General features: G+C 41.6%; 3 protein-coding genes across 7 annotated transcripts in view; 2 read left to right on the top strand and 1 right to left on the bottom strand.

The window, feature by feature from the left end:
• The first annotated feature begins 7,607 nt into the window (after positions 1-7,607).
• Positions 7,608-16,891, top strand: ANKRD1 (ankyrin repeat domain 1). The gene is made up of 9 exons (XM_035024817.1): positions 7,608-7,994; positions 8,647-8,826; positions 9,704-9,841; positions 9,970-10,077; positions 11,300-11,398; positions 12,788-12,886; positions 13,131-13,229; positions 13,372-13,470; positions 16,017-16,891. The coding sequence occupies exons 1-9, from the start codon at positions 7,968-7,970 to the stop codon at positions 16,125-16,127; spliced, it is 960 nt and encodes a 319-aa protein (XP_034880708.1). The 5' UTR covers positions 7,608-7,967; the 3' UTR covers positions 16,128-16,891.
• A 6,520-nt stretch (positions 16,892-23,411) lies between these two features.
• Positions 23,412-50,979, bottom strand: RPP30 (ribonuclease P/MRP subunit p30). 2 transcript variants are annotated; one of them, XM_035024797.1, is made up of 12 exons: positions 50,957-50,978; positions 50,679-50,761; positions 49,197-49,252; positions 48,321-48,377; positions 47,849-47,923; positions 44,478-44,549; positions 38,061-38,150; positions 29,521-29,637; positions 28,910-28,939; positions 28,469-28,506; positions 28,005-28,084; positions 23,412-24,281 (listed from the first exon to the last, which is right to left on the bottom strand). In XM_035024797.1, exons 2-12 carry the CDS (start codon positions 50,758-50,760, stop codon positions 24,172-24,174), a joined length of 807 nt encoding a protein of 268 aa, XP_034880688.1. In that variant the 5' UTR covers position 50,761; positions 50,957-50,978; the 3' UTR covers positions 23,412-24,171. The 2 variants fall into 2 exon arrangements, with proteins under 2 accessions (XP_034880688.1, XP_034880696.1); XM_035024805.1 differs by lacking the exon at positions 38,061-38,150 and having other exon boundaries at positions 50,957-50,979.
• Positions 50,980-61,583: 10,604 nt separating this feature from the next.
• The window catches only part of HTR7 (5-hydroxytryptamine receptor 7), a 76,873-nt gene continuing 66,911 nt past the window's right edge, over positions 61,584-71,545 (top strand). For 2 of the 4 annotated variants that reach the window (XM_035024778.1, XM_035024786.1), the window contains exon 1: positions 61,585-62,266. In XM_035024778.1, the coding sequence (XP_034880669.1) occupies positions 61,722-62,266 (545 nt within the window). In that variant the 5' untranslated portion in view covers positions 61,585-61,721. Of the gene's footprint in view, positions 62,267-71,545 lie in introns of all 4 variants that reach the window. The other 2 variants (XM_035024770.1, XM_035024760.1) reach the window with 2 other exon arrangements.

Below are 71,545 nucleotides of genomic sequence, written 5' to 3'. Positions count from 1 at the left end.
TTTTACTGGGATGAACTTTCTAATTTTAGCCTTCTCTCTACATTACTTAGCTGGCATTCTTCTATAAAGAAGAGTTTCCCTTTCCCTTCCTTTCTCTATTTACTTGTTTATATATTTATACTATTTATTTTCTTATAAACTTTATAAGGTTTTTTTTAAGATTTATTTATTTTAGAGAGAGAGTGAGAGAGAAAGAGAGGGCACGTAAGTATGGGGGGGGGCAGAGAGAGAGAATCTTCCAGCAGACTCCCCACTGAGCATGGAACCAGATCTCACCAACCACGGCATCAGGCATGACCTGAGCAGAAACCAAGAGCCGGAGGCTCAACCAACTAAGCCACGCAGGTGCCCCGTATTTGTATTATTTATTTATTGAGTATCACTAAGGACCCAATAGATTGTTTCATTCCTAAGTTACCATCATTATTCTTTTTGACACTCAACATATCCCAAATTTGGATAGCAGGAGCCCCTTACAGCTGCTCCTTTGGCAAATCCTACATTAGTCATGAGTACCTGCTTGCTTTCTGCCACAGAATATCTAAGCTCATCTTGTACCTTCCTTGTCCCAAACCTGGAATCAGCAATTTCTCCAAGGAATGAGAGCCTATATATATATATATTTAAAGTGATAGATCTATAACCCTCTGTATAAGCAGAGATAGAAAACAAGAAATATTACATATGTGGGCATTTACTTTGAAGGGAATGGAGCACCACGTATCAGCTAGCATATCTTTGTGAAGACAAATACTTTTCATCTGGGGATGGAGGATGGGCCTAGAAGTAGGGAGACCTGGATTTGTACCCCGACCCTGCATGTGATTTGGGACGAGCCACCTGACCTCTTCAGGTGTCACTTGCTCCAAGGTGTTTAATTAGGGGCCTGGACTAGACAATCTTGAAGGCTTTTCTACATGCCAAAATTCAATATTCAAAAGAACTCGAAAATACCTAGTTATAAAAAGGGTTTTGAACCAGTGGAAAAGGGGTAGTTCCAGGAGGATTTTAGTGGCAGGAACTTCATCTTTCAGCTCTGTTTCCCTTGATCTAGTAAGACTCATTGTAAAATGTGCTTAATGGATGTTTTTGTTGGTGATGGTCTTTTCTGAAGCTTTAGAATGTGATAAACAGACTAAACTGCCAAGATTTAGGTGAACCATAAGAAATGATGTTGCACTGAGATTTTAAGTATCGGGATGTGTACAAAGGGAGGTTTTAGGCTTTCAAGTCGAAGGGTCCTGCCTGCCTCAGCCTGGCCCTTCCTAATGGCCAATGACTCAGTGACCGCTCAGTGATTTTACTGATTTTTACTAAATTTCTCTGCTTCCCAAAGAACCCATACTTAAGATGTCTTGCAGCACTTTCTTTTTTATTAGGAAACTCCAAACTACACCAAGACACTTTTTCCAATACTCTTTACCAGAGGTCAGAAATTGCATTTAAAAAATAATTTTTCCCTGCTTTAATAAATTGGCTAAAAAGGTTAAATGGGTTTCCCTTCTATGTTTGCAGTCACAGAAGCACTTATCTCTTACCCCAAGTGGATGTCCTATATAATTGGATGTGAAGTAATTCCAAAGTTGCATCAAAATCTTTTCAGAGCGTTACTATGACAATTGGACCTTTTTTTTTTTTTTTCAAAACCGCTTCAGTGCAAACTCTCCACCATCCTGCTGTGCATTCAGTGAAATTTCATCTTATGAAGTAAGTTTAGCTTTTCAGAAAATTTAGGGGCAGGAAGGGGAATTGTTATGCATTCACATTAGCTGATTCTCCTGCACACCCATTCTTCCCGTAGTAAGAGACAGTCCCCTCAACCTTATCATCAGCTCAGAATGTTGGTTGTTAAAGGCTCTGCCTTACTAAGACTATGGAAATTAATGCAGGGGCCTAAAAAAGAACCCACTGTTTGGAGAAATAAGACTTTTTTTTCTTTCTTTTTTTTTTTTTTTTATGTATTTGACAGAGAGAGACACAGCGAGAGAGGGAACACAAGCGGGGGAGTGGGAGAGGGAGAAGCAGACTCCCCGCGGGGCAGGGAGCCCGATGTGAGGCTCGATCCCAGGACCCTGGGATCATGACCTGAGCCGAAGGCAGACGCTTAACCAACTGAGCCACCCAGGTGCCCTGGAGAAATAAGACTTTGTAATATAAAGTCTCTGACAGCCCTTCCTGTCCATTTATCAGTCCTTTTTCTATATGGATTCCAGCAAAGGCAAGAATTTAGGCAGAGGTCTCTAAGGTCTGGGGGAGTTTGGAAAAGCATTTTCAAAATGACTATTGCTTTGATTTAGTTTTGGCCCCAAGTTCCTCTTGACATTTCTATTCCTGTTAACAGAAGGTGTGAAATTTTCATGTTTATCAAATGGGGGTGTGTCTTTAAAATGACTGGGCTAGTGAAGGCTTTATGGACCATTTCCTCTTTTAGAGGCTTTGGAGAATCAACTCTGCCATCTGCATATAATGCAGCAGTCATGAATGTTTATTTCTACCTTTTGATTCAGTGGTTTGAAGACCTCAATAAAGTTTTAGGGCCCCAGAGATCATTTCGTTCAAAACTCTCCTTTGGTAACAGGAGGATTTGAGATCCTAAGAGGTGAGAGGACTTGCTCAACTAGACACAGGGCAGGGTCAGGATTAAAAGCCAGGCTCCCTGTTTCCTCATCCCACACCCTTCGTGCTTACACACTTCCCTGACCCTCCTTGGCTTTGTGGCAGAAGCAGCATGTTCTGTTGTCTGCAGTTGCCTTTAAATACTTCAGTAAAACTGCAAAAACTCCATGAGGGCAGGAGAATTTGTCTGCTGTGAGCTTTGGTGTATCTCAGCTCTCTAAAAATGGCTGACACATAATAAGGCCAAATAAATATTGAATAAAGTGTGTGTGTGTGTATTTTCCATAATCTTAGTAAAGGCAGAATCTTTAACAACCAAAATTCAGAAACTGGCATAAGGATAGCTTGACTGCCTCCTCTACCTTCAAGAATACATGTACATTTATTTACATACATATTCACTTAAATCTATATCCTATGCTGGTATTCTCAAAGCTGGGTGGAAGTTAGAATCAACTGGAGAATTCTTTTGAATGCCAATACCTGGAACTTAGAGCAAAGATCCAGATTTCATTTACCTAAGGTGAGGCTGGAGTATTAGCATCTTTTAAAAGCTTCATAGCCAATTCTAAGATGCACCCAGTCCTGCCTTCCTAACGGCCCTGGGAAATGTTCACATCTGAGGTACCCTAACTGGCGCAGTGCACTTGTTGGGGTTAGTCAGGATTTAGAAGAGCCTATCAGCCGTGCGTGTTCCAGAAGAGGCTACCACAAGCCCTCTAACCATCTTTATCTCTTATTAGTACTAAAGAATTCTTTGTTAATTAGCATTAGCAATATTACAAATTATTTGTCCTTGAAAGGAGGATTCAAGATATGCGGTGTGGTGAGTAAAACATCTACCAATACTGCCAGGTGTTAGCTAGATATTTAGCCCTACTATGTGTCAGACATTTTGTTATGCCCTTGGGAGTCCTGGGCCTATAGTGAGTACAAGGACTTTGTCAGATCTTGTGTTGGGCCATACATGGAATGTTCTGTCATCTGATTAGACCAGAAAAATGAGCTGACATTTGCTGCTAGGATGTGGTTTCATTTGCCTCAACTGAAGCTTTTATTGCTGTTTGTTGTATGAGGGCCTAAAACGGGGCCGGTTTCCTTGAGTTTATAGAACAGTCCATGTGGCCGTGTGTGCCTCTTGGCTGACATGGGTTCATATGTGCAGAATTTGGGTTGAGACATGTAATTCACTATAACAAGGCACCTGCTATAAGGTGTGGAGGTGAGACCTACAGCCCTCACCTACCTCTCCCTCTGGGGGCCGCCGATACCCACAAAAAGGAAGTTACGCCCTGTTGCTTATAAGCAGGGTGCGTGCACTTTGTACCCAGAGCCCTAGGTAGAAGAGGAATTTAGTCTTACCTTTGTCCTTTGAGAGGAGATGAAGGCAGATACCACCCTGCTCAAATGTGTCCCCAGTGTGTTCAGCTTTGCAAATCCAGGTGATTCCATTCCTGGTTGGTGGGGGTGGAGAAACAACCTTGACCCTTGTTTGCTTCATTTTATGACCTGCCTTTGGCATTTTCAAGTGCGTAACTGAGCCATGGCTTGGCTGTAAGGATATTTGGATTCCCAGTCAGGCAAAGTCAGCCACTTCTCTGAGCCAAGGGAGGTGAGTAGCTGCTGGCTCTGGGAATGCTATTAAGAGGGATGGCAAAATGAGCAATTATAAGTACAACAGGGGAACAAGGTGTCTTCTGAGTCAGAATCTGGCTACAGTCTTTGGAGTCATTCCTTTTAGTATCAAGGTGGGTGTTCTAAGGACAAGGAGTGTTAATAACAATAAAATTTTATGTGCTATAAAATGTCTTTGATTGTAGCAAATAAAAGTGACTGTTTTGAAAAACAGCCTACATATCCCTAGATGGGAGAGAGGCTAAATAAGCCGTGGTCTGTCCACACATGGAAATCCACGTGGCTGATTAAAACAATGAAAGAGGGGTGCCTGGGTGGCTCAGTCGTTAAGCGTCTGCCTTCAGCTCAGGTCATGATCCCGGGGTCCTGGGATCGAGCCCCACGTTGGGCTCCCTGCTCAGCCGGAAGCCTGCTTCTCCCTCTCCCCCACTTGTGTTCCCTCTCTCGCTGTGTCTCTCTCTGTCAAATAAATAAATAAAATCTTTAAAAAAATAAAAAAATAAAATAAAATAAAATAATGAAAGAGATTGGTTTGTGCTGGTAGAAGATGAGCGCTAAGACGTTATCAGGTGAAAAAAATCAAGTATCGAATCAACACTTGGTAAGATTGCAAATAAGCAACATTCTTTGTTGTTTTACTTTTCAACAATGACATGCATTGACTACTTACGTAGTTAAGAAAATATAATAAGAAAGAAATATCTTAGTAGAAGCACAATGAAGTACAGTAGAAGTAGAATGTCGCCAGATTTGGAAAGACGAAATCGTCTTTGGAGTGGAGCTGTGGCACAATTACTGGGGTGGTGTCTGGGCCCATCTTTGGAACTCGGGGGACAGTAGTAAGCACCATGGGCTCTGCTGCTTCGCCTCTCACTCTCTCCGGCTGGAAACAGGCTTCTGATTCTGGTCCCACTGAAATGCATAAATCCTGTGGAAACTGGGTGAAAGTCCCATGAGGTAACTAGGACAAAGCCCAGGAACCATTTCCCTGCTCATTCTGTCCATCGATGGCTGACGCTGGGTTGCTAAATAATGGTAGAACCAGCTGGGAGCTTGTGTCTCTCAATTCCTCTTGGTAAGGCAGGGTGGTGCCTAGTTTGATAGTATGATCCAGACAAATATACACGTTTCAGAACTTCCCCCACGAGGTGAACTTTTATAGGAAGGAAGTTTTTTTAAAAAAAAACAAGAGACAAAGAACTTGCCTCTGGTTGAGAAGTTCTGTTCTCAATTTTGATAAGAATGATTTGAAAATACAGTTTTGTCTTATGTGTTGTTAGGGAGCTAAATGCATCTGGAACCGCTTTTTGAAGAGCAAATCCTGTCCTGTGTTATCACGCCAACTGGCCCAACATGGGGACAGTAGAGCGGAGAGGCCCGGCAGGGATTTTGCTGATGTGAGAATAGTGGACGACCTGCCCAGCTCACTCCTTTCTCTCAGTTCAGCCCATTCCATGAACTGTCCTCAACTGTCATCCTCTGTAAAGACTTCCTGGAGCCTCCCATACAGAATCAGCCAGGTTTGAGAGGAAAACTAGAGGAAGACTAGGGCTTGATGCACCGCTATTCCACATACTTATGCTTGCATTTTTTGGGGTGATCTGAACACTGAAGAGCCTTTTATCAGTTTTGGTTGGGCCTGAGTGCGTCTAGGTATGAGCTGCCCTTGAAAATCTGCTCTGAGCTCAGTGATCCTCTGCTTCTGTTGGATGGAATCAAAACCCTTCAACCTAGTATCCACCAACCAGCTGTGTATCTGCAGCAAGTTACTTAATGTTTCTGTGCCTCACCACCCTCTAAAATGAAAGCGTTGGTCTTGCTTGAACTTTGAGGGTACTGATGGCTGTGGGATTCCATATTCAACACCCTTAGCCTGTGACCCTTCCCCAAGATATCTCTTAATGTTATCCTCAGTTTGGGTCAAGTCTGGAACTAAAAACTCTGAGAAATGGTAGGAAAAGCTACAATGGCCATTTCTCACTTGGATGGAGAAACCAAGGAAGACATAATAGCTGTGTCTGCCTCAAAACAAACAAACAAACAAACAAACAAACAAACAAACAAAACACCAGGAGATTTCCTTTAAGTAAAACCCCTTTTAGGAAAGAACAGTAGGAGACCAGGACAGATACAGGAGTTATTAAGAGGGTTCTTCTCGGGCGCCTGGGTGGCTCAGATGGTTAAGCGTCTGCCTTCGGCTCAGGTCATGATTCCAGGGTCATGGGATCGAGTCCCGCATCGGGCTCCCTGCTCCGTGGGAAGCCTGCTTCTCCCTCTGCCTCTCTCTCTCTCTCTCATGAATAAATAATTAAAATCTTTAAAAAAAAAAAAAAGAGGGTTCTTCTCTACCAGTGTTTTCTCTTTGGCAGTGTCTCGTTCTGATGGTTCCAGAAGACATCCATGGGTTGATGTTCAAGGGGAGAAAAGGATGGCAGCCATGTTGGTGGGCAAGTAAGTCTGAGGGGTTACAGATACAGAAATTCAACATAATATATGAACACTCCTATCCATAAATACTTCCTTTCTCTCATATTCCCCTTGTTTCTCTTACTGAAAAAACTAAGGTTTTAAGTGGCCTTTGAAGGTACAATCCCAGTCTCTTCTTGAACTGTAAAAAGACCTAAATATTTTTATCTAATTTAACACCTCAGAATAAGAAACAGGGGTATTCTTCACCCCTACCCAGAGCAAAGCTCTCTGCCTCTCTAACAATGTGTCTCAAACCTCAATGCATCAGAATTATGTGGGTGCTTTGAAAAATACAGATTCCTAGGACCCACCATAAATGGATTCAGAATGCCCTGGAGTGGGGCCAGGGGATCTACATTTTTGACAAGCTCCCACAGCTGAGCGTTTTACCGATAGCATGAGAACTTTGGCTCTATGACCCAATCAGCATCATGCCACTGCTAATAACTGATCTCCTCTAATCTTGCTGGGCACCATTTGCACCAAAAAGGCCCTAGTAAGTATGCCATTTTAGATGACAGTAAGCACGTCAGGTGCTAATTATGGCCAGTGACACCATAAAATAAAAGTGCATTACTGAATGCTTTCAATTTCTTTTAATGATGGTAAGGTGGCATGTCATGGGGCCTTTTTAGCCCTAGACATCACTCCAGAGAATTCCAAACAGATATAGACAGGGCCATTAGGACCCGGATCCTTTCCTCTCAGACTGTTTACCAACGGGAATACGATGTCCTGGAGCAACACTTCCCCCAAGTGAAGTGTTGATAAGTCTGGTTATCAGCCAGATATTACTGGCAGTGTGATATGCAGGGCATTTACATTTTCCTGATAGGGCTAGTCATGTGAAAGCTGACAGAGAAGGAAAAGGAGCAGTGCTGTGGTGCAATCTCAACAGACAGCTGTCCCCTGGCTTCCCGATAAATAGGATGACTCGCATTGCTGAGCGGTGTAGTCACCGCCAAAGGATTGGCCATCTCACATTTCTTCCTGATTCACATATTCAGTGGGGTTACTTGTCAGCCCCTCCCTCGGCTGCTTCCCAGACACTGAGTCTGGAATGAAAATTCACCTGCCTCTGAGTTGGCCTCTGGTGGGGGCAGGGGTGTTACTTGGGTTCCCAGGTTGGGAGATTACCTCACCCGGCCCCAGCTATATAAGCCAACCTGTGTGGAGGGCTCCGCAGGGCTGACTTGAGGCACTCATTCCACAGGAGAAAACACACAGACAACCAACCTCAGGCCGACATGATGGTGATGAAGGTGGAAGAGTTGGTACGTAAGACCTGTTATTGTTTTGCCGGGAAAACCGGTTTAGTCTTGATTTTTATTTGAACACTGAAATGTCCTTCTTCAGGCATAATGCGCAGGTACTCTGATGTCATATATGGAACATGGTTGGCTTAAGTGATGAAATAGGTGAAATTGGAAAAATGAAGCTGGCCGTGATGAATTTTCTCTGTATTTCCTATTCATTATCTTCTCCTTTGGTTTTCTTACTAAAGCGTGGATTCCCATGTAGTTATGAGGATGCCTTAGGGAAGAAGTTCTATGGCAAGAATAGATGTCTGGGAACTTTTACGATTCAAGGCCAAGAGTCATCGAAAGTACCTGAAATGGAAGAATTTTAAATAATCATGGAGGGGTTGCAGTTTTCCTAGGCGAAATGTGATTAGGTGGATTAAAAGTGCATTTAAACATATCGACCTAACCTCAGCCTTGCTTAACCAAGAGAGGAGGACCGTGGTCTGATGGTAATCCTGGAATCCTGCAGCCGCCCATCCCAGCCTGGGATCTGAGAGCACAGTGCCCAGAGGTGGCTGTCATCAGGCAGGGAGGACCGGGGCTCCCCTGCAGCATCCTCTCTGGAGAATGATCCCAGGACAGGCCCTGCTACTACCGACCCTACAATTTTCTTTCCTCCCAGGTCACAGGGAAGAAGAATGGCAGTGGGGAGACTGGGGAGTTCCTACCTGAGGATTTCAGAGATGGGCAGTATGAAGCTGCTGTTACGTTAGAGAAGCAAGAGGACCTGAAGACACTTCCAGCCCACTCGCTGAGCCTGAGGGAGCAACAGTGGAAAATTGAGAAAGAGCGAGAGGTGGAGGTAAGGGCCTTCCATGGAATCCACTAGTGGGAAGTCGGGAATGGGGTAGGAGAAAGGGGTGCCAGGCAGGAAGGAGAAAAGAGAGAAACAAAATAAATGCAACCATTCCAAAGGTGTTTCTTTGCCAAATTCAAACCCATAAAGAGGCAACTTCTGTAAGACAGGTTGTAGGAACTAATTCTTCAGCAAGACTATGACCTCTGGATTCTGAATCAATGACTGAATGTTCTATGACTATGTTCTGATTTAAAGACTTGGAAAGAGAAACATGACCAGTGAATTTCTGATGTCATACACCGTCTAGTTAGTCCAAAACAAGAGAGACCTCTTTTTCTCAATAACATGGCTTTGGCTGTGTTCACTATCTGTGTTGACAAATTCCGTGGTGCCGTGTGAATTTTCATTCCTTACTAACCGCAGATAAAACACGCATTAGTTAGTAGTAGTCCCAGGAAAGTCTGCTTCATGAGCCCTGCTTTGTAGGCTGCTGGAAAGAGACTGGCATTGATATTTCAGAGCTTAACGCTTATTGTTGGATTCTTTAGAGTTAAATAAAAAATTCGACAGAAATCCAGGATTTGTTTATGGAAATGATTACATGATCATCACTAACAGACTACATCCTATCTCCAATGAGTCAAAAGCTGATGCTACAAGCAGGAGAAGTGAAGATGAAGGCAATTAGCTAAAAAAGTAGACCCCCAAATACTTGAATAAGAAGTCACTAAGTCAAAGTCAAAGATGAGTTTTAAAGCGTTTTTTTTTCCCACTTTTTTGCTCCACCTGTTCACATACTTATCTCAGACCTTGCAGATTTTGTTTAGACACAACCAGAATGCCTGTCACCATATTTTGAAATACGGAATTTTTTTTTTAGCTCAAGAAGAAAAAACTAGAACAAAGATCAAAGCTTGAAAATTTAGAAGACCTTGAAGTCATCATTCAACTGAAGAAAAGGAAAAAATACAGGAAGACTAAAGTTCCAGCTGTAAAGGAACCTGAACCTGAAATCATTGTAAGGACTGTTTGCTTTGGTAGTATTACATGTCTGGTATTATGCTGCCGGGGAATAAATACCTGCGGAGGGTTTGATCGGATGTCGGAAAGCTCACGTTAGCTCTCGCGCTGTTCTTCTGGCTTTAGGTAGAACCTGTGGATGTGCCTAGGTTCCTGAAGGCTGCCCTGGAGAATAAACTGCCAGTAGTAGAAAAATTCTTGTCAGACAAGAACAATCCAGATGTCTGTGATGAGGTAAGTCTTCTACAAAGCACTGCAAAATCCAGCTCATTAATTTTGTGTTTCTTATGCTTAACTTCAGCCTTGCTAACATGGTGCCAAAAAGCAATCCACCTGAAACAGTCTCTCCAGCTGTTGTCCCAGATGCCACTAGCATATTAGGATAGTGCAGTGGTCCAGAAAAAAGAGGCTGGATTTGTGCCGTGGATTACATCATTTTCTGCATTCTCATACCCTTCTGGCTGATTTTTCAATTTGTCTTTAATTTTTATATTCTTGGGATAGATTTTTAATAAGTCAGGACCAACAAGTCCCTTTTAGAGAGATACATAATAGCATCATCCCTTTAAAAAAAAAAAGATTTTATTTATTTGAGACAGACAGAGCGAGAGTAAGCACAAGCAGGGGGAGGGGCTGAGCAGGGAATCCGACGTGGGGCTCGATCAATCCCAGGACCCCGGGATCATGACCTGAGCTGAAGGGAGACGCTTAACTGACTGAGCCACCCAGGCGCCCCAAGAGCATCATCCTTGATTGGCCTAAACACATCAGCACTACACAGGGACTCTGTGGACTTGAGTTCAAGTGATGGGTCTATCACTACTTGGCTATTTGATTTTAGCAGCTAATTTGCATTTTCTAGACCTGTTTCCTTGTCTGTAAATTATTCACTGGAGTGAATAATGCCATCAGCTGTTCTAGGCCAAATAATCTATTAATCCATTCATAGGAAGCCTTCTTACCAGAAACACTAATCTTTTTTGTATCCATTCCCCCCTGAACTGAATGGAGAATCATTTCTGAAGGTGAACTAAAAATGAGTCCCCCATTCTCTAAAAACAAATTGAATACTTTTTGATATTCAACCTAGCAATAGTCCCAGGTGGGAGAAAACCGTCTGATCTGCATGGCAAATTCTACACAAACCACGAAGACACAAAATTCCAGAAAGGGAAATGTCAGCGTTGAGGTAGTTGTGAACTTGAAGTTCACATCCCTCCATATAGACCTCTGAGCACTTAAGAAATGTACCTGCAGGAAACTCAAACCTCAGTTGCAGGATCACTGTTCTAGTTCTGCAATTTTAGTAAATTTGACATTTCTCATTCAAAAAGAAGCACTCGAGTTTCTACCAGTGAGGTTATCAGGGTCCTCAGTTTCATACCTCTTAGAAAGGATTTATGCTCATTTTTATATGCATCGCTCTCTCTCTCTCTTTTTAAATCTCTTCTGACAGTATAAACGGACAGCTCTTCACAGAGCATGCTTAGAAGGACATTTGGCAATTGTGGAGAAGTTAATGGAAGCTGGAGCCCAGATCGAATTCCGTGATATGGTAAATATATTTCTTTGTTTGGGAATGAGCCAAAACAAGTAGACTATATGAGGCTTGAGAAAGCCTACGATGAAAAATGGGGCTGATTGGATTGAAAATTGATCTGAGAGAACTAGGGGAAAGCTCATTTCTCCATACAGAGGGAAGTTAGGAGATGCGGCTAGGTCATGTGGAAAGTATTTTCCATACATACTGAAGAGGAGAGGAGTGTTCCAGGGAAGAGAGGGAAGTGAAAGCCACTTCACGCAATCTAATATCCTCATCAGAGAGTTGGGTCAGTATCAAGTCAGCAGCATCACTGAGACGTAATACAGTCAGCCCCTGCCTCTCAGCATCCCTGTCCTTCCATTAAACACGGCAGTCTGCTCGTGGCCCCTTGGCTGCCAGCGATGTGTCAGAATTCTCTAGCTGTGCACCTTATCTGATAGATGCCATCAGTGAGATCAGGGGCTAAACTGCATACGGAATGAACTGCATCCATGGAAAGTAGCTGCTATTCAGACCTCAATAATTCAGCTACTGTGAGTTCTACAAATACCAGCATACAGCGTATTTTATGGATGGAAGATTGAGCTGTGAAAACGCTTTATTTATTTAAATGCAGCTCAATTTGACTTTATAGCAAAGCAGAAGAGGGATATTTAAAAAGTCCAAAGAATTTGAACAAAATTGAACCCTGAAGATAAACACACAAGAAAGCAATTTAAAAAGCCCCAAAGTTTGCATGAAAAGACACTAACATTCATGAGTGTGTGATTCGGAAGGCCAGGAATATGCCAGAGTGGGGAAGAGGGCACCTCCTAAGAGGGCAGTGTGCGGTGACCACGAGTGCACTTGAGGGACAGAGGCTGTGCCAGTCCAAATGACAGCAGAGAACAAGCAAGAGATGAGGAAAAAAACCACAGGGACACAGGAAGAGGTGACAGATCCAGATTAAAATCTCTTGGAAGGGACTACTTTTATTCTGCCAGAATTTTAAAATGCATTTGTCTAAAACTTCTGAGTATATTTGGCAAAAGTGGCTAAAAGTTCCAGGCAGATGTGGGTTTGAATATCTATTCTGATACTTACTAGCTGTGCTTCCCTGGGCAAGAAACTTGACTATTTTGGAGACTTGTTTTTCTCATCTGCCAAACGAGCACGGTCACACCTACCTCATAACATTGCTAGGAGGACCAATCCATCGGAATCGCGTAGTACCTTGTCGGCATGCAGAAATTCTCAATGAATTGTAGTTCTCGGTCATTGTAGTTGTTGTCCGGAGGGGGACAGCCCGCTGCTACCGTGGACGCCCTAGCAAATCTGGTGTTCCTGGGTCTCAGAAACCAAGTACCAACTCCTCTGACCAGTTCTTTACATTAAATCATGTCCTTTTTCCTTCTGGTATAGCTTGAATCCACAGCCCTCCACTGGGCAAGCCGTGGAGGAAACCTGGATGTCTTAAAATTGCTACTGAATAAAGGAGCAAAAATCAGTGCTCGGGATAAGGTATTTATTTCTCCTCTTCTCCCTTCTCCCCTTCTCTCCCCCTCCCCCGCTTTTTCTCCCCCTCCCCCGCCTCCTCCTCCCCTTCCCCCTCCTCTCCGAAAGCCACCTCACCATTTGGGTCAGCTGGAAGCTCATGCTGTGTGGGGCACCAGAGTGGCCACTTGTCCTCTCACACATGCCTTGGGGTCTGGGACAGCCTCTGCCGCCGAACCCCGCAAATCAGTTGCATTCTTCAATTTCCCAGTTGCTCAGCACGGCGCTGCACGTGGCTGTGAGGACTGGACACTACGAGTGTGCGGAGCATCTCATCGCCTGTGAGGCCGACCTCAACGCCAAAGACCGAGTGAGTCCCTGGGCAAAGTCCCACCTCCCTCCCGCAGCTCCTGCCCTCATTTATCTGGAATCACTCCCCAAGCCCGGTACTCTTGTGGGACCCACTCGCTGACCTCAGGTCGCGCTTTAGCCTGTGGTCTCTGCTTCTCTAGGAAGGAGATACCCCTCTGCATGATGCCGTGAGGCTGAACCGTTACAAGATGATCAGACTCCTGATTATGTATGGGGCTGACCTCAACATCAAGAATTGTGTAAGTACCTGAAACAAGCAGCCCCCGCTTGCTGGCTTTCTGATGCACAAAAGCATATCTCCTATACCTGAAAATGCTCCCATAGTGGTAGGATTTCCGGGTTGGGGGCGGTCTTATGATGCTCTAAATGCCCCTGTCCATTCCCTTAGTGACATTGCTAGTCCTTGGCAAGGACTCGGGTCACCTGGTCAGAGATGGGGGAGGCATCATGACACAATCACAGTGTCCGGTGATTCTTTTAAGATTTGGGTGTGAAAATACGAGATGGTCAAATCGCTCACCTTCACAAACCTAAGCACAGTCTTCCCTGGCCACCCCTGGCTGAGCAAGGCCTGAGGTTGTCAGGAATAAAGACAGGCACCATTCCTGAAGGGATAAAATTCCACAGCGGTCAATGGGGCTGAGAGCCAATGAACTGAAATTAATCAATATTGAATCCGAGTAATTCTGAGTAGTCCTCCCCTCCTTACAACAGCAGGACGTGCTACCACTTTCTTCCAGGGCTAGCCATGATTTTGCCTATATTTTTTGAGATAATTTCTATCCATTCTCCACTTTGGTTTATCTGCATATCCTCAAAATAATTTCCTATATTTAGGCCCTGAAAATGCTCGTATAAGTCCCTTCTACAAGTACGTGTTAATTTAGCTTCATCTGCAAGCCAGGGAAGAGAGCCAACTTTTCCTCATGGTCCCAATTCCCAGACAAACATCATCTAATATAAGCTTTAAAAATATCACTGGGAGGAGTGGATATAAATTCCCAAAGAAATAATTTGAAAGATTTGGTAGAGGATCACTTTACGAAGAAGGAAAAGAAAACCCCAGTCATCTTCTATTGTGAATAATTTCTTCCCCTTATTGTGTTACTATGAGACTGAGAGGAATATTTTATCATAAAAAAACCCCACAAAACTGTCTTGGTGATAGGAACAAAGGTTAGAAGCAATAAATAGAGGCTGCTTGAATGGGAAAGTGTTAATAGTCGGATCCCCTCATCCTTCATATTAGGATGGTCTTGTCTAATAATTTAATCAGCAGAAAAAGAGTAGATTTAATGAAATCTCCCAAACTGCAGAAAATATGACAATTGCTTTCAGGCAGTGAGATACTGCCAGCAGAGAGAAATAGCATACAGATTTGGGGAGACTGTGTAAGTAGCCAGAAAATCAGGAGATAAATTTTAATAGAGAGGAGCTGAAGGAATTCATGGAAGAATAGCCCAAAATATACCAATGGGGCTCATGGCTTTGAATTATCAGTTAGACCCCAGCATAAGGGTCCTGGGACTATTAATGTCATTGATCCAATGGCTGGATAGTCCCCAACAGACCACTAAGCCATTGGACACCATCTTGAAGGGAACTGTAAACAACGCACACAGTACATTATTCTATTGTTGTCTCAAGCTCTGTCATCATGTGTACCAATGAGTGTTTCTCAAGGAACACACTATAGAGGCAGGAAGTTCCAAAATGGTTACAGGGCCACTAATTCAAATAAGCACAGGGGCCAGGCAGATCACCTAAATTATGTACATGGTGGCTGCAGGGCTCTGTGTGCATAGCTTCTAGAGATGATGGCTCTTCCCCACCCCAAACCATTGTTGCTCTGGGAAGCCACAGGTGTCCTGCCGGCCAACTCTTCGGATTTTTTCAGAGCGTTCACAAATTCACTTGGGAAATCTCCTAATTTCCAACTGTTGCCAATTAACTCCAACTTTTAAAAAATCTAAGCTCTGTTTGGGCCCCAACCAAACAGGTCTCTAGGCTGATTTGCATCGCAAAGCTGCCAGGTTGCAGTCTCTGAGTTAAAGAGACTTCCAAAGGAATAGGGGTGGAAAAATGTAAGACTGTCCATATTTAAAGACAAGAATTGAGAGGTGACATGGTATTCATTTTTGTAAATGTCTTGAGACCTATGCATAAGGGAAAAAGCATTTTGGTCTCAAAAATTATTTACACATCGTTGATGTCCCCTCAAAGAAAAATGAAATTTCCCAGGAGATCCCAGTGTGAAAACTCCACCCCTCAGAGCAGTAATAGTTCTGCACAGCACCTGAGGACTTCAGCCAAGGTGTCCACGCAGCTCGTTTAGCAACAGGCTTTATCAATCAGGAATCATTTTCCAAACTGATAGGAACTGGTTCTTGACCACTCTCTCCCCCATGCCTCTTCTGCAGGATACCAGAGATGTAGAGAGGCATTTTTTGAATTTCAAAATGACTTGGAATGCTCTTGCCATTTACTGTCTAGGGACTAGGGATTTTTTTTTTTTTTTACCAATACCTGGGACAGTCCCACAGGGCGGGGAACAAACAGAAACATTGCTAATCTGAAATGCCAAAAGCATTCCTATGAGAAACACTGAGGGGCTGATTTGAATATAAACTGCAAATCACTCATAGTGGAAAGCCTAAAACAGTTCAATAACATACACCTATCCATTACCTCATTAAACACACACGCACACACGCGCACGCAAGATGTGCAGAATTTCTAGATGCCTCCCATCTGGAAGTCAAATTTCCTCATGTATTTTGATTAGGCTGGGAAGACCCCAGTGGACCTGGTGCTGCACTGGCAGAATGGAACCAAGGCAATATTCGACAGCCTCAAGGAGAACTCCTACAAAACCTCTCGCATAGCCTCCTTCTAAAGGAAATGATACCACTCGCATCCCGTTGTTCTTCACCAGCATTTTGAAGGCACAGCCCCAGGGAAGAGCAACCAGTCCTAACATCCAGCTCCTATCCACCTGTTGTAAAGCTGCACCTAATGAAGTTTTGAGAAAGCACAGGGATATAGGTATGGGAATCTCCCTTAGTGAAACTCACTCTATTTATTTGTATTTATTCCTGTTTATTTATTTATTTATTTACTTCGATGCCACTGGTATCCAGATCCTTCGTGGTGACCCATTTGGTGAGCAAAGCTTAATTTGTATATAACACTTCAGAGCCTTCCTGTAGATTTGTCCTCAGACCACGTTAACCAGCAATATGCTGTTGGTGCCTGCTCGTGGGCACCTCGTTGGTGGAAGATATTTCAAGGTGTTTTTAAAGGACAAGGGTGATGATTACAGCCCCCTTTTCTCCTGAATTTTTAATGCTGACGTTTGGGGCAGTGGGAGGCGTGTAGCGACGGGAGAGGAGACTGTGGAATGAAGGCTTCTGTGAGAAGGACAGTAAAGCCAAGCCGTTGGATGCCTGGGCCTGGTATTTCTTACCAAGTCACACGTTGTACCGAGATGAAGAGAATGTCTTGAGTGTAAGCGGTGTGTCGTGGCAGGTGCGGGCCGCTGGGCCATGCAGAAGTGAATTTGCTGAAAAAAAAAGATGAAAGTGACTGCAAAGTGTAAATGTGTAAATGTATATTATGTTGTATGTCTATTTTATATTCATAATAAAAGCAAAATTCTAAGCCTCTTTCTAAGTGCTTCTGTAAGTATGGTGGGAAAGAACCATGTGAATAAGGCCATTTGGATGGGGTTTTTTGTCTTCCGAGTTTTTGGGATTAGAAATGTCCTGTAAAATAGTACCTCTCAGTATTGACCATGTTTGCAGACCACCTGAGGATCTTGCTAAAATGCAGATTCTGATCCCTCCTGTTGCGGGGGTGGGGGACGGGCTGGGACTCTGCATTTCTGACAAGCTTCCCGGTGATGCAGAGGTGGTGGTTGGTACACCACAAACACACATTGAGCAGCAAGGCTGGGCAAAACCATCATCAGGATAGAGTTCAAGTTCCTCGGGCCCCAGTGGTGGGGAGAAAGAGACCCCTGGTGGGCAGAGTGATTACTGCAAGTTAAACAAGTGCTCTTTGGGACATTCCCTTCAGGGCTAATCTGAGGTTTAACGATTATTGTGGACACCGGCTGTCGGTGTCAAAGGCTGCCCACGAGAAAACACACCTGGTCAATGATTTCTGACCCCCAAGGGGAGCCATTTTGTTGCCAGGTGCTGGACCAGGTGCTAAGCTAAGACCTGTGATGAGAAAACCAGATTGTCCCTGCCCGGCTTTCCTGGAACAGATGAATATTAAAGAAATAATCCCAGAAATAAATATATAGTAACAATCTGTGGTAAGTCTAATGAAGTAAAAAAGCAGAGTGCTGTGAGAGTCTCAGATGCAAAGGCACACCATTTGTTGGGGAGGGGCGGGGTGGGGAAACTCTGTACAAAGACTTCACTGGGGTGGTGACTTTCGGGGGGCGGGGGAGTCTGAAGGGTGAGCTGGAGCTATTCAAGCACAGCGTTCCAGACAGCAGAGAGGCCACCGGAAAGGGCAAGGTCATGGGAAAAGTCTGGCACTTTAGGAAATGTATGAAGGCCAATGTGAAACACTGGCACTGGGGTCTCCCACCCCCAAAACTCACCCCAGATGGAAGAACACACACGGCCCCTTCGCTGTGCCTCCAACACTGAGAGCATGTGCAGGCCTGGTCCATGAGCAGGTGTTCCAGTCAGTTGCTCACGGACACGTACGTTGGCAGGATGGTTTGAAATATTTTTGAGCCTTTTTTATCCAGTCTCCTAGCCTCCTAAGGGCATCAGGAGCTTCAGTCCCTCCATTGTCTCCCTCCCGCTAGGGTCCTGGCTCTAACCCGTCTTGTCCTTAAGGCTCAAGGTCCTCCCATTTCTTCCTCTTAAAGCACCCACGACACAAGTCACATTTCTCTTGCTGGTACTGGTGTCTCCCACAGCATAACGTGGTAGGTTATTATGTGACCAAGTTCTCTCTTTATGATGCCTTCCTCACATCCCCCTACCCACAACAGCTGGGAAGGCAGAGAAGAGAGTAAGGGATTAAACCACTTTCGAGTCACCACATAAGGAGATTTCCACTAGCACAGAGGTGGAGGGCATGAGAGACAACACGGGGTAAGTCCCATTCTAACAAGGCCAACTCGGTCACCTCTGCTAATGGAGAAAATAAACACTTCAGGCCAAGCTTTCACCTGTCTCACAGGTGGTCAACTTTTAAGCTCGTTGTCTTGCCACCTGAGCCAGCTCTTTGCCCACAATCTGTCTCTCGTCTTGTCTCTTGCTTAGTGAAGAGAATGTCCCATTGACCAACAGACGCCTGGTAGTTGTTCTTGCTTCTCTTTTTCTCCCTCCTTTCTTCCAATCAACCTCCAAGTCTTCTTACCAAGTATCCTCCCTAAGTAGCTCTGCAGTCTGTCCACTTCTCCCACCCCAGGGGCCACCACCCTAGCTCAGATGGCCATGGCATCCCCCTGATTACTGAAATGGCCCTTGCCAGGCTCCCAGCCTCTGGCTCTCTTCCCACCAGTCTGTTAAGTCGCAGCCAGAGTGACTTTTCTAAAATGCAAATCTGGTCAAGTCCTTCACCTCTTTAAAATTCTTCAGTGGCTTCCCATTTCCCTCAGGATGAAAACTCAACATTTTTCAAAAATCCTTGAAATCTGACTGCCTTTAACTCTCTATTCTCATCAATTTCTCATCACTTTCCTCACTAAACTCTGAATTTCAACTCTGTGGACTTTTCAGTTCCTTAGAAAAATCCAGGCACTTGGTTTTCTGTTTTCCTGTACTGTGTCAGCTCCCTGGAAAGCCCTTCCTCCCACTCCAAAGCCCTGCACAATTTCTCCTTCCTCCCCTTTGGGTTAGCTGCCTTTCTTCCATGAAGCCATCCTTAACCCTTACTTATACTTAGTCCCCTCCACCCCCCGAAGTGTGTTCTGGTTGTACTTTTAGTCCAATGGTGTCATACATCTACAACACTGCCTTTACCCAACAAGGGGAAAAACATCTCTCTCTCCCTTTGAGCGAGTAATACCTACTCACCAAGTATTAAGCCAATCACAGGAATGAATAAGGAAGGAAGCAACATTCCCAATAATCGTTTCACGGTACTGATTATTTCTGTGCACATTACATATAGGCACTATACATTTAGTTAACTTTGTTTTCAATTGAACAACTTATTCTAGACATCTTTATAAATGGCATTCTTATGTTTCAATTTATAATGGAACATTTAGTCCCATTATTGGGCATTTGGGTTGTTTCCATTTTCCCATTATTTTAGACATTGTTGCAATGAATATCCTTATCCACTACCCTTTATACCCAACCAGCTATTTCTGAAGAAACACATTCACAGAAGACTCTGTAAGGTTAGTATCAAATTATACCTCTTCCATTATGTTATTGTCTGTCCCCCAAATCATGAGAATTCTCATTTTTAAAATCTTTTATCTTCCAACCTGATCAGCAAAAGATACATTTTTGGTGGATTTCACCCAATTACTAAAAAAGTTCAGCATCTTCATGTTTACTGAGCATTCTTCTGGATCAATCTTCGTTGCCCAATTTTCCATTATGTCAGGTGCCTTGGAAGCAGCACCTGAAATGAAGGTTCTTGTGTTAGTGATTTATTGTGTGAGCTCTGTAAGGCAACGAGGGAAACAAGACAGGGCAGGAGAAGAAACAGGCGAAGATGTGCTTTCAGGAGAAGCCTCTCCTCAGCCTTATCCCAGCTCAGGAGCATAAATCATGCCGTGGAGGCCAGATGGCCAGGTGATAATGCCCTGCATCAGGCACTGGCCACGGGCCGAACTCAAGGCAGTGCGTGCATGTGTGTGTGTGTGTAAAACTTCCCAGGCATCTTTGGGTAGGGTGACTTCCATCAGCACGGGCAATGCTCTGGGGAGAGTGAAACCATTAGTGCCCAAATCTGAAGCAGCTGGAGGAAGGGTACACCAGGCTGGTCAAAGGGATCTGGTGGACACTAACAGCATTTATCAAATTGCATGTTTTGTTTTGTTTTTTAGAAGGGGAGGGCAAAGTGAGGAGATAAAGAACCCCAAGCAGGCTCCATGCCCAGTGCAGAGCCTGATGCAGGGCTTGAGCCCACCACCTTGAGATCATGACCTGAGCTGAAATCAAGAGTGGAACGCCCAGCGAAGCACCCAAGCGCCCCTCAGATTGCATGTTTTTAAAAAACAATTTCTTTTTAAGCTTTTACTAAGGATGCTAAACTCCTCTGCTCTATAAGATGCATTACAAATGTACTTTCCTAGTTGTACTTTTCTAACAGAACATTATTTTTAAAGAGGCAAATTAATCAAGTTTTCATGTTTTCTGGCTTTGATGACCACACTTAGGTTTGGTCCAACCCAGGGTTATTTTAGACAAAAAATTTACCTACCCTTTCTCTAGTATTTTCCAAACTTTAAAAAAAAATTAATTCTTTAATCCACTTGAATTTAGTGTGCTGTACATTGGGTAGAAGATAAAGATTAGACTTACTTTTTTTTCCCTAAATGATAGAACAATAGCTGGTACTTAGTAGGTACCTTCTGTCGGACTGGTCCTCCTTTGAGCATTCTACAAATACGAATCTACTTAACCCTGGCAATAGTGCCATTGGTAGGGAGAAGAGATGAAGAAAGTGAGGCACAGAGAGATTACCTGATTTGTGCAAGGTCACAGGTACTGAGTACCAGCAAGTTCAGATTTTAACACGCAGAGTCTTTAGTCTTCATGCTTACTTGGTTTGCTGTACTGCTTTTCCCGCATAGGTAAGCAGTTATGCCAACACCATTGAATTGAGAAACCCACCATTTCTTCTTGTAATTGGAGTCGTTCTGGACTCCCAACTCTTTCATTCGTCTATATGAATTTCTGCACCAGTTACATTTAGTTACTAGAGTCCTGTTGTACTCAAGAATATTGGGTGTACAAGTCGCTCCCATTTTTTTTTTTTTAAAGATTGTATTTATTTATTTGAGAGAGCAGAAAGAGAGAGGGCATGAGCAGCAGGGAAGGGGAGAGGGAGAAGCAAACTCCCCACTGAACAGGGAGCCCTGACGAAGGCTCGATCCCAGAACCCTGAGATCACAATCTGTGCCGAAGGCAGACGTTTAACCGACTGAGCCACTCAGGTGCCCCCCTCCCATTGTTTTTCTGTGAAGCTTCCTAGCTATTCAAATCCAAACATATCTACAAGCAAACTAATATATGTGGACGGTTTTAGATTTTGTTAAATTCATTATTTGGGGGAGAATTTGATGAACAATGTCTCATCCAACAAACAGAGTGTCTTCCAATCTTCTCTAATTTCCCTTATTAAGAGTTTTCTACATAGAGGACCTACGTATTTGATATCTTTGTGAATAGTACCATTTTTTTAAATGACATTTTATAGCAACTTATTATTAACCAAACTATTACCTTTTATGTCTTTAGCTTGTAACTGACCACCTTGCTGAACTTTTCTTTAATGTACTGTCATTTTGTTGCAGTGAGTAATGCGTCATGTTCTAACAAAGATAAACATTAGAAGGAAACCCACCTGCCACTCCTGAGGACCAGCCATCATGCCCACCTATTCTGAACAACAGGATAAGCACCTGTTCATAGAAAGCAAGCACAACGGCAAATATGTAGCAAATGTGCATGTATGAAGGAGCGCCTGTATTTCTAATCTTTTCCCAGTTGCTTTTTTGAAGAGGACAGACACATCTGTAATAACTTTACTTCCTAATATAATGTAAGTCCTCAATATTATATCCGGTGCAAGTGAGGCGAATATACACATAATATAACCAGTTGATTGAAACAGTAGACTAAGGTCGGACATCAAAAAAAGTTGTACTTACGTCCCCTTAAATATTTTGAATTTAAAATGTATAAATTCACACTCCTGTGCTGATCTGTAAAGATCAGCATCTGTTCTTGGGAGTATGGACCCTCTGATGGGACATCTACAGCTGTCTTTGAGTTCCAGTCTATTTTTTTTTTTTTTTAAGATTTTATTTATTTGACAGAGAGAGACACAGCAAGAGAGGGAACACAAGCAGGGGGAGTGGGAGAGGGAGAAGCAGGCTTCCTGCGGAGCAGGGAGCCTGACGTGGGGCTCGAACCCAGGACCCTGGGACCATGACCTGAGCCGAAGGCAGACGCTTAATGACTGAGCCACCCAGGCGCCCCAGTTCCAGTCTCTTTAAAGAAGAAAGAGAACTTAAGACTTGAGTAAAGCAGTCCAAGTGTGGAATTTTTACTGGCTCCCCCACAAATCTTAGTTGTCCTGTTCACACCTATTGTGACAGGTTTTAATGGCTCATCTTTTTCAAGCCTTTCAAAAGCATGAACTTGGATTTCCCGGGAATTCCTTTTTTGTCCTTCATAGTGCAACAGTTTTTGTAACATTTAGTTAACGTATTGTATATAACTTTACAATGCTAACCACAATGGCATAAACAGACTGGTGAATAAACGCACATTAACTGTTGGTGAATCCAGGTGGGCTGAGGGCAGAAGCAAGCTGGTGCTCGAGCAAGTGGCAGACTCACGTGTGGGCTCAGTGGCCGCGGCATCATTTTACGGAGGGCACGGAGTCGGCTAATCCATCAAATTGCTCAAGGGGAAGTCAGACAAAAATGCTTTTAGAGCCATCATGCTCAATACATACAATATATAAAGATATATATGGACATACATGTGTGTGTGCGTGTGTGTGTGAGATATTCTACTGGTGTTTTGCTATGGGTTTTTTGTTTTTGTTTTTTTTTTTAAAGATTTTATTTATTTATTTGAGACAGAGAGAATGAGAGAGACAGAGAGCACATGAGAGGGGGGAGGGTCAGAGGGAGAAGCAGACTCCCTGCCAAGCAGGGAGCCCGATGCGGGACTCGATCCAGGGACTCCAGGATCATGACCTGAGCCAAAGGCAGTCGCTTAACCGACTGAGCCACCCAGGCGCCCCTTGCTATGGGTTTTTATCATTTTCAAAACCAGGAGTGGATTTTAAGTTTTATCCAATGTCTTACATCCATTAAAATGATGCTGATTTTTCTCATTTAATAAATATAATAAATAAATATGACTCTCTCTCAGCATGGTGTCCTTTTCCTCACTGAAATTATTTTCTTTATATCAACGTAACATGAATACAGATATTCACAAAAAAGGCTACTTCCATTTATTTTAATGATTCTGCTACTTAAAAAAAAAAAATTATTTCCAAAGTTGGTTGAGTACAATGGTTTGATATTTTTAATACTGCTATTAGGAAAATCAATATTAGGTTTTCAGGGACTTCCAACTCAAAGGAGGGAATTCTATTTCAAGAACATCATGGAGGTAAGAACCAGCAAAGGAAGAGGCCACGTGTAATTTTACATGTACTTTCTCTCTCCTTCCACAAATTTTATAGCAATTCTTTTCAGAAAGAACTCTGACTTGATGAATAAAATGAGAGAGGTTTACAACAAAAACAAATCAACTAAAAGCCAACCCCGTAGTATGTCTTAAGAGGCCTCAAAATAACCCCTTTTTGAAAAGTAAGATTAAAAAATAATAAGCCATGTATATCAAGTAAAGCAGAAAAGCATGTATTTTTAAATGAAGAAGAAACATTTTTAAAGAGTCTCCTGAAATATGGAAACATCTTATTCATTTATACCTGCTATTTTATCACTTAACACAAAAAAATAAATAAACTCATTTCTGATTTTCTCTTAAAATATATCTAAATTCATTAAGTGGGCAGTCTTCTTTTTTACTGCTTCACTAGGTTTTGTTACTTTAACGGCTTGAATATAAAATTGTTTTTATAGACTACTGATTTCTAGCTCCAAATGAAAACAATAAATCATAAAGGTAATATTTCTATTGTGGCTGACGGACTTTCAAAAGGAAGAAGGGAGTGTTGACAGAGACTGGGGATTCTTCTCAGCCCTCACACTTGGCTTTCTTGCAAGCTGGAAGAGAATCATCATCTGCTTCTGATGGCCGAGGTTTCTTCACTGTGGAAATAATTCCAAAAGCAGTTTTTCTAGTTTCTATAAAACAAACAGGGAAACCATAGGCCTTAAGTTAAGACATGATTTAAAAAGACGTGGTTTAACAAGTATCACCATGTTACTTTGACTTACAACATTAGTAAATGATAAAACCAGAATGAACTGCTATGGATACTGATGTCATTCACTTTTAGTACCTTTTCTCCCCAACGTATACAAATATTAGTATATTATTTACATCTGATTCATTCTAAAGGGATTACTCAAGGGCAAAACTGCAGGGCAGGTTCTCTCGAATGGTCTGTCCATGTATCTTATGTAGCCAGGGCCCAAGTCACAGACTTTGGTGCAGCAGATGTCTTTTTTTTTTTTTTTTTTAAGATTTTATTTATTTATTTGACAGAGAGAGACACAGCGAGAGAGGGAACACAAGCAGGGGGAGCAGGAGAGGGAGAAGCAGACTCCCCGTGGAGCAGGGAGCCGGGTGCGGGGCTCGATCCCAGGACCCTGGGATCATGACCTGAGCTGAAGGCAGTCGCTTAACCAACTGAGCCACCCAGGTGCCCCTAGCAGATGGCTTATGTATGGTAGAAAGGCAGATGAATCAAGACAGCCCGGTCAACAGTCAACTGTATTGCTTCCACAGTGATGACGTGTGTTTACTTCATTTTACAGCATGTACCATATCTGGGTCCCTTGGTAGGTCATCTATGTACCTCTGAAGAATCAGTCGTATTGTATTATCAACACCCAGCAATGCCTGGCTATCTAACAGGTGTTCAAAAAATACTTGCTGAGTGAACGAAGAAAATCAAACTCACACATTTATCAATCTCTCCTATACTGGTGACGATGGATAAAGAATGGGAATTATTAGGTGTTAGGTCAGGCTGGCAGCAGAGTTCAACTTAAATCTATCCAATTTCAGCTAAAAATATACTACTGGGCCAGGCACTGTGTCATCTACAGAGGGCACTGAGATGCCTACCACAGAAATAAAAGCACGTTAGGGGCAAATGTAATGGGAATGGAGGCACCCATAAGAAGACACTCTGCCTGGATGAATCAGGAAGGTATCGTAACAGAAGTAACACTAGGAATTCAGAAAAAGGAAAAGAGAGGAGAGGATTCCTTTGCAAGGCATGGAGACAGAAGTAAGAAGAACCTGGTATGTTTGGGGACAATAAACTGGTGTGAAGGAGGAGTGTGAAAAATTTAGGGGGAAATGGGGCTGGAAGGGTAGCTTAAGGGCCATAATGCCATGAAAAGATCCAAATTTGGTCCTTATGAAATAAGAACTAGGGAGGAGAGAGAGGGAGAGATCCATTGGCTACAAAGAAGAGAGAATCAAAAGAACTTTGATAAATATAAATCAGTTAAGATTTGTTTCAATAAAAGCAAAGTCAATTCTAAAGAGTTACGTAAGCATGACCTTCTCATTTATCAGGATTAATTTACCAAGTCTACTAAATCTTTGCCAGTTATTTAGAGTTTTAACTTATAAAAGGGACAAACTTCTCTCAAGGTCATTAAAATGCCAACTTCCTCTGTCCCTTCTCTACAACCTCCTTAGGATTGCCATTCACTGGTTTCTGGAACCCTGAACGGCCACCTAATTCTTTTTTTTTTTTTTTTTAAGATTTTTATTTATTTATTTGACAGAGAGAGAGAGAGCGAGAGCAGGAACACAAGCAGGGGGAGTGGGAGAGGGAGAAGCAGGCTTCCTGCCGAGCAGGGAGCCCGATGTGGGACTCGATCCCAGGACCCTGGGATCATGACCTGAGCCGAAGGCAGACGCTTAACGACTGAGCCACCCAGGCGCCCACGGCCACCTAATTCTGATTCCCTATAGCGAGCTTTCCCATGTTGAATGGCAGCTACTACGTGTCCTAAGTCTTCCATTTCCAGGTATCCATTCCAGCACTGCTTTCAACCATTCCACGATAAGGCTTCCAGACTGATAGTACTCCTGTGCACTGCTGTCCTTCTGGAACGGGGCACTCGGGATGATACACAAGCCAGCTGGGACTTCATCAATGCAGACGGTAATGGTGAGACTCTGAATCCCCTTGCTTCAGATTCTTTTATTTCTTCTAGTGTAACCTGCGGCTGAATTCACAATCTTAGGAACCCCCGCATACCACAGTCTAACATTGATGCCAATGTCAGCTAAAACCAGGGTAATTGTAATGTATCCTCCAGATGTGCTGTTAATTCTGCAGGGACAGCAGCCATAAACCAGGACTGTCACACTAGGGGGAAGGTAATGCCACCTAAAATCCACAGGCTTCCTTTAGTTCAGCTTCCATAAAAGCTTAGCTTTACACATATCCTCTGTTGACTAGCTGAGTTTTTTGAAGTCAATGTAGAACTTCATCTTTTTCCCATTACATTTTCTTATTAGTTTCCCTTTCTTGTTTTAGTCTATTTTGGAACACCAATTGTTATCCAAAATCCTGATGACTCCTTATGTTCATTTAAAACAGACAAAAATAATGGCAGAACAACCAAAGCATGAACCAACTATTTCCTAACTTCAAGACAAGTCCTAATTAATTTGGCCATTCCCAGAACTTACGTGATGGGGTCTAGGCTACCTAATACAATTATCTCAAACTAAAAATGTTGAAAACAGAAGCAAAATCATCTAATTTATGGTAAGTCAATACAGGAATCAGTATTGACCTCCCAAGTGGAGATCAGATCATTAAAATCTAGACACAACGCACAAGTCCTCAATAACTCACCTATTCATATGCCAAATAACCTAGTCTACATGTAAGCCCTATTCTGAAGTTTAAATTCATCTAGGTGAGATCAAGTAAACTGCTTCGTGACCACTACTGCTAGTGCTAAAAATCACAGAGAGAACAAAGATAAAACAGCAGATCCAAAGTGTAAGTGTTTTTTTGTTTTGTTTTAAAAGGGAAGGAATAGAGACAGTATATTTATTTATTTGAGAGTGCAAGTGTGTGCAGGAGAGGCAGAGGGAGAGAGACAAGCTGACTCCGTGCTGAGCACAAAGCCTGACGTGGGGCTCGATCCCACAACCCTGAGACCAAGACCTGAGCCAAAACCAAGAGTTGGACGGACACTTTGACTGAGCCACTCAGGTGCCTCTAAATTTTTTTCTTTTAATAAAACCTCATTTTCATTCTCTGAAGTCTTGGCATATCAAATACTTCTAGTTTAATTTTTATCTGATGGATAAGAAGTTCAATGGCTTCAAGTAGTGGAATTAAGGTGAAGAGGAGATATATGTAAATGAAATGTGAGTAAAAAACACAGTGTGCACACAGTTGAGCATGTAAACAAAAACAAATGAGAAAAAGGATCACGAGTTGTAATAAATGTGAAAAGATACTATGTGAGTTTGTTAGCTGGGTTCTTAAAATGTATTTGCTGTTTCTGTGTTCCGAATAAACGGCTTAACATCAATTTTTCACATTTCAGTTCTTGCAAACAATGATTTCCGCAGGGGAAGCGTGCCTCTCTGGAGAGGAGGGAGGAGAAAGATAGACAGGGACACACATGCAGAGCTTGGAAGACACGTTCAGCACTCAGTAACGCAGACCATGTTCAGTCCACAGAGTACACAAAGTAAAGCCTGAAGTGAAGGGCAGAGTTAAAACAGGCTGAGCAAAGACGAGCCTGAAGGAGCTTTGCAGAGCAGGTAAAAGTAAACGAGGCTCCATCATCTGATTAAAAAAGCCTGGCTCCTAACATGAGCATTTGGTGTTTTTATTGGAAGAACTTGCTTACCTCCATGTAGAAGCACTGCTCGGCAGTTGGTGGAGACGGCGGCCTTGGCGTCACTTTCAGACAGCCCAAACAGCAGTCCTCTGGTGGGGCCATTAAAGCTTTCAAGCCAGCGTCAGCCAAGGACAGGGGACTAACAGAAACCCAACTGCCAACGCCAGCTCCCCTGGCCACACCAAGAGAGACGCACTCTCCAGCAGTTCTAGCCTGAATGCAACAGGCATCTGTGAAGAGACTCGCTCTAAGCTTTTATGATAGAGAGTCCCTCATTCCCCTTTTTCTATTTCACCCTTAACCCAGGAAACAAAAGGATGAAGCTCTCTACAACCTATATAATTTGTCCTTGAAATTTTTAATTGGTAAACTCACAGTAAAAGATTAAAAAAAAATCTTAAACTATAATATCACATCAAATTCCAAGTTTCCTAAAAGAACAATTCAACAACTTCCAACTCAGAAAAGGATACAAGTTTGCCACATCGTATGGGCCTCTTATTTCTAAAGGCTAAAATAAAGTGAACAAAAAATAGATAGGAGAGAAGTTACTCATAACATTTCAATGATTTCATTTGCAGTAAATTAATAGGATGCTTAAGTATCCAAAAATAAAGGAGTCAACTGCATCAATTTAAGTCCTTATAATTTTGATGGTTTCTTTAAGTTTCCAAAAGTTTCTAAAAGAACTCTGAAAGCATTTTGTAATAGCATAAAGAAAAAACTTCACATAAACAAAACCTGCAGCCCAAAAGGAATGGGGACACATTTCACTCTTCAGCACTTGGAATGGGCACAGGCAGTTCAAAATGAAAATATGCAATAAGCATTCATTACTATTAATTTATCCTCTAGAAATGTTTCAAAGTTTTATAACTTGAAGAGTGTAAACAAAGTACTCATGCCAGACTCACCCTTTCTGCAGCACTAGATAGAATCACATTCTGCAAAACAGAAAGTGATCAACATTAATCTCAGATAAATGTAAAAAAAAAAAAAAATTGAAAAGTCTTCTAATACAAATAACCAGTAATCACTTTTTAACATTTAAGGCTCTACAAATACCAACTTCTTTTAAAGATAAGGTAAAGAATCAAAGTAAAAGAAAGACCTTAGGACCAACAGCAGCCTACAGGACAAGAAACAGAGTAAGCCTTCCCACCAGATCTTACAGAAGGTGAATTCGTTTAAAAAACTAGTTGAAAAGGTCATATAATCTTAATTCAACTCACTGATGACAAAAAATTGTTATCTAGACCATTCTTTTCACAGTAGGTAAACTACAAATTCCTTATTGGAAGATAAAGGGTTCAACAGATCTTCCTCCCCCACCCTTGCATTATTCTTCCTTTGATATTTTTCTTTCCCTTAAAACTTGCAGGGCTCATTGACATGGGAGAATTTGTTTCTGGGCCTCGAGAATGTTCTGCTTTAGGGAAAAGGAATCAGTTAAACAATTCCAGTATATTAATAATAAGAATAAACTGCTAGATTTGAAAAACATCCTGAAATTAGGGAACCATACCTTTCCTTTGCAGACCTGCATCAAATTGAGGGCATTGGAAATTGTGTACCTTCTCATTGTGGAATCTTTGATAGCAGGGCTGTAGACGAGTTCAAAGCCCACACCTCGGTCAATTGCCTTCACAGGAGATAAAGAAAATAAACTGTCAAGGATAAACACACACTGTCCTGCTTTCTTTTCACTAAGATTCTTCCTCATCTCCCTCCTCAACCCCATCACAGACCTCCTGCATGTCAAGGTACAGCCTTAAACAAAGGCAGATTTATGCCCGAATGGCACCATCCACAGGAGAAGGCAGATGTTTGGCTCTCTTTGATCAAGAGTTTATCTTAGCTGTGGGGAAGCTGACTTTATATAAACAGGAATCCTGAGGCAGAGCAAAGTCCCAGTGGGGTGCCAGATGGGCTATTCCTCCATGAACTATTAAAAGGAAAATGGAGATGTGATCCCTACACTTAGGGTAAACTGCAAACACAGTAAACAAAAAAAAAACAAAACAAAAAATTTGACCCAAGAATGTAAGAGACAAAGAAATGAAGAGCTGAAAAAAGCTCAAAGAATAGAGTGGGAAAGCCCCTCAGGTGAGTCAATTATTACGTATGTTGAATGAAGGAAGTACCATGTGTCAGGTGCTAAGAGTCTTATGTATATATTTAACCCTTATGATACCTTTATAAGGCACTGTGGCAGAGACTGCTAGCTGCCCCCAATTATCTGTTCTCCCCTTTTTCTTTACTTCTAGGGGCCCTGAGCTTTGGCTGGGCTCAGGGATCGAAGAAGCCTGGGCTCTTAACTATTTTGCCCAGCTCACCAGACAAGCTTGGTCTTTTACATGAGAAAAAGAAACTTCTTTCCTACTTAATACATTTTTAATAGGTAGGCATCCACAGGTAAGAAAACAGCCTGGCAGGGGTGGAGAGAGAACTGAAAGCCACCACTACACTGTCCATCTTTTCTGATGAGCAACTCTGGATCTTCATCCATTCACAAGATAGGTGTTCGGGCAACTATGTGTGGGAATGGTGAGCAAAAGCTGACATGGATCCTCCCTTTTCAGAGCTTATAGTTTACTCTAGGGGGATTATCAAATAACTACACAAAAACCTAACACTTCAACTGTGGTAAGTGCTATCAAGGAGAAGTTTAGGAGTGGATGACGAAAGAACTGAGTAAACCGTAGAGAAAGGAGCATTTTTCTGAGGGAGGAGTACAGGGAGAGGCTCTGGGGTTGGAGGGAGTGTGGGAGCATGGAGAGAAGGTCATGGGCTGGGGAAGACAGAGTGAGGGGGCGCCCTGAGGCTAAGGACAGTGGGAACAGCCACCGTGCAGGTCTTTAGGACTGCAGGCAGACTCAGCAGTGAGAAGCATCTGAAGGATGCTAGCATGGCAGGGCCAAGTCCCTTGGTTGCAGTGGTCTTCTGAATGAACAAAGGAAGGACGGCAGGCACAAACCGGGCAGCGCCTGGCAAATGAGTTTCTATTACCCAGAGGATGAGCTGGGAGTGGTCAGCTGCGGCTGCTGGAGGTCTACTTCTGAATGTTTGCAGGGAACGGAAAAACCGGTCTTCTTCCAGAACTGGCAGCCCACCTTGATTTAATTCAGGTGTACATGGAAGGCTCCTACTTTCCCTCCCTGAACAGAGACTTCCTTTCTCCCATCCCCTAATCCTCCCTTCATTAACTTCCTCTTGCCTTAAGGCTCTGAGATTTTATTATAGATTTCCTTACATATCTGATATTAGCTTAGTTAAAATTTACATGAGATTTTCCATACTGCCATCTTCCCTGATGACTTTTTCCCACCTCTGATCCTTGGGCTTGTGTTGATTCTTTCTGGGAATGGTGTCTGTGATGATACTCTCTGTGCCACAGTTAAGTGTGCACGTCCGTCTCCCTGCCTGTCTTATGCACTGCTTGAGAGCTGGTGTCATGGTATTTCTTCATAACACACAACTGCCTTTTATGCAAAAAGTGTTTAATATATTTATATTCTGAGTAGATACATAGTAGCTTATAGAAAAGAGGTTATGTAATAATGCTTTCTATAAGCTAAATAGTAGCTTATAGAAAAAAGGTTATGTAATAATGCAGATTATTCATGTAAAAGGAACCAGGATGAACATGGCTAATTATTCAACCAAAACACTTCCTTCAGCCATATTCTCAACTATTCCCTTGGCTACTTCTCTTACCAAAACTACTAATTAGTCAAAGAAGCTGACATTTTTTTCTTCATCCTTCTATTTGCTGAACTAAAACACAAGGCAGTAGGATGGAGAAGAGGGGAAATAAAAGATGTGGATGGAAAAAAAAAAAGATGTGGATGATACACAGAACTGGGGGACCAGGTCAGAAAGTATTCCTAACTGTATCTAAAATTTTAGCCCCCTCTGGGGATGAGATCAAAATAAAAACTCTCTTTTGGGGGGGGGGGAGGAGGGAAGACAATCATCAGCTTAATTAGTCTTTAAGAAAAAAGTTCTGATTTTGCACTTAGTACATTAATCAAGTTCACTTTTAAATAGCTAAGAAAAGTCTGAGACAGAGAAATTATACATAATGTGCTACTGCAGTCTGTGAATATTTCTTTCATAATACTACACTTTACATTTTTAGATGGATAAAATACAGACTCATTACCTGGGCCTGCTTCTAAGGCCATGCTAATGTAAATTGCCTTAAGTTCCTCAAATGATTGTTCCTAACAGCCTCTTCATAAAGAATGACAGTGTCTGCCTGATTGGTTTTTGTTCACATCTCTGACCAAGGTTCTGGAATAGGCAGATGATCAGAGTTCTATACTAATGAGAAATAACAGTCATAATGATGCTATAAACCAAGGGCAGGTGTGTGATATTTGAATCAAGAAAAACTGGTGGTAAAATTCCAAGAACTAAGCAAAGCTTAAGATGATAGGAAGAAAATAGAGAGTTGATTACCAGGACAATATACAGATTCTCTGTTAATTTCATAAAAATTCTTTACTGAGTTCAAAAGGATTCAACACCCTTTTGGTGTACCATTATCTAAGACAGGTAATTTGTTCATATAATTCACAAACGAAAGTAACATAAGAAAGCAATAAAAAGTCTTGTATCTTTGCTCCCATCTGCCCCATCCCCACCTCCCACAATTATTTCTATTAATTTCTGTGTCTTCTTCCAGAGTGTCTTCATACAAACACAAGTAAATATGAGTATATGTTATTTTTCCTCTTTCTTACCCCAAAGGTAGCCCACCATATTCTTGCTCTGACTCAAGGGCGTTTTATAGCGGCAGAGTAGAGCTATGGCGTGTAATTAACCACACCTCTACCGGTAGACTTTGGGTTGTTTCAATATATCTGTAGAATAAACACTCAGGTGGGACTGCTGGGTATTATGGGTTGAATTGTGTCCCCTCTTCCCACCCTCCTGAAAGGTATGTTGAAGTCCTAACCCTCAGTACCTCAGAATGTGACCTTATTTGGAAACAAGGTTGTTGCAGATATAATTAGTTAAGATGAGGTCACTGGAGTAAGGTGGGCCCCTGATCCCAAGACTGGTGTCCTTACAACATGACAACCACGTGAAGACACAGAGACACACAGGTAGAACACACCGCGAGGCAAAGCCAAAGACCGTGGAGTCACACAGCTGCATGCCAAGGAGCCCCAAAGATTACCGGCAAACCAGAAGCCAAGAAGAGGCGGAGAAGGTTTCTCCTTCAGGTTTCAGAGGGAGCATGATCCTGATGATATCCTGATTTCAGACTTCTAGGCTCCAGAAGTGTGAGACAATAAACTGCTGTTGTTTTAAGCCACCCAGTTTGTGGTGCTTTGTTATGGCAGCCCCGGGAAACTCACACGCAAGGTCAGAAGGGAAGGCAGCTGTAATTTGGATGGTTGTTGCCAAATTACCTTTTGATGGAAATTAATAGAAATTACCTGTCTTAGATCACAACTACCCACTTCCCCGTAGGGATCGTTCCAATGTACACTGCTACAGCAATGTAGGAGGATGCCTGCTTCCCCGCAACCTTATGGCAGAGCGTATCATCAAACTCCCGGGTTTGTGCCAATCAGGTGCTTTTAATGTGATCTTTTCCTATTACGATGAATTTAAGTATCTTTCACTTTTGAGGGCCATTTGTATTTCCTTTTTAGTGAAATGTCTTTTCACATTCTTAATCCATTTTTGGGCGATTGTTCATTTGTGTTTTTTAGCTTCTCATTTTCCAAGTCCAGAGTGCTAACCATTACACTATGGGGCCACCTTTTTAGCTTCTCATTTTCTAGGAGTTCTTTATACATTAGGGAGATTAGCCTTTTACCTTCGATATATGTGAAAATATTTTCACTTTCTGGTTTTTTTGCCACACAAAAATTGTTGATACCAGTAAGTGTCCTAGCACTGGTCTAAGCACTGGATCGATAAAGCACTCAATACATTCAGGGTCACAATATGTGTGATGAAAAATAAAGTTTATAACGCACTCACACCCAACTCAAGTATATACGGCATGATTCCTGGAACAACTTCACTGCTTCAGACACTATTTACTGGACATTTCTCGGTGGGGACTAATTGGACCATGAAGACAGAAATGGATTACAGTTAAAGGAAGTGCTGAGAGGAAAACATCAGGGAGCAAAACACATATAAGCACTGAAATAACTCCATAAACTTGAAGTCATTGTTGAATGGCAATAACACTGGAAAAAAAATCAAAGGGAAGGCAAAGATATGTGCTGCTTAAAAAAAATTCTTCTCAAAACCTGAACTCCTAAAGATCATGTTTTGAAATATGAAATTATTCTATGCTTAACAAAGAGCTCTGCTGTAAAGTAATTTTAAATAGCATTTTCCAGTGGGAAATGACGGTGGATTCAGAATCAGAGCTTGAGCACAATTCCCAAGTAAACTTTTGAGAGAAGTGTGAGCCACAAACTACCTGAGTCTCGTTTCCTTACCTGCCTAATGGAGATACTTCACACCTACCCACCTTACAGCTGCTAGGCTGCGGCAGGTGAGAAAGTGCCTAAACCATAAAATAAGTAATGAGAAGTCAACTGGCTGTCTAAGAAGACGAGTTGAATTCAATTTTTTGAAATCCAACTATCACATGATAAAGTTGTGATTTCCTACAAGTTACTTAGACGCCAGAAGAATTTTGTAGGAGATTTTAAAGGGAATTACATAACTGATATTATGGTGCCCTAAGCACGTGGTGAAGATAAGTAAGGGGATGCCAGCAATAAGTTGTACCAATGGAATGCTCCGGTATGCTGGAGCTCCTGGGCCCTCCTTCATAACCCCAACCGTCGTCATCTTCTAGCTTTATTGAAGAGTAACTGACAAATATCATTGTACATATTTAAAGTATACAACACAATGATTTGATACACATATACATCGTGGAATGATTACTAAGATCCACATAATTTGCACATACATTACCTGACATAGTTAATGTAGTCAAAAATTTTTTTTCTTTCTTTTTTTTTTGGTGAGAATGCTTAGGATCTATTCTCAGCAACTTTCCAGTACACAACACCGTACTAACTACAGTCATGCGAGTACATCAGATCCTCAGAAGTTATTCTTCTTATAACTGGAAATTTGTACCCTCCAACCTATCACGCCAACCTTTTGAGCTGATGACTGTCACATGGCTTAAGGCCTCTAGGTAGAAGACTAATGAATTAAGTATCTTAATGATTTTGCTTTTCACCACCACAAAAGGATACCAATCCTATTCAAATTAAGATCTGTGCCCAATAAAGTGATCCTTATAAAGTCAACCTATCAACTTTTCATGGCCAAAGACAAGTTTACTCTCAAATCCAAAGAAGCATGCAAGGACAGGGACTTAAGACTTAACGGTTACCCACATTTACCACATGTTCTATACTTTCATGGTGAATATATTTCCATTTTTTAATAGAAATTAAATGTAAAATCATATAGCTCCATATCTAGAATAGATATTATTAGATACAAATACATACATATCATACAACTCTTATTTGCCCTGAACAATAAGCTAGCTACCTCTTATTATGTTTCCAGCTTTCTCTTTCAAATGAAAAATGGGTGGTGAATACATACTTTTGTGCTTCCTGACCAATTCACACCACAGCCTACTTCCACACTAGATGAAGACTAAAAATAATCTTGCACAGCCTTTCCTTCCACTCCATCATCTAGTTTTTATTAAACAACATATGTAAAATGTTCACACCAGATTTTTTAAAAAGCAGACACTGTGTTAAATACTGCCTATCCCTCTCACTTGTCAAATTTTTACTTTTCAGAATTCTTAAATTGAAATATATGGGAATTAAGCCAGAAATATCCATCAAACAGCAGTTTTCCTGAACCTACAGATGGAACTCGAGCGTGGGTGGTCCTACTGCCACTGTTCCCATGCCATCCTCCTCACACTGCCCCAGTGCCCCACTTCCCTCCCTGCCCACACTTGCCACCAGACCCTGACAGCCAGCTAAAGACTGATGACAAGCAGGATTTGGCCATGTTCCCCAAGCTGCACCTTGATATGCTAAATTAGACATATATCCATTCAACTGACAAATTCTAAGGAGCATCCATTGCAGGCGAAATTTTGGGGTTAATTAAAAAGGCCCAACCCTTAGTTGGTGCACTCTAGAAGCTCACAGTCTGGGATGAACGGTAGGGCACATTCATAAGGAACCGAATGAAAGCCCTTGCCAGAACAGCCACTGAGAAGCCTACCACTGCTGTAGGACATGAGGAATTATGTGCTGTGCACTGCTGTCCGTCCATTCCATGGACTTGGCCTTAGCACCACGGGGTACCATCTTGTCCCAACCAAGGACACAGTACCGTATGTGGGTTTACTCAGGCAAAGAAGTCTAGAAAATGGCCTTCCTTACTCATTAAGACAAAGAGAAAGGTAAAAAAGTTGCAAGCTGAATGGTAATTTACAGAGTGGCTGCACCATCTGACTCCAGAAACCGGATTGGTAGTTGGAGGTTGGTAAAAAGCCTTGGCAAACTTCTAGAGACAGAGACTGCTACCTCTGGAGAGGAACAATATGTGAGGCCAACGAGACCGCCATCACCTTGGGTACTGTATTAGTTTGTGCCTTTTATCGCAGGTAGCTGGAGCATCTCAGGCATCTCTTTTGACAGGGTACCAACCAGAACTGTCCCCACCCTGTGACTGATGAGCTGAATGGCTTCTCCTTGCTAGCCTGCATTTTACCACATTGCAGAGGTGAGCTGCTAAAAACAACACAGATCTCCAACTCGAAAATATGATGATTCAGGGCTTTTTTTAGGGTTTATTTACTCATTTGTAAGTACCAGCAAGAACATGGGCAACAATGACTTGAGCTTAATAAATATTGCTTTATGTTCAGTAGCACTCTATATTTATCAGGAAAGAGCTGGTTTAGTTTTCCCTTTATATACGTGACTTTAAAATTTTGACTGCTTTTCAAGTTCTTTAGTAGCGTATTTTTAGGGGTGGAACATAAGCCAACTTAAATTTTTCCACACGGATTCAATTTTTGCACACCACACAGATCAATGTTCTCCTCCGTGTCCCCCTATTCTTGGCATCGAGCCAATTCCTCAGCAGCAGTGATAGCGAAAGAAAGCTCGAGGAAGTTGTGATTCCACGAGACAGAAGAGGGGAGTGATCGATCTGGAAAAAGTACATAAGTCTTTAATTTTCCAGTTCTGACAGGATTGGGTTTGGAATCTGGACTGTCTGTGAGACCCTCTGTCTCCTTCGAGAGGAATTCTTGAGAAGGGGAGACAGGTTTGGAAGCCGCTCTTCTCAAACGGCATCCTAACCCTTCCCCAGGACCTGGCCGCCTGACAGCCGCTGAGGTGCAGCCCTCCCACCTTTTGGATGGAAGAAGACCGGCAAGAAGGCGTGACAGATGGAAGACAAGGGGTAGCGAAAAACAAGAGAAACTATGTAGAAAGGTAATAAGAAGACTTCTGTGGCGGAAGCAGCAAGAAAAACTTCCCTGAACACATGGCCACCTTCTGAGGTTATTATAAAAGTCTCCCTGGGCTTTTGTGCCTTTGTGTGAACCAGTGGGCTTCAGGGCTTCATCTTGCTTGGACCTCATCCCCCAATGGGCTTTCCGCGCCCGGCTCCTTCAGTGAACTTCCGGTCCACCCGAGCTCGCTGGTGCCTCAGGAACCCTCTCTGTATTTTTTCTCCTACTTCTTCTTTCTCAACTGCCCTATCCCCCTACTGTTCAATGCTCAGGCTCTAAGTGTCTGTCGTTATGGCTATCCTTTTAAGAAATATCCTTCATAAACTCTGGCTTCTAAGGCCTTTTAAAAACATCTTAATAATTTACTGGATAGTTTTTGTTTTAAGATCCTTTTCTACCTTTAGTCAGCTTTCAAAAATGAAACCCTCTTTTCTAAACTGCCTATTTATCACCTAGCCTTTGGTTTTTCCTTCTAAAGAACACTAGGTCCTTTTGCCCCTTTTCCAGTTTGTTAGTGTGGGTTTGCAGAGATTCACATATAGAAGGGAAAGTACAACACTTACCACATTAATAGGGGGTCTTTTGAAGTAAAATGGTAGTTTCTCTGTTACAGTTATACAGACTAAATCCACATCTAAATGTGTACAAGCAACCTGTCAAGAAGAAAGAAAACCAGGTAAAGCCAAAAGAAAAAATGGCACATGTTAAGAATGGGAGGGAAAAAGAATGGGAGATATAGTCAAACCTGATTTAAAGAGATACAGGTATGGTTCAGTCCAAAGGCATCATAATGGTGCTGAAATATATCTGTCAATGATCAGCCATTCCTTCACATTTGGTTTGAATGGTTTAACTGTAACCTAGCTGGAGCACAGTGATATGTCCACGGATCATCCCACCAGACAGAGGCTGGAGACCCTCGAACTCATGGTCTGCTACATAAGGATGGCATGCTAAGAGAGGCTCAGTTTCCGGAAGGCTACATCAGATTGTTCCAGAAAGAGGCAACCAACTGTTCTGAAATCCAGGAAGAAAAATAAGCCAAAGGAATATGTGCATGGTCCATTTATTCCACAGATTATTTATTTTTGTGCCAGGAATTGTCCCTGGCCTGTGGCTCCTATCAGACTACTGAGGGGCTAGAAGAATACTGACATGGCCCTACTGACAGCAATTTTGTTCCAACTAGAAGAGAAACAGTCTACGTAAGTGGTCAAAGCAGAGCTGTTACAAATCAAATGATAGTGAACGCATTTTTCAACTTTTAAGTTCCCTTGCCTTTGTTCTAATTTTTGTTCTTGCTTATTGATCAATACTTTGCATTTACTTCCAAAAGAGGTTTGCATTTACTTCCAAAAGAGGTTTGAAGTGGCTTACAAAAACAAAACAAAACAAAAACATACAAAAGAAAATAAATAGATAAGGAAAACAGGATAAATGGAAAATCAGGGAAGCAAAATAAAGCTGGGGAAAGATTACGAGCATAAGAGTACAGGCCAAAACCACTGCTAAAAGATGCATATCTGGCTCTGATTTGGCCGTTAGTTGATTTCCGGTGACAGAAAGAACTGGCTGTTTTGTACCGTATTACAAACAAGCCTTACTGACAATGCTGGCGTACACAGGCTTGATGACAAGTTCAAAATGCTGGGTTGGCTCTGCGGGCAAAGCAACCTCAGTGCTATGGCCAGAGTGGGGGGGCAGAGCAAAGGAAGGGGGTAAAGAGCAGGCAATAATATGACCCATATGATCAACCTGGACTTGTAGCAGTGATAGGAATGTCCCATCTTGCCTCTCTTCTTCAGAATTCCCACTTTGGTCATTCCTACTCCCACTCAGGGCTTTAGGAAGCAAGCAGTGATCAGAGGCTGCCTGGCTTTAGACAGTCAGAGTAACTTAGTAAGCCTGGAAAGTAACGCTGTTTTGGCAGAAACACTGGCTCATAAAGAATCTGCCCCATCCCAACTACTACCGCTGTCCACCTCATAAAAGACTCATTGAAAATTTGGTAAGAATGGATGAAAAGCTCTGAATAGAAGATGTAACAAGTTCAGCTTCCGGTCACCATTTTTAAGCTATCAGAATAGCAAAGATCCAAAAGTTCAGTAATCCACTGCTAACAAGAGAATGAACAAACAGGCACTCACAGGGTCTTTAAATCAGTACAGGGTCTTGAAAAGCATTTTAGCAACAGGCATCAAAATTTTAAATGCACACATCAGCAATTTCGCCTGTAGGAATGTATCCTGTAGAAGAGCCTCTAGAAACACATTCTATAGCCTTATACCTAACAAATGCTCAAGAATATTAGTGCGAGGACAGTCACTGCAATACCAATCACAAAAGTTTAGATACAACTAAATATCCCTTTATTTTGCTTCAATAAATTATAGTCCCTTTATACAACGGAATATGAGGACTCCTTCAAGGGAATGACATACATCTCTAATTGGTATTATGGAACCATATATACTGTTAGGTGAAAAAAAAAGCACGGTGTTAGAAGGAAGGATGGAGGGAGGAAGAGGGGAATGAAGGAAGGAAGGAGTACGTAAATAATTACTGCCAAGAAGATACACAAAAACTGTTAGTAGTGATTGCCTCTGGAGAAAAGGGAGAGCTTCAGGTGGGAAGAAAGTGTACTTTTCAATGCACACCGCTTTGTACTGTTTAAACTTATTATCATTGTTTTTCACTTAAAAAAAAAAGCAGATTCATTTTTTAAAAGTCCGTTTAGCATTCTTCCCCAGAATAAAGCTAAATTAGGTTACTTTTTAACTAATGTATTGCTCATTTTCTCCCTCTTATATAACAGCAGCTAATTAAAAACTATCCCTTGTGTTAAGTACACATAATAAACGTTCAGTTACAAAGGACAGCTCCCCTTGGCTCCCTCTGACACCTCAAACTTAAAATGTCTCAAACTGAATTCTTTTGTTATTCAACTTTTTATTAATCCAAATGTTTAATTGATACATTTAGAGAACTATAAAATGACAGCTAATTTTACATTATAGTGATATACTCTCTAAATCACTAAAACAGAATAAATTATGTTCAAATAATATTTGCAGTTAAGAACCTGAATATAGTGGCTTTGCCAAGTTGCGTATGAATTCCTATGAACTGTTCGTCACTTTTTTTTGGCCAACGACTCCTATGAGGATTTAAGGAAGGCATATTCCCCAAACTGCATATACCCACAAATACATTTACTTTTCATTCTATGGAACTGGGGGAACAGGAGGGTAGGGGTTCAGTCTCTCCCAAGTCCCCTTCATGGGTGTAAGGTTAATACATGCTTGTACTTTATGACAAATAATATGCAAGGGAGAGCCAGACTTACCCAGAGAAGAGAGATGGCCATAAACAGTGCCTCTCAATCTGAAGTGTGTGTATATAAACTCCTGAAGAATTTATTTAAAATGGAAATTATCAGGCCTTACTCCCAGTGATAAATTCAGGAATAAGTAGGGCCTAATAACCTGCATTTGAAGGAACAGCCCTGTCTGGTGGAGCCAGACCACAGCTTGAGGAGCACTGCCTTGAAAGGTACTCCCCCTCCTCAAGAGCCTCAGGTGTTGCAAGCATATTCTACAACAGTGCTCTTCAAAGGCTAAGGATATGGATTTTGGAAGGAAGAAAACAGACCTTCTATTTCCATTTATTTTTTAATTCATTCTCTTAAAATTTGTTTTGTGTGTGTATATTATTTCAAAAATCACATTGATATACTGGAACATACACATAATTTATAAGAAAATAAACAATGTACTGGGGATAAAAGCTCAATATTTTTAAAAATTGATAGAGTACAGGGACGCCTGGGTGGCTCAGTTGGTTAAGCGACTGCCTTCGGCTCAGGTCATGATCCTGGAGTCCCGGGATCGAGTCCCGCATCGGGCTCCCTGCTCGGCAGGGAGTCTGCTTCTCCCTCTGACCCTCCCCCCTCTCATGTGCTCTCTCTCTCTCAAATAAATAAATAAATAAAATCTTAAAATTGATAGAGTACAAAATCAAGTACTTTGAAGACCACTGGACTAAATAACTTGAATTCTCCTCACCCTGTTCAGTCGCTTTAAATCCCTAAATGGGAGCAACTAACTCAGAAGTTCCCGAAGTTTCTATGTAATTGCGTTTGCCAAATTCCATGCCATCTCTCATCCCAAGAAGTCCTGGCTAAAGGACTCCCCTTACAGTCTTTCATCTCTGCCTTATCCCCTGGGGTAACTTTGGGGAGGGAGGGAGGGTTTATCCATGAGACATCTTCCAGATACTCCGAATGGAAAATCGTATGTTATTTCCCATGGAAACAATGCCATTTAAGGTGGTTAGATTTTAAACTACTAACTGTTAACATATGTGTGTGTGTGTATGTTTTTATGACTCATTTTAGAGACCTTAGTTTTAGAATATCACATCTACAGGGATGCTTGCTTAAATTCTAGATAATCTACTTAAGAACCAAATAAAATCACTCATAGAATACAACCTGCTAAGCAACACAATGCTTGCATTTGACCCAGTTCCAAACCATTATATACTTGTAAAACCTTTATGAAAACCTTTATGACTAAAAAAAAAGTCTTTTAAAATTGATTTTCTATAGAAAACTGGGACAGTGCTAACTTTAACTGCATCTTAATGAATGGGAAAGATCTGGACAGATAAGAGGAAGATGTTCCAATTTTAAAAACTGTTTTCATGTAATTTTTGAGTATATCTGCATAGTCAATTCCAAACAAATACCTTGTATGTTATTTACAGCTTTATTCCATCTTCCGGAGTGTTTCTGACAGTTCTACCCACCATATAAAGCATGTGTTCACGCTTTTGAATTCACACTTTTGAATAATCTGAGTAAAACAAATACAGCTGACCCATGAACAACATAGGGGTGAGGGATGCCAACCCCCTACTCAGTCAAAAATCCACGTATAACTTCTGATTCCCCAAAAACTTAATTTCTGTTGACCAGAAGCCTTACCGATAACAGAAACAGCTAATGAACACGTTTGTATGTAGTATGTATTATACACCGTATTCTTACAAGAAAGTAAGCTAGACAACAAGTTATTAAGAAAATCATAAAGAAAATACATTTATAGTACTGTACTATATTTACTGAAAAAAAATCTGCATAAAAGTGGACCTGTGCAGTTCAAGCCCATGTTGTTTAAGGGTCAACTGTAATAAGATAAAATCGCTAAGTGAAATTTTAATGTATTCTAAAACCCAAAAGTCCTGGCTCTACTCCACACTACCTGAGATTTAAAGCAAATCATTTAGCCTAAGTCTCAACTTTCTCTTCTAAAAAATGAGGGTAATAAAGTGTATCTGTCCTGTTTATTCCCAGGATTGTTGTGTTAAAGATAATAAATATGTAGAAGTCTTTGGAAGGATATATAAATGTATGCCTCCCCACCATGTTATAGGACTATGGAAAAGTAAATTGTGTGCACTTCAGAATCAATTAAAAAAATAAATGGGCAACAAAAAATTAGGTACATGCCAACTTTCACTCTACATTATAATTGAGTTGCTATTACTTAGTAAGAAAACTAAGTATACTAAAGTTTTGGTATAAGAAAACTAAAATCTTTTGCTATTTAATGAACTTCGATATGCTCATATTCCTCCTTAGGGTTTCAACACTGAATGAGAATGTCCTGTGACACTTGGAAAAAAAAAACAGATACTCTAACAACCCCAAACCTAATGGATCCGAATCTCTAGTGGTAAAGACCTGAACGTGCCTGATTTTTGAAAGTTCCATAGGAGCTTTTGATAACTGAGAACCACTTGATCCTACTAACCTTTTTCTGAAACAAAATTCTCGAGAATTACTATAACTGAGCATTTTATGAAAGGCGTCACCAAATTAAAAAAAATGCATAGATAATTTGTGCTATTTCCTTGAAGTAATATAAACAATTAAGAATTGATAGTTGCTCTAAAAACTAAATTTAATCACACATTAGCCTCCTTAGTCAACAGCGCCATCTATTGGGTAAACTTAAAGAAAATCATCCTATAATTTTAGAACCGATTTTGCTTAAAAATGAACTCGGCTATAAAATTAAAACATCAAAGACCAGTACATTGTTTTTTTCTGCAGTATCCATTTGGTGGATAGAGTTTTGGTAGATGGCCATTTTCTTGAATCAAGATAAAAACAACATTCAGAACTTTCTAAAAGTAGCTGTGCCTATTCTACACAGTAAAACATTCCTGAAAAACTCTATTACCGTTGATTTTTTTTTTCTTTCCTGTCATCATTTAAAATGAGCAGAGTGAAAAAAATAAAATACCCAGTGTGTTCTGTCTCAACTTGACAAAACGAACATACATGTTCAACAACTTTCCCTCCTGAAAAGTCATGGAAATGGCAATTTTAAAAATACAAAAGGAATTAAACTCATAAAAGCTCAAGGAACACAAAGGGCAATAGTATCAGCAGATAGCTGATTCTGAAGAACTTCTGGAAGACTAAAGGCTGACATGATCATGCTGGCATATGGACCACACCTCAGAGCATGCAAAGGAGAAAGCCAAACCAGAGAGATCTTTTATGCCACAGCAGAACTTTGCACCTTTCTTCCCTCACAGGCAGCAGTGAATAGTACAAGGGCAGAAACTGAAGTGATTTCAGAGCTTTGAAGGAGACAGACCAACATTTATTTAACAGACGTTTCAAACGAATGAATGAATAAGTGAATGAAGCAGAGATAAAGAAACAGAAAAAAAACCTGAGAGACTCTTTCAATCTGAGCCCATGAAATATCCAGCAAGATGAGTAAAACAAAACAAAACAACACATGCCATCGAAGCATCCCCTCGTGAAATTCCAGAATCCCAAGTATACATGAAAAATCTTAAAAGTTTCCAGATGGAGTGAAACAGGTCACGTGCAAAAGCAGAACATCAGACTTCTTATATAAAATAATAAATACTATTTTCTTTCCCTATCTGTTACTTACATGAAAAAGTTTTTCTGTCTTTGGAAAAACTGCAATGATATCGTACAGCCGGACCCTTGAAGACGTTGCTCTCTGGCAATACAAAAAGAACGTTATTGTACAGTAACAAAGAGTGCACACGTGGAATTCTGACTCGTGGTCTAGCTGCACTTATTTTAATCACATAACATTTCTTACATGCCATTTCTGCTTTGCTTTGTATGTGGACAGAAAAGCCCACCTAAGCACATGAGGTTTCAGATCCCACCTATCACCCTCCTTAGCACATTGTTACCCTTTAACTCTGTACCAAACTGTGCTTGAGATGTAAAAATCAAATTGGATAGTTCGTGCTCTTACAAGTAAGTGGAGGAGGTTGCCAGATATTTACTGAGCACCTACTGTGTGCAGGGCACTGGGGATACAAACTCTTTTAAGGCATGTGTCTGGGCTTTCAATGGAACTCACCATTTTTCTGTGAGACAAGAAATACACATACTAAGCATGATACGATTAGGTTCACAATAAGAATACTGTTAAATATAAATTAAAATACTAGATGTGCAAGAAAATACCTGACAGTCCTCTGACAGCAGGAAAGGGATAGATCAGTTAAAGAGTTATTGCTTAAAAATGAAAATCTCGAACTTAATACCATATGTGTATGTGTATGAAAAGGCTGGGAAACAGAATCTGAGCCCTGAATATCGGTTCACACTGCACAGGTCCACCCATACATGGATTTTTTTTTTTTTTAATAAATCTAGTACAGTACTATAAATATATTCTCTTTCTTGTGATTTTCTTTTAAAGATTTCATTTATTCATTTGACAGAGATAGACATAGCGAGAGAGGGAACACAAGCAGGGGGAGTGGGAGAGGGGGAAGCAGGCCTCCCGCAGAGCGAGGAGCCCGATGCGGGGCTCGATCCCAGGACCCTGGTATCATGACCTGAGCTGAAGGCAGACGCTTAACGACTGAGCAACCCAGGCGCCCCTCTTGTGATTTTCTTAATAACATTTTCTTTCCTCAAGCTTACTTTATTGTAAGAATATAGTATGTAAGACATAGAACATACAAAATGTGTGTTAATCAACTATTTATATTATCAGTGAGGCTTCTGGTCAACAGTGAAGCTGTTAGTAGTGAAGTTTTTGGGGAGTCAAAAGTTATACATGAATACTTAACTACATGGGGTAGGGGTGGGGGTGTCTCTGAATGATGGGATAATATGTGATATTTCTTCTTTGCCTGTTTGCACCTTTTAAGTTTTTACCTCTTATCTTGTAAAAAGAAAAGGCATTCTAAAAATCAGAGGAGGAAGCAGGCAGGAAGGGCTGCTGGGCAGACACGCTGACACAGGGCAGGCTTCAGGTCTTAGAAAAGTTAGGACCTAGCATTCTGTGCCCTCTGCTTGCCCACTCCCAATTGCAAAGGGGACAAAAAGGGTCCACCAGGATCCTCATGATAAAAAGAGAAAATGAACATCTTTGTGACCCATCAAAAGTGAGCTCTACCTGGGTCCAGAGAACCAGAACCCTGCCTTGCAGTTGTATAAAATACCAGAATTGGGCTTTCCATTTTTTTTAAGCAGTGCTAATCGTTGTAAAGGAGGCCAGCCTTTCCTTGATGATTCCTGTTCTATGGCAGAGGAGTCCACTCCAGCTCAAGATAAAACTGCTCACGTTCTCAGGGATCTCGCTTTCTCCTTCCTTGACTAGATCCTTCCCATTGGCAGGCATACTCCTCTCTCCCACCTACCAAAGCCCAGACAGCAGGTTCTCATCCACAAACCTCTCTGTGCCTTCTGCTCCCCTATGGAGTCAACTTCTCAAGCAAAGTCAGTGTCACACACCGTCTGCATTTCCTCACATCCCTACCATTTCCATGGAGATGGTTTTTGTTAAGGCAACCAATGACTCCCTTGTCAATATTTGAAGACATGTTTGAGCCCCTCTCCTGCTGGACTACTCGGGCTCACTGATCCTGCTGACCCTTCCTCACGTTTCCCTTCTCCCTTTCCTCCTTGTTTTCCTATTTCTCACTGTCCCGCCTCAGTCTCCAATCCTAGCTCCCCCTTCTCTACTCCACCATTAAATGCTGAAGTTCCTCAGAACTCTGTCCTAGAACTTCTCTTCACATGTCGCGCATGAACCAGGGATTCTCATCCATTGCCATGACTTCATTTATTCTCTACAGAGAGACAGCTTCCAAATCAGTATCTTTAATCAGACCACTATTCTGGGGGCCACACCCCTTTTTCCAACTGCCCATTTGACAACTCCACTGGAACCCTCACAATAACCCCATAATCCAAACACGGTGTCCTCAAACCTGCTCCTCTTTGTATGTCCCGCCTCAGGAAAAAGTGCCACCATCTACCTAGCAGGCTGATCAGGCCGTGCCAGGGAGTAGTCATACTACATCCAATCAACCATCAAATCCTGTCAATCCTCTGCCTTCCATCAAGCCTCTCAAATCCCCTCAGCCCCTCTGATCCAGTCTCTATAATGCAAACATCATAATTTCACTCCCTCAGTTAAAACTTTCAAGGGATTCCAACTGCTCACCCAGACCTATCTCCTTAACCTCATCCCAGGTTAGCCAGCTCACGAGGCTCAGCCCTATTGGTGTTTCATTTCCCAGAAAACGCCATGATTTTCTGGGATCCAGGACCTGTGTCTAATCCATCCTGTCTGTGGGAACACTCTCTTCTGCTCAACACCTATATAACACATACTGATTCTTCTGGCCCCAGGTGGAACATCAACTTCCTTAGGTTGGGCCCCCGATACATATTCTCAGAGCATCCTTTATTTACTACCTCTAACTTTTCAAATATTCCTCACATTCTTAATTATCTGTTTAGCGCTTGTCTTGTCAATTAAACTATAACCTTCCTAAGTTCAACAATTCTGTCTGTATTATTCACAGCAATATCCCTAGCACCCACCTTATGTCTGGTTCATGTAAGTTCAATGAATAACAGTTGTCAAAGGATTCTTTAACTATGGTATCCCTATATATGTGCCAAGAGTAGAAGAGACTGTTATGCTATGTGAATTCTGAGGATAGGGAGAGTAGGCAGGTATCATATCTGGGGGCAAGGGATTTAAGAAGGGGGTGAGGTTCAGGGTGCCTGGGTGGCTCAGTCGGTCAAGCATCTGCCTTCGGCTCAGGTCATGATCCCGGGGTCCTGCGATCAAGCCCCACATCGGGCTCCCTGCTCAGCGGGGAGCCTGCTTCTCCCTCTCTCTCTGCCTGCCACTCCCCTTGCTTGTGCTGTCAAGTAAATAAATAAAATCTTAAAAAAAAAAAAAAGTAGGGAGTAAGGTTAAACATTAACCAGTACAACAACTTATAAGGCCAAAAAGAAGAAAAAATAACTTACCAAAACATTGCAGTGAGATGGATCTGAAACGATAATCGTCAGTCTAGTTAAGACTTTGATCGGTCTTGATTTTCCCTATAAACAAAAACATTCTATCAAAAAAGTTCAAAATGCCAATGACTGATTTTCCTCTTTACTAGTGGAAAGTAGTCATTAAAAGGTGCCAGCAATAAAGGATATGACTATCAGTAAAAGCTGGTCTTCATTCTCAAGGAATTTATAATATAATTAGCAAAATAAAGATGTACACGTGTTAAACTACATAACAAGATTATTTAAAGGTTACAGGATTTCAGGAAAAAAGATCATCAAAGAAGTACTGAATTGATAGTAAGAGAATGCTTCATGGAAGAGTTGAGTCTTGTGGAAAAGCAAGACTGGTAGAGGAAGGAACAGTGCAGGTTAGAGAACCCTACATAAAATTGGGCATATTCGAATAGGTATTATGGTTCTTAAACAACAAAATACCCACCTGTACAATTGGCAAAGTCGTAAAGAGTTCAGAAATAGCTACCGGTTTTTCAATTTCCTACAAAAAACAATAAACAGTCACCCTAGATTGTACATGTTAAAGGAATGAAGCGTAATGGAAAACTTACAAGGGGTTTTCAGAAAAGTTAATTTCTGATATACAGAAACACTAAGTAAGTTTTGTTTTGTTTTTTTAGATTTTATTTTTTATTTATTTGACAGAGAGAAAGAGAGACAGTGAGAGAGGGAACAGAAGCAGGGGGAGTGGGAGAGGGAGAAGTAGGCTTCCCGCTGAGCAGGAAGCCCCACGTGGGGCTTCATCCCAGGGTCCTGGGATCATGACCTGAGCCAAAGGCAGACACTTAACGACTAAGCCACCCAGGCGCCCCAACACTAAAGTTTTTTAAAAAAGGAAGAAAGCTGGAGATCAAAGAAGCAGTTGGGAACATCAATGGATAGGAGGGATGAAAAATAGTTTTTAGATTGAAATAATCTAAAAGGTACTGTTGTTGGTCTGAAGAGAAATATACACATTTATGAGCATGTTTAAGAGGGGAATCAATTAGTAATGAGTCCACATCAGTAAAATAAAAAGGACTAAATACTGTGATTACAATTCAGTCAATAACAATGTACTTCTAGAAATTATTGGAAGTTATTTAATTAACATCAGTTCAACTTTAAGAATCCTTCTACCATGCCCTAGTACTTCACAAAAAACTTTGCATTGACTCAGTTGTTAACATGTAAAATAAGATAGTACACAAGAGGGTGCATTTAAGAAATATGCTCATCTGTAGCTTCCACATTACCAATATAAACAAAGAAAGACAACTGTAAATGCTGGTTATTATTAACTTCAGAAATTGTTTTTTACCTGTTTCTTTTCCTTAAATTCGACAACATGATTGATGGCAACAACTGAATAGCCAACTGAAAAGAAAAATTGAACATTCTTGTTAAACGTAACGTCTTTCCTGTACACATAGGCTCAGCTCAATTCATGTCAAGATTAGGGGTCAGTAGGAACAGCGGTTGTGGGTATGGGCTCTGATGTCAGACCGCCTGCTTTCAAATCTAAGTATTACCACTTACAAGTACTTAACTTCAAGCTTCAGGTTCTTCAACTGTCAAATGGTGTTAACAGAACTTAGCTCACACAACTGTCATGAGAAATAAATAAGATAATAAGCATAGGATGATTTAGAGCAGCGCCTGGCACAGAGGCAGGGCTCTGTTTGACCTCTGTGATGTATTATTAGTACGATACCTTTTTTCTCGCTCATTTCTTTTGCTTTTTACCCTTTCTACTTCCTTAAGAGGCCCCTCTCCTAGGAAGAAATGGAGTAATCACTCCCTCACACCACTGCTCACCTCTCCTTTCCAGCTGCCCACCATCAGTAGATTGTGAACTCTCTGAGGCCAGGGCCTTGCTTTATCAGACTCAATACAGCATTGTTCTGGACATTTGGACTACCGAAAATAATGACTCCTATCTTTAAGTTACTTAAATACCAATGGGGACGGCAGGATACTAGTATTAAAAGATAATGCATATTAATGCCAAAAGAATGGTTCTCTCTCTCTCATCAGTTTGTTTGATTTCCTTCTTTCCTCCCCGACCCCCAAAGAGTTAATGAGCATCCATTACTTGACAGGCTCCATAGAAACTTCCTTATTTTTAAACTTCGCTATCCCCACACTTTACAGTGGAAGGAAGAAGACAACAGTCATGATTAAATCCAATAATTAAAGAGGGTCTTATCTCTCAAGGTTTTTGCTTCCCTTGGATTCAAATATGAGTGACATTCTAGCACTCTGGCCATGCTGCTTCCCTCCCACCCGCCTAGTACGTCTTCCCTCTTCCCCCTACCTCCCCTTCTTCTTAATAATATTATTCCCACGATGTCACCCTCACGTCCCTCTCCCCCGTCTTTGAATTCCCACAGCATTCCCCGTCTGTGCTCAATTCCCCGAATTGCTCTGATACTGCTGTAAGGCAGAAAGGGGTGATACTAAAAGCCCTGGCGTGGGAGACTTACACACTTGGAAGCCCTGCCTTGTGCCATCCATCAGCTGTGGGGATCCATGCAAATCCCCCATCCTCTCAGAGCCTCAGTTTTTTTCAATTTGCGTGGGAGAAGGAGCTGGAGCGGGTAAGAGCTCCCAAGTGCCTTCGAGTTTCCCGCGCCCGGGATCAGAGCAACACCGTGGCAGCATCAGCTACCGGGGACATCCCCGAGATCCCGGGAAACCTGGACGAGGACAGGCCCTGGAGTCCCTTCTGAACGTGGCCCGATGGTCTGGGGGACAGCGAGGCTGGGCAGGCACCGCGGCCCGCAAAGCCGGGGAGACTCACGGTGAGCGGCGTTCTCTACCAGCCCGCGAAGCGCCTTCAGGTCGGAACCCGCTCGCAGGTCCAAATCCGCGAATACAGCCATGCTGAAATCACATGACTGTCGTGCGCCCGTCTGCGCAGCCGCACGGCCCCCTCCCCCTCCGGCCTGCTGGGAATTGTAGTTTATCTGCGCAGTCCGCACCTCCCTCCACTTAAATAGGTATTCACTTTAAGGTTCAAAGGCACTTGCCTCGCCTAGAAGTACCAGCAAGTTAGCGTGTGGAAATCCACATCCTTACTTCAATCCTTCTTTGCCTTCTTCTGAATGAGAATGTTTGGTTTCCCTCGGAGGCATTCACATCTCCCACCATTCCTCCTAGGAAATACTGTAGAAAGTGATTCTTTCGCGAACCGGACGCTTTTGCCAAGAGCTGGAAGCGCTTTTGAAACAGTCATAAGAAACCCTTTTCCCTCCGCCTCCCAAAGTCCATCCTGTTCTTTAAAAGGGCTTATCGGGAAGAGGGAGAACTACAGAGGACCTCGGAGAAAGGGTCTTTATGTCCGATCAGGACAGGCGGTCCCCAGCACGCGGCTTTCCCTTGCGGTCACCGTCCCCAGCCACGAGATGGCAGGGCTCTCTCTAGGACGAGCGGTGAGCCCCTGTACCGGTTTAGCCAAAGAGGTTCGACAAGGCAGATGCAAAACTGAGATGTGTCACTTTTCCATCTGAGAAGGGTACAAAGTGGCATATATCCCACACATTTGATGTTTCCACATTTTTGGACCTCATTTAAAGGAACTCTCGAAGATTGACAAATTATCAGACAACGTAAAATTGTGGAACTACAGTTTACATCGGTGCTTCTCAGACTGTGACAAAGGGCCAGTCTCGCCTCCAGCCCATCCTACCGTATCCTACCCCGTCTCCAATTCTTCGCAGACCCGTACGTGGTCCCTTGTGCATTACCGGTAAGCAGCTCTGGCCTCATAAAACTGATTTGACAACGACTGAATTGCCCTATACTCAGCTGAATAAGAAGAGTCCACTGATTGGAGGCTTAGATATCCAGACAATACCAAAGTGCTATAAACGTTTCTGAACAGTTTCCAATTTCTGTACTTAAACAGTACATAGTCTCTGGTCTACGGACCACACCTTGATTAGTCCTTCTTTACATGCTTTCTTTCCTGATTTCAGAAGGAAATTTTAAGAGGGCTCTGTTCTGGGGCGCCTGGGTGGCTCAGTTGGTTGAGCGGCTGCCTTTGGCTCAGGTCATGATCCTGGAGTCCCTGGATAGAGTCCCGCATCTGGTTCCCTGCTCGGCAGCTGAGCCTGCTTCTTCCTCTGACCCTCCCGCTCTCTCTCTCTCATTCTGTCTCAAATAAATAAATAAAATCTTAAAAAAAAAAAGAAAAAAGAGGGCTCTGTTCCATGTGGTAGCATGCAATTCTCCTTTTGGTTAAATTTAATAAAGAAGAAATATTTTGCTTTTTTCCAATACTTGGTATTTCCTAAGTAAGAACAAAAGAATTTTTTACTTCTGTAAATAGAACAAGGTCATGCAAAGCAAACTCTGCTTTTCATCAGAAAATCTAGTGTTAATTTTGCAGGATCATACAGGCATCTTCACCTATGACCATTAAATCTAGATTGGTCAGAAATGTGACCAATGTGTGGTGAAGGTGAATATAAGATAACTGATTCTTTGATGTCACCATTAGACTAAAGAGGGCTTCTTTCTTTGAAAGTCATGGTGCTCTTGTTGTGAACTGTACCAGTTAAACTTCTTTTCTCATTTTCACCTGAGGCCTAGGTGAAGAGGAAAAGAAAGGGGGAAAAAGAAAATGAATAGATAAGAGTAACTGAACTCTTTACTGAGGGCCAGCTAATTTGGCCAGCCAATTTGGTAAGTATTTACTTAGATATCTTATTTAATCTTCAAAGCAACTGTGAGTTAAGTACTAGTTTTTTGCTTTTGTTTTTGTTTAGCAACATCTGCACTTTACATCTGAGAAATCTATGGCTCAGGTAATAGGGATAGAGCTACATGTAGATCTGGGCAGTTTGGCTCAATTTTCCCTTCCTGTACTGTCTGCTGGGCAAGGCAAGCAGTTGGGAGAGTTGGAGGTTGGGAAGGGAGGAGGGAGAGATAGGATGGGATGGTGATAGGGGAGAAGAACAAGGAAGAAGGGTCAGAAGTTAGCCTGCAGGGAAAGCTGAGGTAGCAAGGATCCGGAGTTTGAAGGAGACCCTGAAAATTTCTGCCTGGAAAATAATAGTACTGTATAATTACTCTATGTACTTTGTGTCCATTATCTGATTTATCCATTTTGTATCCACTTTGTATCCATTATCTGATTAATCATCACAACCAGCCAGTAAGGGAGATACTGTTATTCCTATTATATCTGAGGTCAGAGAAGATAGCTGGCTCTTGAGTCATTTCCTCTTCCTTGGGGAGTTTAGAAAGAAAGAGTGGCTTTTGGTATCCAAAGCAACCTTTGAGCCCTTCTTGTTCTCTCCAAAGGGCTGTCTTTCTTGAGCTGGTCCCCAAAAGTCAGTGTGTGTTCAGCTAATCTTTGTCCTTATCCTCTTTTCACGTGGGTCCCCTTTCGTAAATGAGCACTTCACTGGGCCCTTGTCCTCTGGCAGCTTATGATTGAGGTGGGGGGCAAGGCAAGAAAGCAGTATTATAACATGATTTGCACAGGTGTGTCAGGGGCATCTGGCAGGATCTTCTTTCCCAGATCGAGGGGGAGTTTGGGAGATTTGGAGGAGATACAGGATGTTTTCCTGGAAGAGGGAGTGCTTGATTTAGATTTTGATGCATGGAATTGAAAAGTAACAAGATGCAGAGGTTTGGGGTTTATCCAGAACTGGCACAAAGTAGACAGTGCTCAGTCAAAATTTGCAGATTTAATCAATGAACCCATGAGCTCTTGTTCACCTTCATACCCACATCATCACAACTGTAGCTGTTGGATGTATTCAGTTATCTAAACACATGGCCAGAAATTCACTGAACTGTGCATATGGTGTGCTGGCATGATACACCAGCAACCCCAAAAGAACCCCCTCTCTTATTCCCAATGATGGAGCACTTACAGGAGCTCCTGTGCAGATTGAAAAACGGTACCCTTCCTCTTGTGTTTGTATTTGCTCCCATTCACCACATGGCTGGTAAGTTTGTGTAGTGAACAATCTGCCCAGCTTCTCCCAGAGCTCCTGATAAAACATACTAGAGTAGTTAATTGCTAAACCTAGAATTCTAAGGGGACTCCATAAGACCTCACCAATCCAGGAAGCCTCTCTCAATTATTCCTCTCTCATCTTCTTGTCTTCCCCTACAAACTCCCATTACTGACCTGGTATCTTCCAAATTTATCCATCTTCTGAGCCAGGGTAGTCTATCCCTGTTTGCAATGTTAGTTGTTGTTGTTGTTGTTGTTGTTTTTTAACATGCAATTAAAATGAAAGTGAAATTTTTTTAATATCTATATTTCTATCAAAAATTGAAAATGAAAAACAGATGGAGAAGGCTTGTATATTATAAAAATTAGCCTTGTGAAAATAAAGAATATTCTTACCTCTTTAAGATGCAAAGTATGCCTGTGACAAAAGAATACAACTTAAGAAGACATTAGGAAAGAAATTGAAGGAAGAACTGGTATTTAGAAAGATGTGTGATGATAATGAATGGAAAGAGGAGGACTGAAATTTCAATCAGAGTTGGTTTTTTAATACAAGTAAAATAAGTGGTTCTATTCGTCAGGGTTCTCCAGAGAAACAGAACCAAAAAAGTGTGTGTGTATCATATTAGTGATTGGCTCAGGGGATTATGGAGGCTGACAAGTCCCCAAATCTGCAGGTGGACAGCTGGAGACCCAGGAGAGCTGCTGATGTAACTCCAGTCTGAAGGCCGGCAGGCTCAAGACCCAGAAAGAGCTGATATTTCAGCTTCAGTCCAAAGACAGAAAAAACACAAAACAAAACCAAAAAACATTGTCCCAGCTTGAAGGCAGTCAGGCAGGAGGAATCCTCCCTTACTTGAAGAAGAATTGGACCTCTTGTTCTATTCAGGCCTCCAACTGATGGATGAAGCCCCCCCCCCCCCATATTAGGGAGGTTAATTCTGCTTTACTCAGCCAACTGATTCAAATGCTAATCTCATTCAGGAAAAAAACCCTCATACACAGCCAGAATAATGTTTGACCAATATCTGGGTACCCTGTGGCCCAGTCAAGGTGATAGATAAAATTACCCATTGCAGTGATGCTGCCTTGAAATCGTGGCATATTAAGTGAAAACAAAAATTGCTCAGGCAACTACAACTTCTTAACCAGAGGCAAGTTTACAAAGAATGTTTATTGAAAGCAAAAGAAAGAACAGGTCCTAAACAGAAATTAGCACTTCTGAACATAGTAACTATAAATTCTATGGCTCAGTATGTTGGAAATACAGCTTGGAACTTGCAGGATAAATGACATTTAAAAATCAAGTTATTTTGGGCATTTTCTATTGCAGTTGATAATCAAGTAGATATATAAAAGCTATTTGTGTTGTTGAAAATTTCGATATGACTAAATATCATCTGGAAATGGTGCCCCAAAAAAGGCACATGATTAGGAAGTGGCTTTTTTTGTGTGTATGGAGAAGAATTTTGAGAATTTTAAAGCAGATTTGTCAGAATTGGTAACCATGACTACAGATGGGATTCCTGCAGGGGTCATTTTTAACATCAGACTTAGGAAACATAAGCACAATGTGACAAGATTTTATCAAGACACAGAATTTTAGCCAATTTATTGTACCATTGACTAGAAACCATTTTGAGCTCTAAACTTAAATACTATACAAAAATAATAGCCATGGTAGTTAACCACACAGTTCATGCTCCAAATATCTATAAATGGATGTAGTGGATACTGAAAAATTTTTGAATTGCAGAAAGGGATTTCCTTGTTAATGTTATCAAGGAAAATATCTTCAGCTTGGCTCATCAAGGAAGACTGGGTCAGATTTAGTCTCCTTTTGGTTGATGATATATCTCCTTTAGATATTCTTTTCTCCCCCATCTCCCTTTTTAAAAAAATCACATAAACTGATTTGTTCATACATAGCAAAATTGTGTCTTTGGGAAATTCATCTGGCTAGGAATAATCTAGGTCATTTTCTGCACAGAAACTGGTTTCCAGCTATGAATATTATGGTCTAACCTCATACTGTAGCATGAAGACTATGATCCAAAAATGGTATTCTGATTTAAGCATTTAAACTTTATGATAATACTGCTTAACTTGTCTTTTTCAAGTCATATCATTACTGTGAATGAAAATTACACGAGGAAGTTTTGCTATTTAAGGACCTATATAATAGCCTCAACCTTGCATCTTGGCTTGGAAATCATAAAATATATATATTATACTTTACAGAAAATGTTTGATGAACCATTCTTTAAATCAGTGTTCTGCAACAGTGTTGATGCCCTCTATTCTACCTCCCAGCCAACCATGTATTTTTTGGCGGGGGGGCTTGAAAATTTATGTAGGTATTTTTATGGACTTAGTGTTGTCCCAATAATTGAGAAGTAGGATGGCTGCTACTAGCTTTAGCAGGAAGGGCCCGGGGATGCTAGCTCTCCTGCAATGTATGAGAAAGTCTTGTCGGATGAACACTTGCTCCTTGTCTGGAATGGGCAAAGCTTGTTTATCGTATTTTTGCATCTAGAACCTAGACAGGTTTTATATATAAATGCACAGCAATTTTTTCTCACAATTTTTTTATTTACACAGAAGTTTCCAGGAATATAACTATTGAGTAAACAGACTATACTTTACTTTGCTTGGAATTATGAGTTGGTTAGAACTGCAAGAAAACTAGAGGAGTTGTTCCTCATTTCAAAAAATTGTGTCATTGCAGTAATACTGCTGCTGTTATTTGGCTTGACAATGCAGGCCCCCTGCATCACTCTGCATTTGTAGCACTCACATTTATGGTGACTCACATATATACATACTATCCTTATAGACATACATCTATGTATATCATCATCTTTTATATACCATCTAATACATGTTAAATAAGTAAATATATGTATTTAGGCTTTACTCACAAATATTGCATGTAAGTTAGAAGTACTGACAATATTCAGTTAGTTATTTTAAATCTAAATTTAGGGCTCCTGGGTGGCTCAGTCAGTTAAGCATCTGCCTTCAGCTCAGGTCATGATCCCAGGGTCCTGGGATCGAGTCCCACATTGGGTTCTCTGCTCCGTGGGGAGTCTGCTTCTCCCTCTGCCCCTCCCCCTGCTCCTGCTCTCTCTCTCTCTCAAATAAATAAATAAAATCTTTAGAAAAATAAATCTAAATTTAAACATATTAGAATCTAAACATATTTATTTAAAAAGTGTGTCCCATATTTATGGAACCCTGTCCCCTTTCCTCCAGTCTCCCGATGCGATATCTAGTTGAACTGAGATGTTAGCTCTGTGAATTCTTTGGTTTCCCCAGTCCGGTCCAACGCCTCTTTCTGTGGGCTCATCTTTAGTTCATACCTATACTATGAGGCTTTGCGTATTGTACTACAACTTGCAGTATTAGACACTCAGTAAATGTTGACTCAATCAAAAAGTGAATGCTACGAAGAACTTCATTTTACTTTTAATTAGTCCTTCAGGTTCAGAGCATGAAAGCCAACATTGTTGAATTTGTTCCCTGACAAAAGCTCTCCGTGGGAGTTTTTCTCTTTGTGGAATTTGTATTGAGGAAAAGATTTCCCACTAGGGGGTGCGCATGTACCACTTACATTTCAAAAGAATCCTAGCATGAAAAAATTGAGTAATTTAAAAATAAGTGTTCTTGGATCTGTTCTTTGATTTTCTATTTATCTTTTCTTATGACAATTTTTAAAGGTTATATTTATTTTGTAAAGAGAATGAAAATTTTCTAAATGGAAGGAACAAAAGAAAAGAAGTACATTTTTGTTGTCAGCCTTAACAGACAATGCAAACAAAGGTAGCATAATTAAAGGATGCATATATCTAAAATAAAACTCGCAATTTACTTTTAAGCTGAGGAATTCTTTTACATCATGAATGACACTTGGTTGTAGGCATTGTTCTGCACTCAGTTTATTTGACAAATGTTTATTGAACACCTAGCACATGGCAGAAATAAGAAAATATCCTTGTCTTTGGGAAGTTCACAGTCTAGTGGGAAGAGAGTCGGGTAAATGTAAAGCATATTGCACTGGTAGATACTAGAATAAAGATATGAAAAAAAATGCTTCAGGAATCTAGAAAGGATAATACTAGCTATGGTAAAAGGGGTCGTCACAGAGAAAGGGGCATTCCTGGTTCCAGCCTAGCTAGCGGCTCTTATCCCAGGTGAGCCTCCCCAGTGTCTGTTGACAGATTTCAGTCATTGTCATGAGGATGGGTGTTCTGACTTCTGTCTCTGTGCTATGCTCCACAGCCCAACTGGTAGCCATAGGGTAGTATTTGGATATTTATTTGTCAACATCTTAGCACGACATTTGCCCAAGCATTCTGGTTCTCCTAGTCTTTCCTCATCCAGTTCTGGGATCAAGGGACACCCCGGCGAATAGTTTAGTTGAGTGAGGCAGTGGGGTGTAAAAGTGAGAAGCTGAAAAACTTTGGAGAAGTAAAAGAGTAACTCTGTAGGAAGTCAGCTCCATTGGGCATTGGAAATTACTGAAACCCCAGTCAGCATGACATTAGTATGCTTAACTGACTAGTGAGTTGCCAGTGGATCCTATGGCATAGAAAGCTTTATTTTACTTGTGTTTCTTAAAGCAAATCTAGATTGTCAGAATATGCTAGTTTTAGGGGAAAAGACTCTTCTAAGCTTATGTCCTATGGATGGGTATGTGTGTGTCTGCATAAATACGATTAAGCATATGCTTATGGATGAGCTAGATGAGTACCTAGAGGGAGGAAGAGCTTATAAAAAGACGGTAATTCATGTTGTAGGACTCGGCTGCTCTTCTCTACTACCCCAGAGCAGTTTTGAGAGAGGGAGATTACCAGTTGGAAACATCGGAAAGCTATAGTCTCAAGTGCCCTCATTGACAATTTTATGAGACTGCTGTTATAGGAAGTGAGAGTCTAGACAGGTTTCATACTTCTTAAAGCAGCAGAGTTATTTTTTAAGTAAAAGAAATAAAAGGGATGAAAACGAACAACACAATTTGATTTAAATGCCAACACTTCTCTTATTCTCTCCAGTTTAACTGCTAAAGAGTGGGTGGGCAGGGGGAGGATGAGGGATGCAACACCTTGGTATGGATTTTCAACACTAGGAAACCAAGGACAAAACAAATAACACATTTAGGTGAGTGTTTAGGTATTTTATGGACATTTCATGAGGCTCTACCTTTAGCTTTTCATTACAAGAAAATTATGGAAACATATACATGAGATTTTTAGCGTTTTTATGAAGAGAGGATTATTTGTTAGTCAAGGTTAGAGGGAAACAAAGAATTCCAGATAGTTCTGTCAAGATTCTGGAATAATGATAGATGAAATCTAAACTCAACATAAGCAAGGTAATGCTTCAGAAGCAGAGATTTTCAATAACCATGTTTATGCATTGTGACAGCTTATAAATTAAAAACCTAGCAACTCTAAGGAAATACACCCAGCCATCACCAAGGATAATGTGATAGAGGTGACTGCTCTATAAAAAGGGGAGTTTGGACCTGATGCTATATGGAAAATGGAAGAGGAAGTCAATTTGAAAGTAGTATTTTACTGATTATTTGGTGTCCTACAATGAAAAAGTGAATGCAAAAAACATCAGAAGCTGCTATGAAATAAGTAGCCCGGGTTAAGAGCTGGTAGGAGTGTAGGTGGCAAATTATATTAACTGTAGATTCAAATAATAAAACTATTGCTTTTAAATTCTTTGTATAATTCATTAATGTGGGATATTATTTACGAGAGCCAAGACAGAATGTAAGTTAGCCTGATTACTCAGGGGGGGAAAAGAAGAGGAAAGTCAAAATAAGTTAAAATGATTGAAGAGTTAAAATAAGAAAAGTCAAAAGTAGCTTGTGAAATTACCCCCTTAAAGAATTTTTAAGAGTCCTTGAGACAATTCTAAACTCAAAACCAGAAAATTGAACCATTTCAGTGTAGTCATATATGATCTTGGCTAAGTCATTAAACTGCTCTCAACCTCTATTTCCCTCTCTGTCTTGAAGGGTAAACAAATGGTTTTTTAGATGCCTTCCAGCTGCAAACTAGCTTTCTTTTATCTGAAATTATGTTTAACACTAACATTAAGTAAGATTGAAGACATTTCCTCCATTTTCTTAACTACTAAATAGTATTGCTTTGCGGCCTATGTAACTATCTTCCACCCTTCCTCTGACTCAATATATTGATCTGCTTATTTCAGAGGAGAGACCCTGACATGTTCATAAATAGTGACCATTAGCCCACCATGTAGGGATTTTTTTTTTTTTTACTTAAAAAATTCTGTTTTTGAATGTGTAGAGGGAAGAATATGGGCATACTAATCAGATAAACTTCAGTTCGAAACCTATTACCAGCTGAATGCAGTAGCAACTGTGTTTCCTTATCTGGAAAAATAGGGCTAATACCCACCTTGAAGAATGAGAGTATTATTCAGCTCTCAGATCAATACATTTTGAGATTTCTGTTCCCTTTCTTCCTATTTATAATCTGCTAGGGCCTAACTAGAAAAGAAAACAGATTTGATTATTTTTAGACTCTTTAAAGAAATCACTGCTGGTTTCCAATAAAACCTTTATACAAAATGGAGTGAAGTAAGTCTCACAAATAATAAAAATCAGCCACTCTGACAGGGTTTGAATACCAAGGGGATTTTAGGCAATAGGCACTAAGTCTACCTACACCTCCAGGATTCTTCTGCAGAACATTATAACCGGTCATTTCTTCGCTTACGGGCAAGATTTCCAGAATACCACGGGAAAATTAACCCTCATTTCAGTATATTAAGCTTTGAAGTCAGAATATAAAAACAGCCCGGGTCTATTTTCAGAGCCCGAGAGGCCCGTTTCCAGACGCTAGAGGGTTAGTCACAATGGGTTTAAGCCCCGTGTTGGTCCCTTCCCCAGAGCCCCCAGCTCCTCCTGGGTGCCAAATCCTGAAGGCATCCCACCCTCTCCCTGCTTTCTTCTGAGCTCCCACCCCCACCCCATTCGGCTGCTTCTCCTTTTCTATCTTCGCTTTCTCTTAAGTGGGCAAAATAGGAAACGGAAGTATCTATTTGTTGCTTGGTGTAGTGCTCAAAAAGGTTTTTTAATTAAGAAAAAAAAAAAAAAAATCCTCTCCAGGTTCATTTTGCAATGAGTCCGAGCGTCCGCCGGCCCCCGAGTCCTCCCCCATCCAAGTGTCGTTCATTCTGTGAGGACGCTCGAGTCTGTCGGAGGGGGTCTGCGCCTCCAGCCGCACAGAGGGATCCGTGAGCGAACGGGCTCGGGATCCGGGGCGGCGCGGGGAGCACCGCCCCCCGCCCGGCAGGGAGGCGCGGGAGAGGCGGCGGCCGGGCACAGCCGGGGAAGCCCGTCCCGGGAGCCCGAGGGGCGCGGGCAGCGGCAGTGGCGGCAGTGGCGGCGGCGGCGGCGGCGGGGACGCGGCGTGGCTGCCGCAGGGGAGCGGCGGCGGGCGCGAGGGGCGGGGCGCACTCCGCAACTTCTGCCGCTGCCTCCTGGGCGCGCTCGGCCGAAGCGCGCGGTTGGTGCGCGCTGCGGGCTGCGGGGCGGCCAGCCGAGCCGTGCCCGCGGGCCCGCGAGCTGCGCGTCGCGGACGTCCGTCGGTGCCGGAGGCGCCTCCCGCAGGGAGTCTCGGCGCGGCCGCGCTTCCGCGTGGTCCGCAGCGGCTGGGGCCCTGGGACGTGCGGGGCCGCGAGGCCGAGCCGAGGCGCCCCCCAGCGGCCGGCGCGCGCTCCATGGCTGGGCCGGGCGGAGCGGAACCCGCGAGGTGAAGCCCCCCGGGCCGGCGGCCGGAGCGCGTGGCGGGGGCGCCGGCTCCATGGGCAGCAGCGCACAGCGGCACGATGATGGACGTTAACAGCAGCGGCCGCCCGGACCTCTATGGGCACCTCCGCTCTTTGCTCCTGCCGGAGGTGGGGCGCGGGCTGCCGGACCTGAGCCCCGACGGCGCCGGCCCGGTCTCGGGCTCCTGGGCGCCGCACCTGCTGCGCGGGGTCCCAGAGGTGACGGCCAGCCCGGTGCCCACCTGGGACGCGCCGCCGGACAATGCCTCTGGCTGCGGGGAGCAGATCAACTACGGCAGAGCCGAGAAAGTTGTGATCGGCTCCATCCTGACGCTTATCACGCTGCTGACGATCGCCGGCAACTGCCTGGTGGTGATCTCGGTGTGCTTCGTCAAGAAGCTCCGCCAGCCCTCCAACTACCTGATCGTGTCCCTGGCGCTGGCCGACCTCTCGGTGGCCGTGGCGGTCATGCCCTTCGTCAGCGTCACCGACCTCATCGGGGGCAAGTGGATCTTTGGCCACTTCTTCTGCAACGTCTTCATCGCCATGGACGTCATGTGCTGCACGGCCTCGATCATGACCCTATGCGTGATCAGCATCGACAGGTAAGGGCCGGGCCGCCCCGTCCCGGGGTCCGGCTGCGGATGTGCTGGCAGCTCCACCGCGAGCGCTCGCCTTTCCGGGGAGGATAAGCCAGACTCCTCGGCGGGATGAAGGGCTGCGCCTAAAACATCAACCCCCACACATCAACCCTACACCAACCGAGCAACTACAGTTACAGTATAGCCTATATACACCTTTAAAAAAAGAGCCCGAAATGTTCTAGTTTACTGTAGTGAGGGCTTTAAGACCAAAGTTAAAGTATTTTAAGCATTAGCAGTTCCAGCACGGGGTCCCTTGGCTTGGTTTTTAGAAGGAACGGATTTGATCCTTTCTGAGCTCGACAAACCCTTGCTGTGAGTCTGAAAGTGTCATTTCTTACTTTAAGAAATCAGTCGTTGAAAAGCCTTCTTGCTTCCAGATTGTGGGAGCTGCCCCCAGGCAGGGGACTGAGGAGGGTTCCAGAAATGGGGGTTCTACATGTCTAAACGTTGCACCCCTATGATTGCTGATTCTGAATCTCATTCTCCTGGACGTCTGATTTTAGTGTTTGGAAACGCTGTCTGGGTCCTGCAGGCTTGCTGACTGGAGCCTTACTCCCTGTCTGAATGGTTGGTTCTAGCCTTTCATCATATCCCTTGAGAATCTTCTCTTGAGAACTCCCCAGTGGAGTAATTACAACAGAGGCTGACCATCTGTCAGAGATACTGGGGGAAAAATTCCGGTAAAATTCTTGGGTGTCAGATTGGGCTAGGAGATCCCTGAGGTTTCTTCAGACTCTAGGATTACAGGATGCTGCAATGGAGCTAGTCTTTGGTCCCTGAAACACTGTGCAACTGACAACTCGAAGGATGGTTCCAATGTTCTTTGGCCACCTGATAACTCTGTTTCTCTTGAAACTGAAATAGTAAACCTTAGTGTTCATCCACATAATTCTGCTGGTGTTTTAAAACCTGAACAGGACTGGTATTGCTCATTTTCTTTGTGGACCTACAGAACCTTTAAATGTGTAAACCCTTCAGCATAGAAGAAATGATTGATGCCTCCACACTTAAAATGACAGTGCCTCAAAGGATGGTTTAGCAGGAAACTGAGATTTTCTTCCTTTTCCTCCCTGTAAACACTGCTATTTGTGATTTGTTGGTATTTAACATGTTGTCCTGTTTTAGTGCTTGACCAGAGTTTATAATTACTGAATAAAGAGAATGATAGGAAAGGGGATATTTTCAAGGAAAAAATACATTGTAGCTGCGTTTAAAGATCTAGGTTATTTTTAAAGAATTGACCCTGCCATTTTATATATCATGTTAGGTAGGAGCTTCTGAGAGCAAACAAGGAATTATTTTTAAGAGTAGTGCACGGATGGTATATATGAGAATATTAGCTCAGAACTTGACAGCTGAAGTTCTGAATTACTGTAGTTAAGAATGACAAAAACATATGCACTCACAGTCTGGCTGTGGCAACAGGAAATAAGAGAGTGCATTCAATATACATAGTAAGTATATAAATGAATTGTAAGCATAAAAATTGGACTGCTAAGCCAACCAAATCGGCGCTTCTTGCATGAATGGAGTCCTTTTAAATGGAACTTAGTGTAGTACAACACATATAAATTTATGCTGCAAGAAATGCATTTATAATTTTTTTCCTTTCATAATTGATAAATGATAGGTAAACAGCACAGTATCCTAACTCATCTCCTAGCCCAGCCAGTGCTTCTGTCCTGCTTCTGTCCTGCTGGGCACATTCAGGTTTGGCTTGGGACCACCCTGAGATTCCTATACATGAGCTAAAGGCTTTCTTCACTCAGTGTGCACATGTGACTTACCAGCAAGCAGCAGGAATATCTTGATGACAGAGGTTAATCCTTCTTGGCAAGAGCTTCCAGTTTCTTCATCCAGTATATCCTTACGATTGTCACAAATTGTGGTAATATAGGGATATAGAGTCTATCTCTTTATTTCCTATGAGAATTGCTCCATTGGTGAATTCTGCTTAAAAAATTATTTTGGAGGATGAACATAGTTTTTTTTTTTTTAGATAAAATGAAGAATTGATAACACTGGAAGATATAAATTGCTTTTCTTCCAAGAACACACAAAAATAAAAATGAGAAAAAGGAAAATGCATTTGATATCTAAGGTGAATTACTTCTGGAGACTGTTTTCTTCAGTTTTATTGTAGAATATGACCAATGATATACAAATGTGCTAAGAAAATATGAAAAATTTTCATCTTCATTTATTCATTCCCTCTTGAATACAAGGTTAGGTTACAGTGTACTTTGTGCAGCATAATCAAAGATGAATAATAGTATTCCTGCCTTTGAGCTCTTACTGTATTGTGAGAGTTTGGATATCTTTTGAGCATTTAACGTGTCCAAAATGGAACCTTTGATTTTTCTTAACCACACCCCACCTTACAGGAATGCTTTTCTAGCCTTTTCAAATGCAATTCCATGCTGTTCTTCTGCAGAGTCTTCAACATTCCCTTCCCCATCCTTCTCAGATGATGATTCATGATCATTGAAGAAGTAGCAGTCATTGGATGGGAGCTTCATGATCTCTCCACTACCAAACAGTCTTTCTTACATCTGTTCCCTTTTTATTTCTGTCCAGTTAAAAGGCGAGAAGACATTGTACCCTGGCAAAGACCAAACCACCTGCGCTCCCCATCCCACCCCCTCTCATCTCAAGGATCTTGTTCCTTCCTTGATCCCTCTTCTCTTCTTTGTCTTCAGTGTTTCCTCTCAACTAGGTCAAGCTTGATCTTCTATTTTCCTTTGGCCTTACTTCTCTCTTCAGTTACTTCTCCAGTTTACAGTTAAGCTGCTCAAAGAACTGTGCCCACAAGCTGTCTTTATTTCCTTCCTCCTCAGGTAGATGAGTTTGGCACTCTCAGGTCTACTGAAGTATTTTAACAGGCCTTCCTGGTTTCATTTCTATCCATCCCTCATCCATTGCCCATGAAGTAGCTAGAATGATCTCTTCTAAAAAAATTTGTTTTAAGTGAGATAACATTTACCTATAGTGAAATGCACAGATATTAAATGCATAGCTTGATGTGTTCTGACAAATGTCTGTACCCATGTAACCAACACTCCAATTGGGATATAGCATATTTTTATAATTTTAGAAAGTTGCCTTGTGCCCCTTTCAGAATGATCTTTTAAAACTAGAAATCAGGGGCGCCTGGGTGGCTCAGTTGGTTAAGTGTCTGACTCTTGATTTTGGCTCAGGTCATGATCTCAGGGTCCTGAGATCTTTGAACCCTGGGTGGGGCACTGCACTCAGTGGGAGTCTGCTTGAGATTCTTTCCCTCTTCCCCTCTCCCCACTTGCTCTCTCTCTCTCTCAAATAAATAAATAAATCTTTGAAAAAAATAAAAATAGAAATCAAATTATATTTTACATGCAGTTTAAAACATGCAAAAGAGTGCTATATATACATTGTTTAGGTGAGTTTATATAAAGAGTAAAGGAAAAAAGTGCAGAGGAATGGTGAACACCTCACTCATGGGAGTGGTTATCTCTGGGTGGGGGTGGGGGTGTAATGAGGGAGTAACATGCTTACCAACTATACCCGTAATGTTTTGTTTCTAATTTTAATAGGTGATACAGTCTTGTTATTCTTTATATAACCTTCTGTATGTCTGAAATATATTTTTAATGTCTTTTGGAAATACATATAGAAAATATACAATCCTAAGTATAGAGCTTGATGAATTTCCATGAAGTGAACACTTTGATGTAGTCTACCACTAGATCAAGAAATTGAACATTACCAACCTCCCAGAGGCCCCCTTCTGCCCCTTTCCAGTTTCTGATACTCCAAGGATAACTGTTACCCTGACTTTTAGCATTGTGAATTAATTTCACTTGGTTAGAACCTCATATAAATGGAACAATATAGTATGTACTCTTAATTCTGACTTCTTTTGCTCAATATAATATCTGTGTGATTCATCCATAGTTTATAGTCTTTCGGTACTTTATTTTGTTTTATTTTATTTTATTTCATTTTTTTTGGTGAGTAATATTCCATTTAATTTGTTTATCAATTCACCTGTAGATGGACATTTGAATTGTTTCCAGTTTCTGGATCTTACTAATAGTGCTGCTATAAACATTTATTTGTATACAGGTCATTTTGTGGACTTGTTTCCATTTGTTTTGGGTAAATACAATACTGTATAGTTAAGGTTCCTTATTGTATTTTAATTCTATTTACCCCCTTACATCCTTTGTGTTATTGTTGTCATGCATTTTAATCTACATATTTAAAAGATCTGTTAGATATTATTTTTGTTATTTTAGACAGTCAGTATTCATTCTTATTTCCCCACACATTTACCTTTGCATTGTTCTTTATTTTTTTCCTACATTAACATGCTTTCATCTGGGATTATTTTCTTCTGCCCAGTTAAACTTTCTTTTTTTTTTAATTTAATTTTATTATGTTATGTTAGTCACCATACAATACGTCATTAGTTTTTGATGTAGTGATCCACGATTCATTGTTTTCGTATAATACCAGTTAAACTTTCATTAGCATTTTTAAAAGTGAGGGTTTGTTAGTAAAAATACTGTCAGTTTTTATTTATCTGAAGCTGTCTTAATTTTGCCATCATTTTTGAATGACATTTTCTCTGAGTATGTAATTCTGTATTTGAGGGGTTTTCAGTACTTTAAAACATTCTTCCATTGTCTTCATGTTACCATCATTTCTGTTGAAAAATCAGCCGTTAACCAACATTATTATCATGCCTTTGAAGATAATATCTTTTTTTCTTCTGCTTGCTTTTAGGATTTTCTCCTTGTCTTTAATTTTTATCAGTTTTTCTGTGATGTCCCCAGGTGTGGCATTATTGATTATTTTTTGCTGTTTGTTTGCGGTCAACCCTGCTGGGATTCTTAGTAATTTTTGTATTTGTGCATTAAAGTCTCTAATCAGTTTGCTGTTATCTCTTTAAATAATTTTACTGTCCCATTCTTTCTCTCTTCTGTGTCTCAAATTTACATAATTTAGAACTTTTACTCTATCACACATGTCTCTTACACTCTTTCTTTATTTTCCGTTTTCCATTTTACTCTGTGCTTCAGTTTTAAAAAACTTTTTGATCTGCCTTCCAATTTATTAATCATCTCTTCTGCTTGTCTGATCTCTTGTTCAGCCTTATCTATTGAGTTATTAATTTCACACTCCTAGAAGTTCCATTTGATCCTTTTTTTCTGATTTGATCCTTTTTCTTGATTCTAATTCTCTGCCTTATGTAATTTCTCCTTCTTGTTATTATATTCTTGAGTATACCTAGTCTCTTTTTATACTAATTCCAATATCTGAATCACTTGCGGTTTCTTTGTTTGTGATCTTTTTTTTTTTGGTTCCCTTCTGGGTTTTGGGTCTATGTCCTGGCAAGCCTAGTATATTTGATTATATACTCAGTATTTTGTATGAAAAATTATAGATGTTGTAGATGATGTTGTTTTCCTCAAGAGAAAATAGCTGCTAGGCAGGCATATTGGTGGACTTATTATTGTAATCCAGTTAGGGGTTGTGCTAACTATAGGTAATGTTTTAGGTGTTTTTTGTTTTTTTTTTTAAGATTGACAGAGAGAGAGACAGTGAGAGAGGAAACACAAGCAGCGGGAGTGGGAGAGGGAGAAGCAGGCCTCCTGCGGAGCAGGGAGCCTGATGCAGGGCTTGATCCCAGGACCCTGGGATCGTGACCTGAGCTGAAGGCAGATGCTTAACCACTGAGCCACCCAGGCACCCCTAATGTTTTAGTTTTGCTAGAGCTCTGTCTGCTACTGGCTGATGCCTCTTTCTGGGGTGTAGCCTTCTTGGGATTTCAGCTAAGAGCATGGGGTGTTCTCAGTGTCTTCTCCTGCTGGCTTGTTCAGAACTGTAATTGTTCTCTCCTCAGCACTGTGAGATGGTTAAAACTCCTACTGAAAACCTTTTGGGAGCCTTCTCCTTGGCTTCTCAGCCTCCTGCCCTGCACAACTTCAGAACTCAAGCAACGTCTTGAGGGGGAACACCAGCCAAGTGTTGGGCTTAGTTTTCTGCTCCTTCCTTCTTATGGGGATCTTGGACTCTCAGGTCTTTAATTTTTGTCTATCTCCAAGAGACTACCAAAATTTTTTCTGGCATTGTTGCCTCTTCATAAGTAGCTCTGCCTGAGGCTCCTTGCCTGGATCCTCAGCCCCTTCCCCTCACCTAGTTTTGGCAAATGTCCCAGGGGAAAGAGTGGCGGCAGAATTTTGGCTCACCTCTCTGTGGTTCTCTCCTCTACAGGATTATTTTGTCCCTTCAACTCCTGGTTGTCTCAGAAACTCTGATGGCTACAAGCAGGGTTGTGTGTGTGTGTGTGTGTGTGTGTGTGTCTGTGCTTTATCCAGCTTTTTTAGTTGTTTCAGCAGAAGCATTGGTCTGAAGCATCATGCAACCTCATCATAGCTACAAGTGGATGTGCGCCTGAAATATTTTAAATATATACAAATACAGAAGTATAATTATGTAAATTGCTCTTCTGAAAACCTTTCATTGGCTTTTCATTTCACTTGGAATAAAATTGAAAGTGCTTAGCACATCTTTAAGGTCCTTGATTTGTCCCTGCCTTACTTCGCAATAACATTTTGTACCACATTCCCTCTTGCTTTCCAAAGTGTAGTCCCACTGACATTTGCAGTTTCTCCATAATGCCAGATTCTTTCCGAAATCAGGTCCATTCCATGCAAACCCACCAACTAACATATTTGCAAAACTATGATTTCATGTCTGGAGTTCTATTCCCTAATGTATCTATTCTCTAATATATATTTTTTAATCCCAAGTTGGAAAGCCTGAACGTGTTTAATGCTCCAGAATGGCAACAGTTAAAATATTTGTAAAATGCCAAGTATTGACAAGGATGTAGAGCAAAGGGTACTTTCATACATTACCAGTAGAATTGTGAATTGGTGAATCACGTTGAAAATAGTTTGGCATTATTGTGTACTGTTGAAGATACATACAGCCTATGATTTTGGTGTTTTACCATTAGGTATGTATCAGAGAGATTCTTGTCACCAAAAGTCTTGTATAAGAATGCTTATAGTATCCACAAACTTGGAATCCTAAAACTTGAAATAATACATATATGCAACAAGTAGAATGGATAAACAAATAAATTGTGGTACATTTGCATAATAGAATACTATTCGATAGTGGTCATCCAACTTCAGCATGTATCAGGACTATCTGGAGGGCTTATTAAAACACAGATTGCTGGGTCCCACCCCAAGGGTTTCTGATTCAGTAAGTCTAGGGTAGAGCCAAATAATTTGCATTTCAGATTCCCAGATGATTCTGATGCTCCTGGTTTTGGGACCTTAGTTAGAGAACCACTGCTATACAGCAATGAAAATGAACAAACTGTGGTTAAAATGAATCTTGCAAAGTAATTTGAACAATTTTTTGTCATAAAAAATTTGAAGCATATTTAAAGGTCAAGAATACAGTATGAAGAACCTAATGTATCCATTGCCTAGCTTCAACAGTGATGAATTTATGGCCAATTTATTCAACATTGTGACTCCTTCATCTTCACAGTATTTTAAATCAAATTTCAGATGTCATGTCATTTCACCCATAAATACTTTGGGGTCACAAACGTAATGCTGAGCAGAAGAAGCAGAGTCCCAAAGAACACATACAATGTGATTCCATTAGTGTAAAAATTTGAAACAAACAACCTTGTTCAGAGACCCAGGGAAGTGGAAATTTTAGGAAGAAAAGGAAGGAGATAGATCATGAGACCAAGGAGAGTGATTACCTCTAGGCATGCTTCTGAAGTGCTGTCATGTTTTATTTCTTGACTGTAGTGATAATCACATGAGTGTTCGCTTTTTAAATTACCGCTAAAGCATCCATGTATATTCTAGGTGCTTTCCTGCTTCCGCATTTTGTTTTATAATCAAAAGGATGGAAGTCTTTATTTGATGACATCTTGTGAGGATTCACATCAGATGGATGGTCAGTCCTAGCAGGTGCACTTACTGTTTCAGTGCTATCAGCCACCGTTCATTTTTTAGCTTCATGCGTGAGGGCAAGGGTCATCTTGGGGTTGTTAACAGTTACAGGAACTCATCTGACTTATTTGCAAGAGCCGTGCTCCTTAGCTCTGACTGGTGTCTGGCTAAAGCCTTGCCTCCTCGCCAGGTACTGTGACTCATTCGCTTCGATGATCTGAGTTGTACTCTTGGCTTTCATTCCGCTGTGATCAGCAGTGCAGGGAGCCTTCTGGCTTCTCTGGATTGCCTTTCTCTTTGAAGAAGTCATCCTTGCTCATCTCTAAATTAATTTTCATTCAACTTGTAGGTACACTTTAAGGGTTGATAGAATCCTCTTCTAGCTTTGCTATGGGAAGGTGAGAGGGAAGAGAATAAATGGATCTTCTTTTGTGAGTGACGCTTCCCACAAACTACTTTTGTTTCTTCTTATGAGTTAGCTGGCAGAAATGCTAGCAGCTAATAGGTGTTCAGTGCTTTATTGTTCACAGACCACTTTCCACATGCAGAAATCTCCTTTGATCTTCCAACAACATTGTGAAGTGGGCATTATTATCTGCACTCAGTGTGGGAGGAACTGGAGGGAGAAAGTGACTTGTCCAAAGACACAGTTTGCATGGGTGAAACCTGTGTTCAAAGCCTCTTCAAGTACCATGTATTAATGTGTATATATTTAAGGAAAATAGAAGTTTAGATACAGCCATGATGGAGTTAAATCCTGATCGAGGTCTCAGAAGAAATGTTGAATTAGACTGGTGATGGAAAGGCAGGAGAGTTTCCAGGCAAGGGGAACAGAGATGCCAAGAGGCTGGAGGCAGTGAATCATTCTGTGAGCAAATGTACAGAGAGGGAACCAGAAGGCATCCCAGGTGAGGGAATAGCACAGGAAAAGCCCAAGTCTGCCAGATCTTGCCCCTTGTGGCAGATGCTGCTGGTTGCCTTTCTTGACCCCCGTCACCCTATTCCTCCTTACTTACAGGAATTCCTGTTTTCACCTGGGAATATGGCTTCCCAGAATAAAGACTACATTTTCTTTCTTTCTTCTTCTTCTTTTTTTAAAATTTATTTTATTTTATTTATTTGAGAGAGAGAGTGAGCACGAGCAAACGAGAGAGCATGAGCAGGGGGAGGGGTAGAAGGAGTGGGACAAGCAGGTTCCCCATTGAGCAGGACGCCCCATTTGGGGCTTAATCCCAGGACCCTGGGGATCATGACCTGAGCTGAAGGCAGA

This window comes from Mirounga leonina, unplaced genomic scaffold (assembly GCF_011800145.1).
Source record: "Mirounga leonina isolate KUSES-001 unplaced genomic scaffold, KU_Mleo_1.0 Mir_114, whole genome shotgun sequence".
Taxonomy (NCBI): Eukaryota; Metazoa; Chordata; class Mammalia; order Carnivora; family Phocidae; genus Mirounga; species Mirounga leonina.
This window is presented reverse-complemented; position numbering and strand designations above follow the sequence as displayed.

Bases quoted from the DNA above. Each gene is read 5' to 3' on its own strand.
- ANKRD1 (XM_035024817.1), top strand. From the start codon at position 7,968: ATGATGGTGATGAAGGTGGAAGAGTTG. The intron at 12,887-13,130 runs GTATTTATTTCT...TCAATTTCCCAG, and splicing joins AAATCAGTGCTCGGGATAAG to TTGCTCAGCACGGCGCTGCA. The intron at 13,230-13,371 runs GTGAGTCCCTGG...CTGCTTCTCTAG, and splicing joins ACCTCAACGCCAAAGACCGA to GAAGGAGATACCCCTCTGCA.
- RPP30 (XM_035024797.1), bottom strand. From the start codon at position 50,760: ATGGCTGTATTCGCGGATTTGGACCTGCGAGCGGGTTCCGACCTGAAG. The intron at 49,253-50,678 runs GTGAGTCTCCCC...TTTTCTTTTCAG, and splicing joins GGTAGAGAACGCCGCTCACC to TTGGCTATTCAGTTGTTGCC. The intron at 48,378-49,196 runs GTAAAAAACAAT...TGTTTTTTGTAG, and splicing joins AATTTAAGGAAAAGAAACAG to GAAATTGAAAAACCGGTAGC.